Below are 72089 nucleotides of genomic sequence, written 5' to 3'. Positions count from 1 at the left end.
CTAAATATGGGATGAGTACGTATCAATAGTGTAATGATCCTACATCCCTCCCTCTACGTGGAAACAAGCTGATGTGGCGAGTTCTCTTCGGAAAAGGAAATTTGCTGCAGGGAAAGATAAAATGTAAGTACATGTTCTTGTTTGAAGCCCAGTTGAGCACTAGCATTATAGTGCGGGAGTATGATTTAACTTTCAACACAAGAACCATTCTTTGGCGAATTTAAACCTACTCATTAACGGGAGTGGTCGTCAGCAGTGTACCGTAATACTGTCAGCTCTACCACAGAACAAAATGTTTAACATAGCAAAAGCAAAAAAAGTGAGCATATTTTGTAGCTCGTAAATACTCGTAGGACTGGCAACAGGAAAAAATATTTCTACCCTGTTGCTTATCCGAGATGACTAGTGAGGATTTACAGTTCATAAACAATAGGAAAGTCTTGCTGTCTTATACTGATGAGGTAAACAGCATGGGTGCCGTAAGTTTTCCCACTGAACGAAGTTAATGCTTACCTTGTTTTCATAGTAAAAGTTTCTAAATTTTAGTAAAGTGCGCTTTTTTGTTGTAGATCATAAGAAGAAGCGAATACAGTTTTGTTGTTAACCTTTTATTTCTTTCTCTATGTTCGTATGTTCCACATAAGCTCCTTTTTCTCAACGTATGGCCAGTTTTCTGGTAGCTCATGTCGAAAGGTGTTAAGTGAGATTTGTGAAAGATAGATGATGAATACGACTATAAATCTACATTTCTGCAACTCTGTCTTCTCGTTTAATATTTCTGATGGCCACTTTCTGCCGATATTATCGTAGCATAAACAGTTGAAAGATAGTAACTGTGTAACCTATTTATCATAAACCTCTGACGCTACCTTTGCTTAATAATGAGTCACGCTACTAATTCATCTATAATGGCCTCTCGTTCTTATAAGCTTCAATTGTGATCGTATTTTTGCTGTTAAAATGGACAAATACAATATTATTATAATAAATATACGCGCCACAGTGCACCATCGCAATTAACATTCGTTTATGCTAGGTGATAAGGACACGGTGGATGTTATTACTACATTTCTGAAGCAACTTTTTTAAAATTAGGAGACATCACGTATATCAATAAATTAGTTGTGGCGACGAGTCCTCTGCGCGAAATTAGCCACAAGTCATTATATTTCTACATTAACGACCTCTATTCCTATATGCTGCAAACCTGTATTATGTTTCTCCCGCAGCATACATTAATCGTCCATTCAATGCAACGGCAGTTCCTGCTGTGACCTGTTACAGTTGAAACAGCATTTCTATGTATGTGGAAAGTTCATGAGCCACGAGACGTAGCTAAGTACTTGATTTCTATAGAAATGAAGAGCCCATACGTAAATAAGCACTGTATAACTTTGCTGTTCGTATGTAAACAATATCTTTTGGAGCTGTCAGCATTATATGCTTCCAACATCCACACATTACTGTGCTACCCCGTCAGGTAGCGAATACAAGTCTGAACGGCACGTATGATGCTCTTGCGCTGTAACTACTATATAACATTAAGGAATATTTGTCAACAGAAATGGTTCAAATGGCTCAGAGCACAATGGGACATAACTTCTAAGGTCATCAGTCCCCGAGAACTTAGAAGTAATTAAACCTAACTAACCTAAGGACATCACACACATCCATGCCCGAGGCAGGATTCGAACCCGCGACCGTAGCGGTCGCGCGGTTCCAAACTATAGCGCGTAGAACCGCTCGGCCACCCTGGCCGGCTGTCAACAGAATCCCAAGCGAATAAGCTAGGGCATGTCTTTAGACGTTTCAGATTACCCCGTGGTCATTATATTACAATCAATAAAACTTTGACGAACGTTCACAAAATCATCGCTATTGCTTGTTCTTACAGAGAGTGCACTGAACTTGGCGGATGGGATGGGGACCGCTGGTAATCTACAGCGTTCCTGTTCCTACGCTCTGCTTACTTGCTAGCAAACTGAACTCGCATTCGGGAGGACGACGATTCAAAACCGCGTCCAGCCGTCCTGATTTAGGTTTTCCGTGATTTCTCTAAATCGCTTCCGGCAAATGCCGGGATGGATCCTTTGAAAGGGAACGGCCGATTTCCTTCCCTATACTTCGCCAATCCAACGGGATCAGTGACCTCGCTGTTTGGTCTCTTCTCCCAAATAAACCAACAACCAACTCTGTACACTACACATTCGAAGTTCAATGTCAGGTTCATTTGATCAGTCCATTATATGGCGACGTACACGTGTTTGAAGTGTGCTACCATTCGGGGAGAGTGAAATATTTTAGAAATGTTAAATGTTAGCAGTGTTTTCTTTGATGAGAATTCGTCATTCCACATTAAATGTGTATATGACCATTCGACTGAAACATGCATTACAAAGAGTCTGACTTTAATCTATTAGTATTGATGTGTGAAGTGTGTGAAGGTATCACTATTTCACAGCCAGCTCTGTGTGCAGGCAAGCAATGAATATGATGAAGAGGATGATGTGTAATACAAGTTACGTATAACGCGATGTTCTATTCTTACGTACTCATGTGCTTTATATGTTGTGTGTTTCTCTTCTTTTCATTTTTTTTTTCCTTACCCAGAATTGTTACGTGCCGTTGTCCATCGACATAGCTTTCAGATTCTTTTGAGTGTCAGTAAAAGTGCTCGAGACATCTCCGACAGCGACGTACTCATTCTCTTGCATAATATGGGGTGAAATGCAATTTTTAGCAGCTTCTATCAGAGTTTGACTTGATGCACACCAGCTGACGTCATCGACTGCCGCAGTACTGTACTTTAGTGTTAAACCTGAATTGTTAATTCAAAACTAGCCTTAACAGTTAGATATAACACGGTCTACGCTTCAAAATGAATTTTCACTCTGCAGCGTAGTGTGTGCTGCTTTGAAATTTCCTGGTTAATTGACAGTGTGTGCTACAGAAAAAAATTAATTCTGGAAACTGCCCCCTACGCTGTAGCTAAAGCATTTTCTCCGCCGCATCGTTTCCTCTAGGAGTGACAGTCCGGCAGTGTGTGCAGCAGAACTTCTATGAGGCCTGGAAAGCAGGAGCTGAGTGACTGGCGGAAGTGAAGCTATGAGGAAGGCTCTTGGGTCGCGCTTAGTTAGCACATGCGCGAGACAGCCAGTTTTCATATTCTGGTCCCCTGTAGAGCACAAACGTTTCATCTGCCAGGAAGTTTCACTATCTAGACCAGGCCTGGCAAACCGTGCCTTACTAATGATTCCCCTCCAGCGAGTGCTTCGCCCTCCACCTCTACCCTCCGCGGTGCCGTCACAGTCCCGACAATACCAGTTCCCTGCACGTAAGCGCCAAAAGACAGGCTGAGAAAACGTCGATTTTTATTTATGTACTTGTCCCGAACTCTTGTACTTTCATTATTCAGACATTTCCGTATTTACTTTAGAGTTATTTAACTTGGTCTTGATAAATTCTATTTCAGTTTGCGATGTAGCGAAAACAATCTGCATTGCGCTGAGCAGATTTAGTGTGATAAAATTTTCTTAGTGATCAGGTGAGGGGTGGCGTTGTGCTTTCCCAACTTTTCGATAATCTCGTACCCAGCATCTTCCCGCGAAGAATCACCTGAGAAAATTTCATCGTTGTAATACTAAAAGAAATCCAGCAGTCACGGACTTAACGTGCTTCATTGAAGAATCTCTACTTTCCAGAATGCAGTTTTCCCCTTGCAGTGGAGTGTGCACGGTTACGAAAGTTCATAGCAGATAAAAATTTTGTGCCGGACCGATACTCGGACTGGGGTCTTTGCCTTTCGCAGGCAAATATTCTACAACTGACTTACCCAAGCACGACTGACGATTCATGAACTGTACTGTCACAATTGAATGTTGATGAGGAAAGATTTCACTTTAGGAGTGAAATCTGTGATTTTTTGAGCACGTTTGTGAACCTGTTGTGTAATTAAAAAGTGTAGGCATCTGTTTTATGTTCCGAATAACATGATCAGATCATTTTTATGTTTCAGACTTCTTCTTGGAGATCATTTCGAGCACTTGTAAGACTAGTAATTATTGGATTATTGAACAAAATGATATCCGGCTTAACATGTTCAAAATATTTAAAATTACTGTGAAGCACATTTCTGACTTCATCATTAACGGAATAAAATCTTGGAAAGCTTACTTCCAAGTAATCTTGTCTCATTTCATAGAAACTTGGGAAACAACACAAATTTTTCTTGTTTAATTATAAATCAAGAAACGTGAGTTTACACCAGAAACCATTAGTACCCATAAACGCATGACAGAAATTTTGCCAGTTCTATTGCAGATTCTTTCACCAGTAAACCGTCGCTTTTTTGCGCTTTCTTTCATTTCAAGCGTACGAGATAAGGACCAATTTAAACCCTTTTTTCTACGGAGTAAAGTCAGGCCCCGGCACGCCAGTCGGGAACGACAGGAAGAGAAGGCTGTGAGAAGAGGTCATCCTGACCGACCTTCCTTCCAGGACGACAACGCGAGAGCTGTGACCCTATGGGAAGAGGACATAAAGGCCGCGCCCGAATTATGCGGCCCACTTGGATAGCAGCGTCAATGATAGCCACTTTGATAGCAGCTTCAACTTTAGCGACTTCGTTAGGAAACTGTATGTAGCACAGACTTGTGTCGGTGTATTTTGAAGAAGACTGAATATTTTGTATGTCGCTCTTTGCTTGCGACACGTCTCACGAAGTTAAGTGTTGTACTTGTCTTACTGTGATAAAACTCGTTAACACTAGTTATTTGTTTGTTTGTCTAGTGAACCGAGTATGCAGCCTCCCTAGACACAGCTCTTTTCTTTAGGATTTGATGTTTCATACGTTTCGTTTACACCTTTTTTTTTCTATCTTACCGACAAAAGAGCCTCGATCGTCACGAGAGTTAATTCTATGGGTGGCTTCATGGAGGGAAGAGATGTATCAACCAAGGTTAGTAGATTTGTGTTCTGACCCAAGGATGTTTTACATGCTGAACGGTATTCTTTCAAATCGTTCAAATGGCTCTGAGCACTATGGGACTCAACTGCTGTGGTCTTCAGTCACCTAGAACTTAGAACTACTTAAACCTAACTAACCTAAGGACATCACGCACATCCATGCCCGAGCCAGGATTCGAATCTGCGACCGCAGCAGTCGCATGGTTCCGGACTGCGTGCCTAGAACCGCGAGACCACCGCGGCAGGCGGTATTCTTTCATTTCGGGATTTTTAAGAACCGTAGTACAAAAATGGCCTCAGAATAACCAGAATCAAAACCACGATTATAGACGCAATAGTAGATGACAACTTTAATCAAAGAGCAATATTAAGGAGAGTAAATTTGAACAAAACACCTAGAGCAAACGTGACTAGCGGGACAGTGATGCTCTTCGAAGTTGAAGAGACAGCTGATAAAGAAATGAACAGTAGTTTGCCGGAAGGCTATGACGGCAATGCCCGAGTGGAATTGGTGGGGAACCGTTCAGGGTCGGATGATGTCTCGCGAGCCACGCTTTTCCAGTGCCGAATTCAAGACACTCTGTTCAGAGCAAAATAAAACAAGAGCACTGCAACACAGCGCCGTTGTTATGTCACATTTAATCGTTGGTTATGGGCAGTGAAGAGTTTCTCTGACACACATATTCTTTGACGCCATAGATGGTCTTCGCAGTGGCCACCGCCGCCCCCGGCCTCCTGGGTTCGCCTGCTGTCACAGTGGCAGCCACCGCCCCCGCGGATAACGCCGCCCTCGCTGTTGTCAAGGCCGCCTTCGCAACCCCTACTGTAGGCTATGCCAGCCGGCTGCAGCTTACCTCTCCCCGCCTCTGTAGCCTACATCGCCTCTCCTGCTGTCATCCAGAACCGCTAGTTACAGATGCGTCACCTCAGACGCCGCCTATTTATTTATACATCGTTTCACCAATGTTTTCACACCAGTCCCGTAAATAAAGTAACTTTTCCCTATAAATTATTTTGTCATCTTTATTTATTTTAGTACCTAAATCGTCCCCTTTGTATCCACATGTATTTCTGTACGTATAAACTACCAAAATACTTTCTTCTACTAAATAACAGACATTACATGTAACCTTCATACACCATTGTATATGGAGATACTAATTAAACTAAAGAGAATTAAGGGATAATATTAATGACTCGTGCTTTAAATTGTTTTAGCTTGAAACTGTTTAATAGGTACTACTTTGTGTTGACGAGCAGTACTTTACACTTCTAATGTGTTGAAACCAGGGCAGAGAATGTGTAAGGAATATCGTGCCAGATGACTGAAACTAAATGAGGAAATCGTGTAATGTGCGCCTTTTGGTGGTTTACGCGGACATTAATGTAACACTAAATAAAAGTTGCTCTTAGTAAGTATCGATGTTACAGCAGTGCAAAGAAATCATGAGCACCAGAAAGTAGACAAAGAGAAACTCAGGTTACACGTCTTCCAAACACAAATTAGAACACTGAACCATTACCTTTATACTATAGAAAAGGAAACGATAACTGGTACAAAGAACGAGAAAACTTTGAAGTTTATATGTGGGGTCATTATTTCGACTGACGATAAATGAAATTTCACACACGGGTGGGCAATATATCGAGCATACATGTTTTAAATAGCCTTCGAGTTGCTAACCAACTCTCTAACGACCTGAAATCGGCGCAACGTCTCTCTGCAGCGAGGACAATGCTTTCTGCTCTGAAGCGATAATTCACATGATCATCAGATTTTCGACAGGTTGAATACACTTTACATTCTTACATACTGTCGGTAAGTAAACATCACATTTCCAGATTCCATTTAGAACACTGTGACATCATAGATGAGATAAATTAAACAACTCTAAAACCCCTCCCGAACAGCCCATGAAGGCACAACGGTACCGACCGGCCACCGTGTCATCCTCTGGCATTGGCGTCACTGGATGCGGATATGGAAGGGCATGTGGTCAGCACACCACTCTCCTGGCCGTATGTCAGTTTCCGAGACCGGAGCCGCTACTTCTCAGTCAAGTAGCTCCTCAGTTTGCCTCACAAGGGCTGAGTGCACCCCGCTTACCAACATCACTCGGCACACCGGATGGTCACCCATCCAAGTACTAGCCCAGCCAGACAGCGCTTAACTTCGGTGATACGACGGGAACCGGTGTTACATCTGCGGCAAGGCCGTTGGCCAGATGAAATAAAGTAATTAATTTTATTCTTATAACGTCTGTTGTTCTACTTAACCTCAAATATGTCCCAGATAATAAAGATAAAAATCACACTTTTCGCGTTTCTAATGTATTTCGCAAATAGTTAAGAATACTGTGACATCATAGCTGTGGAAATTAATTAATCTTTTGTGCAGTAAACAAAGCGCGGTTCATAAATGGAGCTTTGAAAGCTTTTACCCACTGCAGTCACCTATTGGTAACAGCTGGAACAGCTCATGGTAGTCAGGCCAAACTTGTTTCATTTTTGACAGTAGAACCACCTACTATAGTGTTTATCGTAAGGAAGTTGAACGTGAAAAAGGAGTTGATTTTATTATGCGTTTTCAGGCTTTAGAGAAGAGTATTTGAAATAAAACTCACCTTCAGCAACTACATATTTTTAATTGGTCATTAATATTTTATAAGCAATAATCCTGGCAGATCCTTTCTCTGCTTTTACTGTACGAAGTAAATACATGCACTGTCGATTCAGGACTTGAACTCTGAATATACTTATATGTTCAAAATACACAACACCGAGTCATTAGAGATGAAAGCAGAAATGTGTAGGAAGATTTTCTTATTGTTCCTAGTTCACTACTGTAATCCGTTGTCGAATTTATCTGTATCTGTTAAAATTTCTTTTGTTATGTCGACATAATAATCTATGGACGAGCGCTGCTGTTGGGAGAGAGATATGTTTTATTTACGCTCAAATGACGGCAGAATAAAACCAAGTGGCCCAATTGAATAATTAGGGGAGATGATGTTTCCACAATACTCCTGACTGTTGGTCATTGTGAAAGGCTGAAAGAAAATGTTTTTCTGAATGGATGTTCTTTCAGGTATAATAAGTGAAATAAGAAACTGAAACGCCACACTGTCCCAAAGGAACCTGCAGGGCCATACGTTGTTTGTAATCGCAACAAAATTAAAGACCATAGCACTTAAGTGAAGGGTTTTAGGAGACTGGTGGTTCCTGGTGGGAAATGGATGAGTTGAAGTTAGATATACAACGAAATAGTGACTCTGCTTGCAGGATGGATAGAATCTCTGGTCAGATGAGTACAGGGTTTTAAATAGAATATCAAATGGGGGTATCGCAGGAATAGGCCTAATACTAAATAAAGGAATAAGAACGCAAGTAAGCTACAATCAACAACATAGTGAACGCATTATCACAAGGCCGAACATCTTCCAAGTTTGTGAGCCACATACCTCCACAGATGATTCAATGTATGTATTATGAGATAAAAAGAAATTATGCAGGTAGTAGGGGAAACGAAAATTTAATTGTAATGGGAAATTGGAATACAACAGTAGGACAAGGGAACACAAGTTTGTGAGCCACATACCTCCACAGATGATTCAATGTATGTATTATGAGATAAAAAGAAATTATGCAGGTAGTAGGGGAAAAGAAAATTTAATTGTATTGGAGAGTTGGAATACAACAGTAGGACCGGAAAGAGAAGGAGAAGTAGTAGTAGAATGAGCTAAGGTCAGCGAGCAAAAGAGGAAACCACCTGGTAGATTTTGGCATACTGTGTAATTTATTCATTGATAGCACCTTGTTTAAGAAACATGAAAGATGGCTGTATACATAAAAGAGACCTGGACTGGTAAGGCAGAGATTTAGGAAGTAGGTCCTACATTAAAAGATATCCCAAGGAGCAGATGTGAAATGTGACTGTAATTTATAGGCTGTAAACTGTAGATAAAAACTGATGAAATACCAGAAGGGTAGGAAATATATGTTTTGGGACTTGGATGAGTAGACAGAACGATAGGTTTTTCAGAGTTTCAAAGGGAGTATTAGGAAACGATTAACCGAAATTGGGGAAGCAAGTATAGTGGAAACCGAATGGGTAGCTTTGAAAGGTGAAACATTGAAGGTACCAGAGAATCAAATAGGTAAAAAGACATCGCCTCGCAGATATCCTTGGATATCACACGAGGCACTGAATTAAATTGATAAAGGATATTCGCAAAAAGTGCAAAATGGGAAAGCAGAAAACGCTAAAGGGCAAATACAATTCGGCTGAGGCGAGTGTAGCTACAGGAAACATAGTTACCACCGATAGCAAAATTAAAGAGATTTTTGGAAAATAAAAGTAATAGCAGTATGAATATCAAGAGTTCAGATGGCAAGCCGGTACTAAACAAAGAAGGGAAAGCTGAAAGGTGGAAAAAGTGTATAGAGGGGCTGTACAAGCGAAATTATCTTGAATGTAATATCACAGAAAAAGAGAGGAACTAGACGCAGATGATATGGGAGGTATGATTGGGAAGAATTTGACAGAGTTATGAAAGACCTAACACGAAACAAAGCCCCTGGAGTATACGACGTTCCCTCATACGTACTAATAAACTCGTCCACCTGTGCATGATGTATGAGACACGCGAAGTACCCCCAGACTCCCGGAAGAATGTATTGACTCCAATTACAAAAAAGCAAATGCCGACTGGTAAGCACATTACGGAACCATCAGTTTCAGAAGTCATGGTTGCAAAATATTGACATGAATTATTTACGTACGAGTGGTGGAGGCCGACCTCAGTTATGATGAGTCTGAGTTCCGGAGAAGTGTAGGAACACCGGAATAGCGATGGCAATGATGACCCAACAGCTTATCTCAGAAAACGGGCAAAGGAAGGGTAAGTCTGCGTCTGTAGCATTTGTAGACTTAGACAAAGCTCTTGACAATGTTGACTGGAATCTACTCTTCGGTTCAAAAATGGTTCAAATGGCTCTGAGCACTATGGGACTAAACAGCTAAGGTCATCAGTCCCATAGAACTTATTACTACTTAAACCTAACTAACCTAAGGACATCACACACATCCATGTCCGAGGCAGGATTCGAACCTGCGATCGTAGCGGTCGCGCGGCTCCAGACTGAAGCGCCTAGAACCGCTCGGCCACTTAGGCTGGCCTACTCTTCGGAATTCTGAATGTAGCAGCTGTATTATACAGGGAACGAAGCTTATATACAAGTTGTATAGAAACCAGACGTCAATAATAAGAGTCCAACAGCATGAAAGCGAACCAGAGGTTGAGGTTTGCGTAAGGCACGGTTGTAACGAATAACTGGAGTTACTCAATCTGTACACTGAGCAAGCAGTAACGTAATGCAAAGAATAATTTGGACACTGCATTAAAGTTCAGAGATGAGGAAAACAAATGTTTGAGGTTTGCCAGCGATATTTCAATTTTGTTAGATACAGCGGAGGACTAGGAAGAGCAGCTGAATTTTTTGAAAGGAGGCTTAAGATGAACATCAACTGTTGCAAAGGAGAGGCAATGGAATGTGGTCAAACATATCAGGCGATTCTGACGAAATGGGGTAAGAAAATGAAACACTAAAAGTATTAGGTCCTTTTTGCCCTTTGGCCAGCGAAACAACTGATGACGCCCGAAGCAAAGAATATATAAAAACGTAGATGTCAATGTGCAAGAAAAGCATGTGTAAAGAGCGGTAACTGGTCAATACCGAATATATATTCAAGTGTTAGGAAATCGTTTCGGGAAGTATTACTCTGGAGCGAAGCCTTGTGTAGAAGCGAAACCAGGATGACAATAAGTTCAAACAAAATGAGAACGGATACTTCTGAAATGTGCTACTACAGAAGAAAATCGAAGATCTAATGGGTAGATCACGTAACCAGTGAGAAGATACTGAACTAAATTAGGAAGAAAATAAATTTATGGCACAACTTGTCTAAAAGAAACGGCCTGTTAATTGAGCACATTCTGAGACGTTAAGGAATTGTCATATTGGTGCTGATGGGAGTGTGGGGCTGCGAGAGGGAGGTAAAAACAAAAAAACATAGAGGTAGACTCGGAGATAAATGAAGTAAGTAGTTTCAACTGGATGCAGGTTGTTTTAGTTACTAGGAGATGAAAAGGCTTGCACGGGATAAAGTAGCATGGGGAGCGGCACTAAACCAGTCTTTGGACTGAAGATCAAAACAACAACTCAACCTTGGACCTAAAAAGAATTTGAAACCCTATTGACATACATTATGTAAGCATCCTCTGTGGCGTTTAACCCATGTGTACAGTGAAATTTGAACTTTTTCTCATTTGGATTTCGTTGATAAATTTGATTTATAGATTATAAATAATTTCTTATGCTGGTTCTGTACAGTACAGAGAACTGTTGTATTAAAGCCAGTGAATGCACAAAACAGTTCTATAGTTTCAGATCTTTAAAGCTCGTCAGCACTTGAGTGTTTGCTCCCACTGCACGGGCATGAAGTGTCAATACATTCTGAACGCTCGTAAGCTGCTACGTTTGTTTGTGTAGCAGTGGCAGTATAATGTGTGGTTCTTATTTACTTGTCATCAAGGTACGTGTGAGGAGTGTGTCAACTTTGTGGCGAATATTGACGGATTTTTGGCAAACCATTAACATGTTATGATTCGCCATTTTTCTTTATCAGAGGTGATCACAGAAAAGAAAGAAATTTAATACAGCTTCTTGTGCATGATGAAGTGTGTTAGTGTTGCAAAAACAGTATTGACATTGTTCTGCCGGTGATTTAAGGTCATGGAGAACCAGCAGGTGTCCTATATGGTATGTGCGTGCTGTAGACGTGGGGCATGATATCACCTGCTTCAGGTACTACGTAGGAAAGAATGTTTTAAAAGTAGCGTATGATGGAAATATCATATTAAAATAATAGCTTATGCTGGAGCCCTAATACATCCTCATGCTTTGGAGTTGTAACCCAATTCGGTGCTGGAGGATCTGCTCCATTATTTATGTCACCTGATTTGAAGGAACCATTTTAGAGCTCCATTTTCCATGCAGGCTGTAGGTAGAAACAAAATAATTACACACGTTCACTATAAAATTTTTCAGAACAGCTTTATTGCTATTTGTTTCATTAGAAGCACATGTCTCTCGGTCCTACGGATAAAACAAACACTACGAGTAATTGAAAAAGAACCTGCACTTACCATGCGGCTATTAGGTAATATGACACAAACTTTGAGTTTGCAAGATGATGTTTCCAGCAATGATAGCTTCCGTACATTGCACTGTTACAAGGAGAGACGCCCTTCCAAGCATGATTATGTAGTACTTCACTTATGGAATTGTACAAGTATCACGAGATAAGTGACTGCCGCACTAACCGTGGCTGTGAAGACATGAAGGTCGATGTCAGAAAAACCCATAGCGGAAACTCTTAGTCTGTCCATTGGAAGCCGCAGAACATCGACTGCTGGCCCGGGACGCAGGAGCGGCTGCAGCCTCGACAGGAGCAGACCAGCCCTGTCGGCGCGGTCAGCCGCCGAGGAACACACCCAACAGACCACCAGCTGGCGTAACAGGACGTTAGTAAGTGCAAATAACTTCACGAGTATTTCCGCTCTCTTGTCTGTTTCTTTAGCCAGGATTATAAGCCAATAGGCAGAACAAGTCATCTCGACGAAATCTCCCAGGATGGCCAGCAGCAGTGCGGGTCCGAAGTGGAGACCGCAGAGGCGAGCGCAGCGGTGAAGAGCCATCCTGGCGCGCTGCAGCCGCCGCACCTCCGCCCCCACCGCCCCCGCCACCCCCGGCTGTCCTGCGCGCGTCGCCAGCTCCTCCAGTTCTTCCTCGCTGCCCGCCGGCGGCCGGGTACTCCTCAGCAGCTGTCCACAGACGATGCCCATCCTGTGTCGGAGTACCAGCACAACGGCGAAGAACTGAACTCGCCAGAGCGTGATAAATCCTTGAAGGCACAGGGTGATAGTACCTATTGGCCTACGTCTGAAGAAATAGGTTGCTAGTAAGCTAACTCGTATGGCAACCAAAACAAGCACTGTAATGGAAAGAAAAATAGCACTTTGGCGAGTTTTGCGATATATTTCCGTTCTGTAAGTGTGATCTCGCATGGCGAGCAGCGTATCTACCTGTTGAACCAGGTCCTTGATACTGCTAACGTTATCTTGTCCAGTAGACAGAGATCTACATAAGATTGTAGCTGGTTCCAACATCGACAGTAAAACAGATAACACAATTACAAAATGCACTGTCATAGGGGAATGCTCATCTATTATGATTATATGCTTTACTAAATAACTGCAGTAAAAACCAAGGGCAATGACAGAGACAAGCCACATCAAACATATGAAGTAGCATGTGAGTCGCTTTAATGACACTCTAAAGGCACAAGTTGAAGAATTTTTGTAGTCACTGATGATGGGAACCAAACCAAACATTTGAAATGTAAGGTACAATGGTCTCACTGCGCTTTCGAAACTATGATCACTCGATTGAGAAACAGATCTGTATGGACTGATCATAATTGAAAGAGCTCTCCTCGTGTAACCGAGTAGCTCTCACGACTGAGTTACGACCTTGTTGTCAGACAGAGCACAAAATGAGAATTCCAATTTTCTTGATGGAATAACGATCGATACGTAATTTCACGACTGCCGGTAATGAATCATTAGCGCTAATGAGTCGTTAACTTAAGAGGGTCGGCAAAGAAATATTACATCCTGTGTCAATTGCGGGCTAGTTGTTTGCAGACCTATATTACAACCATTAATAATTTAAGGACAAGTGTTAAGGTAATACAAATATTTCATATACCATCTCGGAAATAGATTAAGGAGCACATTATAAATTTCTTATCTCATGAATTAATGTAGCACTTTGGATATGGTTTGAACTGACAGCTAGACTGATTCACGAGGAAGACATATTTACACATGCTATTATCGTTATGCCTGATAAGTTGTCTGGCTATAGACACTTGGCGCTCTCTGCACAAAGCCAGTGCAGATCACTCATGCTGTATAGTTGGAGACAAGAAGCCATTCCAGAGCTCTGCGACCACTATGCACTTACACGCAAACTTTCTGTGCCTAGATCACATTTTACTTATTAGAATTGAAATTTATACATTTTTCTAGATAGCAGCTAGTATTTCCCCCCTCAGATATTTTGCACACCAGATGGAATATTTCCTGTCTGTCCTGGTTCTCCAACTGACCTTCATAATTCCGAAGGAACGTCGTCTGCTGCTGGGGCTTGTTTCGACTCAGGTCTTTCAGTCTTCACACAAACTCTTCTCGCAGTGTCATTTGTCTCAACTCGTCTTCACTTACTTACATTTCTTTTGCTATAATCTTGTCTTTAAGCCTTGTATGGTCCCTTTAAATATTCCTTCCACCATTCAGCTAGCCTGCATAACGCAGTTTATCAATATTTGTCAGAGAATAGCCCATATATCCTTCAAAGACACAGAAAAATACTATGAAAAGCTGCGAAATAAATGCAGTCTGAATCAACATAGAACGACTCCTTACTGTTGCGATTCTCAATCTGCAGCTCTCCACTCTAGTTTAACCTGTGCAGCTCTTGTCATTACTGAAACACTCCTGTAATCACATTAATTGTAAGCCACGTACTGTGTCATACCTTGGTGCACCTCTTCAACTCTTAATTCCCACTTCCAAACTTTACCAAACTGACTACTTCTTCAAACCTCGAGACATGTCCTATGAACCAGTCCCTTCCTCTAGTCACGCTGTGCCACACATTTATTTTCTACCCATTTCGATTGAATCCCTCGTAATTTGTTTTCTGATCTATCCATCTAATCTTCAGTATTCTTCTTATTACCACTTTTCAAAAGCTTCTATTAGCTTGTTGTAGGAGCAGCATACTCTCCACGTTTTATTTCTGTACAAGTCCAACCACCTAACAAATGCTTTGAGAAAAGATATTCTCTTACATAAATTTACATCAGCTATTAACAAATTGTTTTTCAGACGCACTTTCTCTGTCTATTTACCCTTACTAATTTGGCCATCATTAGTTACTCTGCTGCCCAAGTAGCAAAATTCATCTACTATTTTTTAACAGCTGATTTTCTAAAATAAGTTACTCAGCATCGCCTGATTTCATTCAACTATATTCCATTCCCCTTGTTTTACTTTTGATTGTGTTCATATCAGCACCTCTTTTCATGACACTATCCATTCCCTTCGACTATACTTCCAAGTCCTGTGTTTACTCTGCAAAAATTGCAACGTCACTGCCAAAAATCAAAGTTTTTATTTCTTCCCCGTCAACTTCAGTTTCTTTTTCAACTTTCTCCTCAGTTTTCTTTACTGCTTGGTCATTCTACGTATTGATTGACAACAGGTATAGGATTTAACTCTGCCTCACTCCCTTTTCATCCATTACCTCCCTTTCATGTCCTTCGGTTCTTGCATGTGCAGCTTAAATGACCTTCCGTATCCTGTATTACATCCCTGCTACCTTCAAAATTTCTGGAATAGCAGTCCAGACCACACTGTTAAAAGATTTGAAAGGTAAGCTTGTATGATTCTTGAAACACTGCGCCATCGATAGCTCGCGCTACGTCTCCTAGAAGAGAATCCTCATTGCGAAAGAGGCGAGGCACGTTTGTCGCGATTGACGTTGAGACGCTTTCCCGGAAAAGGCAGTTTGTGAAGCAGTACGGACAGCTCAGGCCTGCGGGGCAACAGGCAAGCTGTTTGTTCTACCGCCTGTGTGACTTACAAGTTGGTCTTGCTGAGCATCTTCCCGTCATCTGAGACGTGCACCAGAAACGTGAGTGGACGCAGTACTTCATTGGTTGACCAGGTTTGGAGGCTAGTGGTGGGTCGTCGTCATCAACTCATCTCCCTGCGGCTCCATGTTCTTCCATTATGTGTCACCCCACAGCGGTTTTGCATGCCCGGCGAGCTACTCTTAGTTGGCTACTTCGATGCCGACATCACGCGGCGTTCATAAAGACAGATGTGTTTGGTTCTGCTGCTTCTATATCGGAGTCGGTTCAGCCTCCTGTCGCTGTTGCTCCCTATTCCTGCGTCCGACCAGGCGATTTGAGGAGCGTATCGTTCTTATCAAAACATAAGAATTTCCATTTGGTTATTATCATAGAGCTATAACTTGATTGTGTGTTTTAAAGTATTGAGGTTTTGTAAATTTCTTTTATCTTCAATGTCATTAATCGTGACATTCACAAAATTTTTCTTGCAAATTACGTTCTGTTCTAAATCGTCAAGTCGCCTTTGTTAGCTTTTCGGAATTCAAAAGCTTACGTACCTCACCACGGCAAATCTTGTTGCTTGTCCTTTTATGGATTATATTTGCAAACCAAGCCTGTGTTTACGTATGTGAGGTTCATCAGACAACTGTTGGCGTCTTCCTTCCACCTACGCTTCCCGTCCCGTGGTAAGGGTAGAGTATTTACTGTTTCCGCCTCGTGGCGTGACTTGTAGATGAATCTCAGTTGGCGGCTGAACTTCTTTCCTATCAGGTGTAAGTGAGGGTGGTTGCCTTGGCTAGTAACCCAATTTTCTCTTAGTACATTTTCAGAAATGATACATTATGTCTACACTGCCAGCATCTAATCTGATGACCTAAGTTTTACTTATTTTACTTAAACATTACTTCTCTGTTCATCAGGCTGTCATTCTATGTTTGTGCCTCTGGGCAGGTTCCGAATAGTTGCTTAGAAAAAGAGTGTGGTTTGCAGCTTATCGAGTTGGCCGTAAGTAATTTCGGGTCCGGAGCACATTGCCCCACACGTGATGGTCTCATATTAAGCGGCTTTGATTGCTTTGTTTCTTTTTAATGAAATCATTTTAGGTAAACCTGAATTATTTGTTGTATTTTAGGTAACAGCAACAAAGGCAAAGCAAGGATAAAGGAACGTAGTCGAATTAGATAAATTGATGCTAAAGATTAGGAAACGAGACACTGGAAGCAGTAGATGAGTTCTGAGTGCGACATCGCGTGCGTTCATTACCTTGTCGTTGGTTAGGCAGCATCAGGGCGCGGCGGGCAGCGCAGCTCCACACACCTCGCCGTCTCGGAAGCAACTCTTCCAAACTTCTCCTTACTACAATTTACCGAAGTTGGCTTAAGAAAAGCTATCTGGCTGTGTTTTAAACTGACCAATGAGGGTCTCAATGTTAACCTTAAGCTCCGCCTACAAAAATTCTGTCTGTCCAATGAGAAACGTTATACTTTTCGTGGTGGGCCAATGTTTTTAATGTTTGCTACGTAACAGAGACGCGTATATTCTCACGCTAAAACTTGCAGCTGGTGTGGTCCTTTTAGTGTTAGCGTAAGATATATAGTGTTCTTCTGATGGGCTCTATCTTTTAACATGGGATTGGGGGTGGTCTTGGCGGCCGGCTGGCGACGTGGGTGTCTGTCCCTTATCGTAGGGTCTTCTAGCTTAACACGATTCTGCTCTCGGCTTCTGTTCTCGTTTCTCCCCTCGGAACTGCGTCTTTTTCACGGTGGGAAGGTGTGACATGCATTTAGGCGTTCTTGTGGTAGTTTGTGGTATTCCATTTGCTCACTCGTTGATCGTATTACTTTGGATAGTTTAATGTCTTGATTTATTCGCAGCTATGTGACATACTGCCGGATTTGCTATCTTGCCAGGGTTTTCATGGAAGGTGTTGGATTTGCCTGACACCTTACAAGTTTGTTAGGAGATAATTCAGCATTCCCAGATTACATGATATGTTTATGCGGAATACGTTACTGAAGACTATTTGGAAATCCAGAGAATGTGGAATTGTGAAGGATAATACCAATAACATCTACTATTTCGGCTCTTTTGAGGCCCTGCAGCCACCTGAAGAGTTACAACGATACTTCACCGACAGAGGACGTGTGTTCTACAAGTTTAGTCACTACCGAGACTTTAATACTCACCTGTGTGGGCATCTATGCATCATGTTCCCCGTAACGTTCACAAAGAAGCATATATGAGATGGTGCGTCAAGCGTCCAGTCGTCAGCTGAAGTTCAGATGGAATGTCGTATACTCTGGCTTAAACAGAACGATCGTCAGAATTAAGAGCGAGTTACTTCACACGGACTGTTTTAAGCAATGGAGACTGGAGTATTGCGCTAACTGCTCTGCAGACAGAATTGAGAATATCATACGGGCTAACAATAAACGTCATCCGGAAATTAATAGTTGTAACGAAATTGTGGGAGCAGTATCTGGAGCTTACGATATTGACGATTTAAACGACGTTTTAAAGCGGACTGAAAAAGAGGTTGTCCTGCATGCAAACATCAGTACACTTAAATTTGAAATAGAGACACCGAAACCAGCCACTGACTTTAAACGTAAAGATTCAATAAGATGGCTACTGGATTTCACAAAAGAACAGGTTTTCAAGAAGGATTCTAATAAATTTTCCAGATCCAGTCTGTCAGTGGCTATACTTCCTGTCAGTACAATTTGTGTCGAGTGTAACATTGCAACGATCTCAATGTTAAATTGTTTCACACAATTTACTGATTCTTCCCATGGGTTGGAAGAGGATAGAAGATCATTGAGAGCGCCACCAACACTTATTTGTGTGGGAAACATAGAAGGTGTAGCAATTTGTGAGAAACATAAAAATTCGACTAAAAGAAAACAAAAATGTCTGAAGTACAGTCTACACGAGCGAAGCAGTGGGCAGGAAGCTAGTAATAAACAAAACAGAGTGGCTGATCCTATGACAAGGCATCATTTGCCTTGAAGAACAACGTAAGTGTTGCATGATTGTGAAATACAATCTACATCTACATACGAGGTCTTTCTAAAAGGTATCCGACCTTTGATTTTCCCGAGTAAAATAGAGAAGATAGCGCGGTGCCACTGTACACAGTAAAGGAAGAGACCTTTATGCGCATGCGTGAATTTTGTACCCGCCTTCCAGCACGTCAGTGGCTGCCTGTCGGTCGCTGAGGGAGGTGCTACACAACGTGTTCGTCGGGTTACCGATTCTGCCAAGATGACTGAACGTGTTGAGCAGAGATACTGCATCAAATTTTGTCAAATGTTTGGTGATTCTCAAAGCAAAACAATTCGTAAGATTCAGCAGGTGTTTGGAGAAGGTGAGATGGGTGTAACAATTAAGGAGTGGTTCAGCCGATTCAAAAATGGCCGCACACCAGCGGAGAGTGACCAGCGTTCTGGCAGGCCCCAAACTGCTCGGGGTGCAGCTGTTGTTGAGAGGGTGCAAAATTTGGTGATAGCAAAACAATTCGTAAGATTCAGCAGGTGTTTGGAGAAGGTGAGATGGGTGTAACACAAATTAAGGAGTGGTTCAGCCGATTCAAAAATGGCCGCACACCAGCGGAGAGTGACCAGCGTTCTGGCAGGCCCCAAATTGCTCGGAGTGCAGCTGTTGTTGAGAGGGTGCAAAATTTGGTGATGGCAGATCGTCTTTTGACCGTGCGGGAGATTGCCCAAGAGGTGGGAGTGAGTAAAGATTCTGCACATGCAATTCTGCGTGATGATTAGAACATGCACCAAGTGGCTGCGAAATTCGTGTCCAAGTAGTTGTCGCCGGAACAAAAAAACCTCCGTTTTGACGTGGCACAAGACATTCTGGACACCACCAACACCGATGCTGGGTTTCTGAACACCGTTGTAACTGGAAATGAGTCATGGGTGTACGGGTATGGACCAGAACAAAAATACAGCCGTCGCAATGGAAGCGTCCCGAGTCTCCAAGACCGAAGAAAGTGCGGCAGGTGCGAAGCGAAATCAAGGTGATGCTGACTGTCTTCTTTGATGCCTGTCGAATTGTGCATCACGAATACACGCAGGAAGGACAAACAGTGACAATGGAGTACTATCAAGATGTTCTCCAGTGACTCCATGGCGCAGTTCAGTGCAAAATACCACTCATGTGGACGGCGAAAAACTGAGAACTGCATCACGACAACGCCCCGCACATTCATCCCACTGGATCCAAAATTTCCTGGTCAAACGTGGAATTTGCCAGCCTCCCAACTCTCCAGACATGGCTCCTTCAGACTTCTAGTTGTTTCCAAAATTAGAGACGCCACTAAAAGAACTCGTTTTGAGAGTAGAGAAGAGAGAATGAGGAACACGACGACGGAGCTGAACACTATTCCAAAAGAAGGCTTCCAGACGTGTTTCCAGCAGTGGACGGATCGGTGGTCTTGGGGTGTGCAAGCACAAGGGGCATAAATTGAAGGGGATTAGGATCCCAAACCCGTCAGGTATTCGAAATATTTTTTCTGGCCGAAGGCATGATACATTTTAGACAGGCCTCGTACAGTACATAATTCACACAAAACAGTATACTACACTCCTGGAAATTGAAATAAGAACACCGTGAATTCATTGTCCCAGGAAGGGGAAACTTTATTGACACATTCCTGGGGTCAGAAACATCACATGAACACACTGACAGAACCACAGTCACATAGACACAGGCAACAGAGCATGCACAATGTCGGCACTAGTACAGTGTATATCCACCTTTCGCAGCAATGCAGGCTGCTATTCTCCCATGGAGACGATCGTAGAGATGCTGGATGTAGTCCTGTGGAACGGCTTGCCATGCCATTTCCACCTGGCGCCTCAGTTGGACCAGCGTTCGTGCTGGACGTGCAGACCGCGTGAGACGACGCTTCATCCAGTCCCAAACATGCTCAATGGGGGACAGATCCGGAGATCTTGCTGGCCAGGGTAGTTGACTTACACCTTCTAGAGCACGTTGGGTGGCACGGGATACATGCGGACGTGCATTGTCCTGTTGGAACAGCAAGTTCCCTTGCCGGTCTAGGAATGGTAGAACGATGGGTTCGATGACGGTTTGGATGTGCCGTGCACTATTCAGTGTCCCCTCGACGATCACCAGTGGTGTACGGCCAGTGTAGTAGATCGCTCCCCACACCATGATGCCGGGTGTTGGCCCTGTGTGCCTCGGTCGTATGCAGTCCTGATTGTGGCGCTCACCTGCACGGCGCCAAACACGCATATGACCATCATTGGCACCAAGGCAGAAGCGACTCTCATCGCTGAAGACGACACGTCTCCATTCGTCCCTCCATTCACGCCTGTCGCGACACCACTGGAGGCGGGCTGCACGATGTTGGGGCGTGAGCGGAAGACGGCCTAACGGTGTGCGGGACCGTAGCCCAGCTTCATGGAGACGGTTGCGAATGGTCCTCGCCGATACCCCAGGAGCAACAGTGTCCCTAATTTGCTGGGAAGTGGCGGTGCGGTCTCCTACGGCACTGCGTAGGATCCTACGGTCTTGGCGTGCATCCGTGCGTCGCTGCGGTCCGGTCCCAGGTCGACGGGCACGTGCACCTTCCGCCGACCACTGGCGACAACATCGATGTACTGTGGAGACCTCACGCCCCACGTGTTGAGCAATTGGGCGGTACGTCCACCCGGCCTCCCGCATGCCCACTATACGCCCTCGCTCAAAGTCCGTCAACTGCACATACGGTTCACGTCCACGCTGTCGCGGCATGCTACCAGTGTTAAAGACTGCGATGGAGCTCCGTATGCCACGGCAAACTGGCTGACACTGACGGCGGCGGTGCACAAATGCTGCGCAGCTAGCGCCATTCGACGGCCAACACCGCGGTTCCTGGTGTGTCCACTGTGCCGTGCGTGTGATCATTGCTTGTACAGCCCTCTCGCAGTGTCCGGAGCAAGTATGGTGGGTCTGACACACCGGTGTCAATGTGTTCTTTTTTCCATTTCCAGGAGTGTATATGGTCGAGATTACTTCGTTGCAGTGTTCCAGATTTTCTTTCTTATAACATTTCCATGTCGGGCGAGGGAAATTGACACTCTACATGGTTCGGTATTTCCCAGTCCTTCTCACCTTATTCTTGGGATCCCTATGCGGTATTACGATGGCGACAGCAGAAAATTCATGCAGTCGCTGTAGAGGGCTGGTTTTTTTAACTTCCTCTGAAGCGTCACCTTTCTTCCGATGGTTAGCAAATAAGTTTCTCGACAATATATTACACCTTCGTATGGGCTATAGCGACCATTTTGCATCTGAATAGCATGCCTCGAAATCGTTCGATGTCTATCATCATGCCTACAAACACTGTGATAACGTATTAGTCGCACCAGAAAGACGCGTTACAGAGTGCAGTTTCCCTGAACTCTTCCAATAAATCCAAGTCTTCCATTCGCCTTCCCTAATGTTGATGTTATTAGACCGATCAGTTTCACACCGCTTCTTACTACTGCCCCTCTGTTCTTACGCTTTGTTGTCAGTTAACGATCTTGAAACGGAATACTATTGGGTTTTCCCCTATGTTATTGGGATTATTTTCTGTTCAGCCACATTTAACGACAGCTGCCATTTATTACCACAAGTGAAAAATTACTCCAGCTGTTTCTAAATTTCCTTACTGTGAAGATAACAGATCAGAGGGTAGCTAAAAATGTAACTGTGTTATCCAGAACAGCATGTTCTCGAAGATCGACCAGGTAGAACTGACGATGTTCAACAACTCGAATGGAGGATACCCCAATCCATCTCCGCTAATTTCTCGAGCATGGAAATTGTAAGACAACTGAAACCGGAATACTCTACCTTTTCCTTAGTTTAACCGAACTCTACTCTCACACATGCAAGTAATTATCCAGAAACGTTAATGTTATGAGTGATCACTCATTGACCAAATAAACAGTTACCACTGATAAGATATTCTCCTGAACAAACTACACAACTCTTGGCATGCTACTGCCTGCTAATGTAATAGCGGATAATGTACAGCACGCAAACTTCATCTGCACAGCACTATAATTTGTATTACATTAAGTGCAGAACAATAAAAAACAAAATGCAGATGAACACCTATAAAGTACATAAATAAAGAAACATTGACAATTAAAAAATTGTCTAACTTTTACATTAGTATTAATAGCAACTGTATGCAATAATTACTGCTCCGTAAATGAATGAGCTTCCAAAATTATTAAGATTATAGAAAAAAATAATTCAGTCAACGAAATCAAGTTTTAACTACTGTTCTGAACGTTACTGAAAATAAATGAGAATAGCTATACAATATGACACGCCACAGTAACGTAAAATGAATGATCAATAAAAGTTACTGTTGTATCTATATACTAAGTTTTCACAGCATCATCATCATCATCATCATCATCATTTAAGACTGATTATGCCTTTCAGCGTTCAGTCTGGAGCATAGTCCCCTTTATAAAATTCCTCCATGATCCTTATTCCGTGCTAACATTGGTGCCTCTTCTGATGTTAAGCCTATTACTTCAAAATCATTCTTAACCGAATCCAGGTACCTTCTCCTTGGTCTGCTCCGACTCCTCCTACCCTCTACTGCTGAACCCATGAGTCTCTTGGGTAACCTTGCTTCTCCCATGCGTGTAACATGACCCCACCATCTAAGCCTGTTCGCCCTGACTGCTACATCTATAGAGTTCATTCCCAGTTTTCCTTTGATTTCCTCATTGTGGACACCCTCCTGCCATTGTTCCCATCTACTAGTACCCATCTACTAGTATCTACTAGCTACTCTCATATCCATAATCTCGTAGTACAGACAATAACTTCCTCCTAGGAACCCGGTCATATGCCTTTTCTAGATCTATAAAGCATAGATATAATTCCCTTTTCCATTCATAACACTTCTCCATTATTTGCCGTAAGTTAAAGATCTGATCCTGACAACCTCTAAGAGGCCTAAACCCACACTGATTTTCATCCAATTGGTCCTCAACTAATACTCGCACTTTCCTTTCAAGAATACCTGAGAAGATTTTACCCACAACACTGATTAAAGTTATACCTCTGTAGTTGTTACAATCTTTTCTGTTTCCATGTTTAAAGATTGGTGTGATTACTGCTTTTGTCCAGTCTGATGGAACCTGTCCCGACTCCCAGGCCATTTAGATTATCCTGTGTAGCCATTTAAGACCTGACATTCCACTGTATTTGATGAGTTCCGACTTAATTTCATCCACTCCAGCTGCTTTATTGCACTGCAATCTATTGACCATTTTCTCCACTTCCTCAAATGTGATCCTATTTCCATCCTCATTCCTATCCCATTGTACATCGAAATCTGAAACATTACTGATAGTATTTTCACCTACATTGAGCAACTCTTCAAAATATTCCCTCCATCTGCCCAAGGAATCCACAGGATTCACAAGCAGTTTTCCTGACCGGTCCAAAATACTTGTCATTTCCTTCTTACCTCCCTTTCGAAGACTGCTAATTCTCCAGAATGGTTTTCCAGCAGCTTAACCCAAAGTCTCCAACCTGTTTCCAAAGTCTTCCCAAGATTTCTTCTTGGATGCTGCAATTATCTGTTTGGCTTTGTTTCTTTCTTCAACATAACTTTCTCTGTCTACCTGAGTTCTAGTATGTAGCCATTTTTGATACGCCTTCTTCTTCCTTTTACAGGATGCCTAGACTGTGTCATTCCACCAAGCTGTTTGCTTCATCCTACCTTTACACACTACTGTTCCAAGACATTCTTTAGCCACTTCTAGTACTGTGTCCCTGTACCTTGACCATTCCTTTTCCAAAGACTGTAATGGACTACATTCAACTAAGTGGTACCTTTCTGAGATCATTGTTATGTACTTGTGCCTGATTTCCTTATCCTGAAATTTCTCCACTCTTATCTTCCTACATATGAACCTGACCTCCTGCACTTTCGGCCTCACAATACCAATTTCGCTGCAGATTAAATAATGATCAGTGTCATCAAAGAATCCCCTGAATACACGTGTGTCCCTCACAGCCTTCCTGAAGTCCTGATCTGTTATTATATAGTCAATGACAGATCTGGACCCCCTGTCTTCCCAAGTATACCGGTGAATGTTCTTATGTTTAAAAAAGGAGTTTGTGATTACTAAGCCCATACTGGCACAGAAATCCAAGAGTTGTTTCCCGTTCCTGTTGGCCTCCATATCCTCTCCAAATTTACCCATAACCTTGTCATATCCTTCTGTTCGATTTCCAATCCTGGCATTAAAATCACCCATGAGCAGAACACTGTCCTTGTCCTTTACTCTAACAACTACATCACTGAGTGCATCATAAAAACTATCCATCTTATCTTGACCTGTCCCTTGACAATGCGAATATACTGACACAATCCTAATTTTCTTGCTAGACACTGTCAAATCTATCCACATCAGTCGTTCGTTTACATACCTTATTGCAACTACGCTGGGTTCCATTGCTTTCCTGATGTAAAGCCCTACACCCCATTGTGCTATTCCTGCTTTTACTCCTGACAGGTAGACCTTGTATTCTCCCACTTCCTCTTCTTTCTCACCACTTACCTGAATGTCACTAATAGCTAAAACATCCAGCCCCATCTTACTTGCAGCCTCTGCCAGCTCTACCTTCTTCGCAGAGTAGCCCCCATTGATATTAATAGCTCCCCATCTCATTACCATTTGTTTGCCGAGTCGTATCTTAGGAGTCCCTGGTTTGTCAGTTAGAGGTGGGACTCCGTCACCTCCAAAGGTCCGAGGCATTTTCCTGTGATTGTTGCCAGCATCATATTTAAAGTACCAGGGAAGCAGGTTGCTAGCCTTACTTGCCCCGAGTCCCATTGAGTTTTACCCCTGACGGTTGAGGGACTAACTGGTGGATTTGGTAGTCTTTGCCATATGAGCACAAAGGCGACCACAACTCAGAATATGTCCGAGATGCCCAGCCTTATCCCAAAGTAACTGGTATCCCGACTGTCGGGACCACTTACTTGGCCACTCATACGTTGCCCGTGGTTCATGAACTAGGACATGACTACAGGAACCCACACCATGAACCAGCAGTGATTACAAAAATGTAGTTCGTGCTGTCTCTTACCCATTGTCCCTTCACAACACGTAGCTGATGTTGCCAGCGAGTCGTACACGTCAGCGTCTTTAGTCCATGGTCCGTGAGCTTGTGATCCAATAACAGGTATCGTCTTGATGAACTCCTTCATCTTGGGCAATTGTTGCGAATTTAACAGGAAAGATCGACGTCTGCAGAATTAGTTTCAGCTTACATATTTGCGTGCAGCGACGAACATAGGAAACTTGACATAATCTGAGGTTATAATGTATACTGTACAACATCGTCAGTTTTTAGGGTGACGGTTTACTAATCAATTGCGGCGCGTGAGTTTTCACAGTATACCCGCCAGCACTACGAAAGTAAATCATGCTAATCGTACCGTAAGACATTTTTTCGCGATTTATACCGAACACTCGTGGCGTGCACTATTGTCTCCATAATCACTTCAGTCACGCAGCGGTTAGCACACCGTAAGTTCACAGTTAGTTCGTAGAATCAGTATACGACAAGAAAATGCGTTATCATATTTTCTGTTAGATTTAACTGTCCGTGCTTCGTGCTGTCTACAAACGGTTTCTTTACGTCGTGCACGCAACTTACCGATCTGCACATCAAAGTTTTATGCTTAATGAATCAAAACGCGCATTTCTGGCTAATGAGCAACGTGACATGTAAAATTACTAGATCTTTAATCGTGGTACACATCGAAATGATAAAAACGACACTGTGCAAACACTGATAATTTTAACTGGCCACGATCACATAGCATTGCAGTAAATGCACGGCCGAACCTCCATTCTGTACTTCTTCAGCCTGTGTTGATGTTTCTCTCTCGACATATCTGTATACTTATACGCCATTCATGATTCTGATTACATTGATTTACAGTTTCATGCCAGAACACAGTTTCATGTTACTCTACTCACAGAAACTGAATTAAATAGTCGTGTTAATTAACGAGAGAACATGCAACATCAGAACAAATGAAAATAGCAATCACATTCATCACAAGTACATTATGTAAACAGGAACATAACTGAACCAAAAATTAAACTTACGAGATCTTATTCTGAAATAACATTTTCAATGTACAATGAAATGAAAACAAAAAATACGTAAAAGAAAATGCATGGAAAAACAAAAAGAAACTAAAGCGTTCTAAGGGTCATCTTCACATTACGATCGTGTAATGGAGTACTACTATGTAGACAACATAGAAAGCGTAAAATTTTATAGTTTATCTCGCAGAATCTGATAAATAATTAGGTATACTGAGAGCTATATCGGCCGTATTAGACTTCCTTTCCGCACACAGGATGTTATTTTCGTTTCCGTAACACATTCGCCGTTCATTATAACGTGCTTTGTTCTGTTAACCTTTTCTGCGTCTGCGATTCCAAATGGCATCATTAAGTATTCCTGGATTTTTTAAGCTGCCCAATGCTTCAGTGATACCGTGTAGTTCAGAGTTTGGCCAACAGATCACAGTGGCGTTTGCTTTCGTGACTCGCCGTTTGTTTGAAGTGCAGAACAGAGAAGTGTCGTGAGTTGTGCTACTGCATTCGTGAGTGAATAATAACTGTTGTGTTTGGTTTTATTCTGTGTGTAGTTCCTCCAGGGCAAGGGAGAGAAATACAGTAAGTTTACAATACAATTATGTATGAATTTTTTTGAGTAATTGTTATGTAATTTCTAATGATGCCATTGAGAATCATTATTTTATTTATTAACCAATTGCTTCAAAAGAACTTTTGTGATGGATATGGCATATGTGCAAGATATACAGTAAATATTCATCTCAAAAAAATTTTCCCCAATTTTTTTTCTAAATGTGACGCTCAAAGGGTTAATGAAATATACAGTATTTGTGCATATACTCCGTACGATCATACCTTCGTGGTGATCGACGAAATGGTACAGAAATCTAGGAAGACTAAAGCTACTTCTTCAGCCGCGTCTACCATTGCAGCAAGACGTCATTCGTATCATAATGCAGCGTTCCGGTGCAGGAAACAGTCGGTTCATCTCTTGGCAAGAAACGCTGGGCGAAGCGAAGGTCACGCCTCGCGCGTTCGGCCTTCTCCGCCAGATTTCGGGGAACGGGAGTCACGTGACACTACAGCTGCTGCCGCCTCGCGTAGCTTGAAAGTTTGGAACAGTGACTCGTATGGCGTGGCACAGTCTGGAGGTGGCGCAGTAGGAAGTGCATATCAAGTATATATGCAGCAGGTAAGAACGCTGAGCCTGCACGACTCGTATCGCAAACTTATATGTGAAACTGTCAGTGAAATTTCGAAGTAGCTATTATAAGAGCAGGATACCCAGCTGGAAGAGGTGAGTCGCGAAATGCTTGTTACATCGTCAGTCAGACATGTACCAAACGTTGACTGCCCGTCCTATGTTGCCTAGCAGCTCGCTCCATGCTTCATGAGATTTGACCTCAGGTGTTCCCTTTTTATATCATAAGTGTTCACTAACATAGCATAAATTGCACCGTAAGATTTGGATCCTGGCGCACTCCCAAGTTTCAACGAACCACTGCAGACGTCGGTGCGTGGAGGAATTAAAGCCTTTAATCGGATTGAACTGGCGATTTTGCGCCGCTACAGAGGTGACAACTTCTCTGATTCAGAAAATCTACCACTTTCTTATGTGAATGCAGGCTTCCCTGGCAAACTACACTGGCGATTTCTTTTTGGGAAATCAGCCGCTTAATGTGTCCTTGTTGCCAGAAAAGAAATTTGTAGAAACGTCGCTCCAAAACGGTCATATTACGCTACTGCTTTCACGAGGTGAAATTCATCAGTGTCAATTTGCTAGATTCTCACGCAGTTTCTTCAGCCGGCTCATGAACCACCCGTTCAAACCCTAACAAGTGTAAAGCGTCGTCTAGACTAAATATGCACGAAGGTTCAGACACAGAACATCGTATGTCTGTTGGCATATTTATCTGTTGGCGTGTATACCTCCTTGTTGTAGGGAGTGTCTGCGCTTTTTTCGCACAGAAGATCTATTAACTCTTCGAGGTTATGCTGACATCTGCTTTAAGAGGGGCCAAGTGCAGACGAACATTTTAGTTTTCATTATTTGTGTTTAATCTGATACGAAGTTTTCTCGTTCTCCCAGTGATAGCAAGAGACAGTAAAATGTAGGAAACTGTTCAGTGACGCTTTTAGGCCTGCGTGGAGTCATTTCGGCTTGCTACGAAGTGACGGAATATAAATGAAAGAAAATTATCGGTTTTCTTATAATTCTCCTCTTCTCCAATAAAAGCTGATCAATGTTTGTAAAATCAGCTAGGTCTAAAAGTGCTCCTTATGAAATAGACAGCATACTTTGTAGTACCTCTTGACTGAATAAAATTCCCTTGCAAAGGTAAGCCTTAATCAAACTTAAAATGGCTCAAGTCATAGCCTTAAAAGCATGTTTACACTCTGACAACTCGTGACAGCAGCGGTGAAACACAACAAATGTCGATGGACCAAAACGGCAGTGCTTACTGAGAGCCCGTTAAATTTGTGATATTACAGAGGCCTGGTGCAGTGATTGCTACATCGCCTGTTCAATCAACGTAAATCACTTACGGTCTATAATGACTGGTTCAGTTTTTTACATTGTGAAAGGCAGACTTTTGGTTTTTTCGTTGCATACGTTTAATCATCAGAATGTTTACAAAGCATCGGGGTACACTGTTGGAAAAAAATTAGTACACCCTTTGTGGTTTCCAGTTCACTCAAGGTTTATTGTTGCAATAGTGCGTATGGATTAAATGAAATGATTACATTACAGATCAGCAGCACACAAAGTTCCGGAGTACTAGATTAGGACCAATGCTGAAACATGTCCCGGCGGAGGTTCGAGTCCTCCCTCGGGCATGGGTGTGTCTGTTTGTCCTTAGAATCTTAGAATAATTTAGGGACTGATGACCTTAGCAGTTAAGTCCCATAAGATTTCACACACTTTTCAACATTTTTTTTTAAACATGTTAGTACGTGGTGTAGCCTCAACAAGCGGCAGTGCATGCGCTGACTCTGACATCTAGTTGATCGTACAGATGCAAACAGTGTATTCAGATACGTTATGCCATGCCTGCTGGACATGTTCACGTATTTCTGTAAGAGTTGTTGGTTGATGAGTCGCATGTGTCACTTCTCGTCCCATCATAACCCACACGTGCTCGATTAAAGACACATCCTGAGATCATGGTGGCAAGGGAAGTTGCTGCATGTCTGGCAGAGCACATTAAATTTCACGGGCAGTGTATGGAAGAGCATTATCCTGTTGGAACAACACACAACGCTCTCCGTTGGCGGACGATATCGAATCCATTATCAGTAAATATGCTATACCCCAGGTGGCATATGCCATAATTGGAACACAATGGACGTTGTCTTTCATGCTGTTCCATTTTTTCTTTTTGCCATGTATGTTAAATGGAATTGTTGGAAATCGTAAAGCAATGGTCTGCTTGTTACTTTCTGCATGTTTGGATGGTGCTGATTCCGCCTGTCTGCTTTCACCCATGACGTCACAAATATGGCGGAAACAAAAACAAACACACACACTTTCCACAAGAAGCCTAATGACACTAACGCGACAAGCGCGGGAAATGGGGTGTTTTGGGTGGGGGCAAACTAAATATAAACAAATTTAGACGCTTTGCGTAGCTACAACGTGTAAGTGAAGACAGCCATGCATGAATACCCACCCACCTCCGCAGGGGTCGTAACCCCTGCAACCCATACAAGATAAAGATGCTTCAGTAGCTGTTCAGTGTTTTTTGTCTTTTTAAAAAATAATCTTACGCGATAGAACGAACAGATCAGAAAGATAAATATAATAAACTAAAACCGAAATTGGAGGAAACAGATAATTAAAATAAGTAATAAGTATTTTTAAATTAAAAAAAATCTCACGAGATAGAACGAACAGATGGGAAAAGTAAATAAAATAAGATAAAACATAACTGGAGACAGCCACACTCAAACCAAACTTCGCACCGTCGTGACGTCACACACAACACCCTTACGTCACGGGTCAAAGCCGACGCGTGGGATCGGACGCTTCTGTCGACCCCGCAACTGTCGTTCAATAAATGAAACCCCATGCCAATTGCTTACGCTGTACCTGGCTGCCTCGTTCATTGCAACTGTTTCACACATTTATTTATTCTAAGTAATACCTGATCATTTTATTTGAAAAACGTAGCATTGTGCTTCTGAAGTACGTCAGAATAAGTCGTTAAGCTAAAGCATGCTAAGTGTAAATTTCTTGGAATCTACAGTTTTTTAATTATGTTATGAACATTTTTCTTTGACGTATTTCGGTGCGAAAGTGTTCAAATCGAGTTTAATTTAATGTTTATATCATGTGACGTTGCTTTTATACTGCAAAAAAGTAAGCTGTTGATTCCATCTGTACTTGCACTGTACGTTGTCTCGTCTCCTATTATAAAAAATAGGAAAATATTTTTATATCTATCATATTATATATTAACATTCGGCAGTTTCATATCAATGCCCAGTTATAAAGGCCGAAACCGGTGGTGTGTGGACTTAATAAAGCAGTAATTAAGCAATTTGAGCGGATTTTCATTAATTAATGATGTGTGAGTCATTGGTGCGTATCCATTCACGATGATTCGTATTCAGTTTCAGTGTTGAACAGGATTCTATGTCGAATTAATATAATATCTGTTTCCACATTTTCTGAAGGAACCTCTCCATAATGCACAACGCTTAACTTGTACCGTCTGCCACTGGAAGTTGACTATCGCTGTAACACTGTCGCGCTGACTGAAAGAACCCGCGACGAAACTGGCCGCTCTCTGTTGTATCTTCTCTATTTCCTCTATCGGCTCTTCTTGGTAAGGATCCCAGATAGATGAAAAATACTCAAAAGTCGGTCGAAAAACGGCCTTATATGCATTTCCTTCGTGGATGCTTTACATTTCGTTGAGGTTCGTCCTATGAATGCGTCTGGCATCTGCTTTACCTACAATTTGCTTTATAGTCATTCCACTTGTGATCGCTCAGGATAATTACTCCTAGATATTATACGGTAGATACTGTTTCCAGCAGTTTGTCATCAATAGTATAGTTGTGCATTAGTGGATTACTTTTTCTATATGTGCGCAGTGTCTTACATGTATTTATGTTCAGAGGCAACTGCCGGAGCCTGCACCATTCATCCGTCCTCTCCAGGTCTTTCCGCAATTCGACGCTCTCTTCTGCATTGCTACTTTCTTCAAGACAACTGCATCATCTGCCACCAGTATTAAAGTCTGCGACGCTTTCTACTAGATCATTTGTAGAACTTATAAATAATAATGGACCTATGATGCAAAGAAGTCTTGAATCCAGTGGCAGATCTAGTCAGATACTCGGTAATCTCTTATTTGTTTCACTAGATGTCAGTGCGGGACGGTGTTATATTCCTTCATGGAGCCAAGGAACATGGCATCAACCTGACCGCCATTGTCTACAGTGCTATGGATCTCGTGGAGAAATAGAGCTAACAGTTTGGTGAATCCATGTTGATTTTTATAGAGGATATTTTCGTTCCCCAGAAACGTTATAATTCTTGAGCCTGAAACATGGTCCAAAAATCAACAGATTCACATCAACGATACAGGTTTACAATTATTCTTTTTACATGTCTTCCTGAAAAAAGTGGAATACTGGAACACAGATCAGTGTAACTGTACGCAATAATCTTGAGCTGTCCTGCTGTAGTAGTCATGAGCTGTCCTGTCAAGCTTTTACTCTAAAAAGTTTCAACATTAAGTCAACTGAAGTTCGCTATTGTTGTCTGATGTGCGGCTTGGGCACGTTTCACATAAATGAGTCCATACCTCTTTACGGTTGCCTAAATGAAATGTGAACTTTGGAGAGGAGGTTATGCGATTGTAAAGTTCCCTGAGACTTCTGAATTATGAACTGTAAGTTGCATCAACACTGTTAGTCTGGATCAGGCGTGGCCAAGATTTGCGATCCCAGAGCGCGCTCAAGTCGGGTCAGCGCTCCGGTTTCCCCCTCCACTGCACTATTCCGGGTAAGTGTGTAAGAGGGCTACATGCTGAAAGCTGCACACGCGGGAAACTTAGAAAGACGTGTTCGCAGTAGAGTTAAACTACAGCTAAGAGGCGAAAATTGCAGCATACAAGCAGGATTTTATCACGTTTACTTTCAAATTTTTATTTTACTGCCAAAGCAATAACTTTCATTACTTGATTAAAGAAGTACAGAAGGTAGTGCTATTACAGTGAGCAGAGCTACGGAAGCTCTACAAATAGATATTTTACAATAAGTTGTAATGTTTATAAATTTATACACATTTTAATGTTATGATACGTGATATGTCTACAACTAAGATTCGTGATAAAGTCAAACACATGGGGCTTCTGCAGAGATTAAAATCTCTTAAGCCTGAATATTGGTGGAACATTCTTGATTTTGTAACAGAAAAAAATAGATAGCACAGATGTGTTTAACAAAACACTGAAATAACTTTAGTGGCATGTCTGTGCAGTTGAGGTTATTGCTTTTGGTGAAACATTTTGTAAAAGTCTTGTAAGTACCTGGATCAGCTCAAATCGGAAATAATGAGGTCACTAGCAGTCAAAAGTAAGACCGATATAACAAATAAATAGAAATACTTCTTGAACCGTGCTGTCTCTTGGAATGTCTTTCGGAAATTATAGTAAGATGTTTGTTACCGAAACGTTGTAGGCTATGTCTGGTCCACAAACGATTCCCTTGATGTGGGAAATGTTCCATGTGATGAACCTGATACTCATCTTTCAGAAGTAGTACTTTTTATTTGGTGGCATCAGTCTTGGCCACCATATGTTACCAAATGATTGTCTCGTTGCATTAAGACGCTGAATTCAAATAACACGCAATGTTGGCCACAAAATATTTTGTCGCCACTGTACTTAACGTTAACTGTTTTTTACGTAATGGCTGCCTTCGGTTCATCTAACTTTCGCTGTCGTTCGTCAGATGACAAGTGCGTCATGTCGTCTACCTGGCTGTGTTGTAATCACGAACCAGTAAGTGTTTTCATGGTCATAGCCAGGTGATGGCATGGTAAGCACTTCGCACGGACTTCAAACGGTACGGAAAGTGATGTGTCGACAGAAGTGCCGACAGTGTTATTTTGAGGGGGCCGATAGGCACGCTATCTAACGCAGACCGGCGTCAACTCTGGAACAGGATAACTATTGAATGGTAGCAAGAAAAGTACGTAGCTGCTTTATACTTAACTTTATTCATTGATGAATACAGCGTTCTTCTGGAGACATTTATACTATAACTCTCAAAGTAGGTAAGGCTAATGGCGCCTTGCTAGGTCGTAACCATGGACTTAGCAGAAGGCTATTCTAACAGTCTCTCGGCAAATGAGAGGAAGGCTTCGTCCGTATTGTCGCTAGCAATGTCGTCGTACAACTGGGGCGAGTGCTCGTCCGTATCTCGAGACCTGCCTTGTGGTGGCGCTCGGTCTGCGATCACACAGTGGCGACACGCAGGTCCGACCTGTACTAACTGGACCGCGCCCGATTTAAGCTACCACCTAGCAAGTGTGGTGTCTGGCGGTGACACCACAGAAAGTATTCCATTCGGCGATGAAGTGTTCCTTCGCCACTTTTTATTTTTTAACTCCAATAGTAATTACAGTGTAGAACGTGAATCTAATGTAACGCGAGTAGTGTTGTCGGCAAACTGCTTGGCATCTGACAAGGCGAAATTTTGGCGTCCGGCTGCAGCCTCCACTTCCCTGTTCCTCCTCACACCTCAGCCCCACTCGTGGCAGCGCTCAGAGCTCTAGGCAGAAGCGCAGCCGAAGCGCTCGCGTTAGCAGAACGCCGTTTGGCCGGGCTTGGTCTAGATATGTTTCAAGCTGCTCCGTAAGGTGCGGGCGAATAACTCAGGTTGAAGCCTCGTTCAGGATACAAACATGTTATCTGCCAGAGAGTTCAGGTGCGGTTAGTCTTGTGATACACCGTGCAGTAAATTCTCTCACAGAAAGCCTGAAAGCTGGGAGGGAACGCAGATTGTATTTCCGCAAAGCAGCTTACTTTCTCCACAAAACATATTTTCATTACCACAAGGCTGCACATACCTTTGCTGCGAAATATTAGAAAGCCCTACCGCTAATATCTTGTTGTTGTGGTCTTCAGTCCTAAGACTGGTTTGATGCAGCTCTCCATGCTACTCTATCCTGTGCAAGCTTCATCTCCCAGTACCTACTGCAACCTACATCCTTCTGAATCTGCTTGGTGTATTCATCTCTTGGTCTCCCTCTACGATTTTTACACTCCACGCTGCCCTCCAATACTGAATTGGTGATCCCTTGATGCCTCAGAACATGTCCTACCAACCGATCCCTTCTTCTACTGAAGTTGTGCCACCAACTTCTCTTCTCCCCAATCCTCTGCAACACCTCCTGATTAGTTATGTGATCTAACAATCTAATCTTCAGCGTTCTTCTGTAGCAACACATTTCGAAAGCTTCTATTCTCTTCTTGTCTAAACTATTTACCGTCCATGTTTCACTTCCATACATGGCTACTCTCCAAATACTTTCAGAAACAACTTCCTGACACTTAAATGTATACTCGATGTGAACAAATTTCTCTTCTACAGAAACGCTTTCCTTCCCATTGCCAGTCTACATTTTATATCCTCTCTACTTCGACCATCATCAGTTATTTTGCTCCCCCAAATAGCAAAACTCCTTTACTACTTTAAGTGTCTCATTTCCTAATCTAATACCCTAAGCATCACCCGACTTAATTCGACTACATTCCATTATCCTCGTTTTGCTTTTGTTGATGTTCATCTTATATCCTCTTTTCAAGACACTATCCATTCCATTCAGCTGCTCTTCCTAGTCCTTTGCTGTCTCTGACAGAATTACGATGTCATCGGCGAACCTCAAAGTTTTTTTTTCTTCTCCATGGATTTTAATACCTACTCCGAATTTCTCTTTTGTTTCCTTCACTGCTTGCTCAATATACAGATTGAATAACATCAGGAAGAGGCTACAGCCCTATCTCACTCCCTTCCCAACCACTGCTTCCCTTTCATGCCCCTCAACTCTTATAACTGCAATTTGGTTTCTATACAAATTGTAAATAGCCTTTCGCTCCCTATATTTTACCCCTGCCACCTTCAGAATTTGAAAGAGAGTATTCCAGTCAACATTGTCAAAAGCTTTCTCTAAGTCTACAAATGCTAGAAACGTAAATTTGCCTTTCCTTAATCTAGCTTCTAAGATAAGTCGTAGGGTCAGTATTGCCTCACGTGTTCCAATATTTCTACGGAATCCAAACTGATCTTCCCCTAGGTCGGCTTCTACTAGTTTTTCCATTCGTCTGTAAAGAATTCGCGTTAGTATTTTGCAGCCGTGACTTATTGAACTGATAGTTCGGTAATTTTCACATCTGTCAACACCTGCTTTCTTTGGGATTGGAATTATTATGTTCTTCTTGAAGTCTTAGGGTATCTCGCCTGTCTCATACATCTTGCTCACCAGATGGTAGAGTTTTGTCAGGAGTGGCTCTCCCAATGCCTTCAGTAGTTATAATGGATTGTTGTCTACTCCCGGGGCCTTGTTTCGACTCAGGTCTTTCAGTGCTCTGTCAAACTCTTCACGCAGTATCGTATCTCCCATTTCATCTTCATCTACATCCTCTTCCATTTCCGTAATATTCTCCTCAAGTACATCGCCCTTGTATAGACCCTCTATATACTCCTTCCACCTTTCTTCTTTCCCTTCTTTGCTTAAAACTGGATTTCCATTTGACCTCTTAATATTCATACAGGTGGTTCTCTTTTCTCCAAAGGTCTCTTTAATTTTCCTGTAGGCAGTATCTATCTTACCCCTAGTGAGATAAGCCTCTACATCCTTACATCTATCCTCTAGCCATCCCTGCTCAGCCATTTTGCACTGCATGTCGATCTCATTTTTGAGACGTTTGTATTCCTTTTTGCCTGCTTTATTTACTGTATTTTTATATTTTCTCCTTTCACCAATTTAATTCAATATTTCTTCTGTTACCCAAGGATTTCTACTAGCCCTCGTCTTTTTACCTACTTGATCCTCTGCTGCCTTCACTACTTCATCCCTCAAAGCTACCCATTCTTCTTCTACTGTATTTATTTCGCCCATCCCTGTCAATTGTTCCCTTGCGCTCTGCCTGAAACTCTGTACAACCTCTGGTTCTTTCAGTTTATCCAGGTCCCATCTCCTTAAATTCCCACCTTTTTGCGGTTTCTTCAGTTTCAATCTACAGTTCATAACCAATAGATTGTGGTCAGAGTCCACATCTGCCCCTGGAAATGTCTTACAATTTAAAACCTGATTCCTAAATCTCTGTCTTACCATTATATAATCTATCTGATAATGTGTACAAAAACTTACCTTTAAAAGTGGTACCGCAGCACAGTGCTTACCCCAGTGAAACACTTTTCCTGCCGTGCGATACGCTATAACCGAGGTGCAATTCTTATTACATACTCCAGTAACGACATTTCACAACGTTGGTATTTGTTTGATAGTTAAGTAGTAACATGACGATTTTCCCAGAAATGTCTATTTCTCTTTCCTAGTGCACTGTGGTAAGGCACAGATAACACTTTGCAGTTGCTACAAAACTTCCGTAAACTCGTGGATAGAAGGATGGAGTTTGTTGAATTGTTGTCATCTGTTGATATTCTGCTAAATGTATCATCTTCACTTCCATTGTTTCAAGTACGTAGTGTATAAAAAAGTTAACTGATTAAGACTGCGAGTAATATTAAGCAACTCTACAAATGCACCCCAAGAGTGTGCTTTGGAGATAAGAATCTTAAAACAAACAAATGTTTCAGAAAGTCTCGGGATTCTGACTGAGGATTGGAATACTCAGAACGAAGCCCATGTTCCACTGTACCTGACATAATCAGTCTTTAGTATTAACGCCTGTTAACTTTCTGTGCCGCCACATGAACTGCAACTTCAAAATCTACAATTAGTGTTTTAGGGTTAAAATTTTCAGTCCACAGACTGAGTACCGTTCCACATACAGTTGTTGATAACATTAAACAAAACGCAACATACACATACTCAAAGGTAGTGCATAAATGCAACGTATGAAGCTGATGAAGTCTTTTGGTCATACGTAAAATCTCCATCCGCCAATACAGTATGCAACTTACAATTCATAAATTGCAGATTTTGTTCACCCATGAAAATACATTATTTTCCGGCTGTACAAAGCAGAATCTTTCGTATCGGTTTGATAAAATACCTGATTTAAGTGCCATAAGGCCTGGAGTGCCAGGATGAGTGGGCATATGTTTCCTTCGCGCTCTGTAGAATGATAAATGCAAACCGTCTCTTCTGTATTTCATAGCTAGCTGACACAGATAATCTGCTGGTATTATTTTACTACCTTGTGAAATTAGTCCTTCGCACGCTCTGCTTTTGTAATTATTCCGCGATTAAATAACCCTACCGATTTTGTCTTCATGATCATGGGTGTCCCTTAAATACACTATTTCACACATTTCCGAACTAGTCCGTAAATTTGAGATATAATTCTCCTCCGTGCCACCTACACGCGTCATTTTACGCGGCTTTGTTTTTAAAATTGTCGTTAATAATAAAATCCACTCCACGATTCGTTTATGAAGTACATCCTTAAACGCTTAAAGTGACAAGAGAAAGATAAATATTCTTAGATACGAGCGTCGAGACATTCATCCCGCTAGCTAAGTAAAGCAATAACTTCCGACTAAGTATATGGACGTACCCAGCACACCACTGAACACAACACAACACAACACATAACTTCAACCTTGCTTAGCCCCGTGTACAGTAAATTTCGCCTGTGTCCTTAGCCAACAATCAATCTTCCATCTTGCCGCTGAGTCTACCGTCGTACGGAGTGGGGTAGAATAAACGTGGAGTTGCATAGCTTATGTGGTAGGTAATTAGTAATTTCATTTAGCGATACTGAAAATTCATCTTCTGCGATAATGAAGTTTTTTTGAGAACATGAAAATTAATTTTTCCGGAATTTAAGTTTTTGCGCATTTGTAACCAAACTTGAGGAAAAACAGGATGGTTATAGTCAAACTTTTGCAATTTGAGAAGTACTCCCCCACCCCACAATCAGAAGAGTTATCGTAGTGCAATGAAAGTTTGTAAAAACGTGTGTAAGCACATGCGGAAAAGAATAATGAACCATTGAAAGAAACACATTTGAATTTCCACGTGAGAGGGTAACATTTTTTAATTGCATTCCATGTTTACGTTTAAGACAACAAACGTTGCTCACCGTGACAACTATCTGCATTCACTGCAGCCTCTAACCGTGTTAGAGGTAACGTTTCAAGGAATTTCGCCGTACCTTTCGAACGGTGGCCTATGGAACATTCAGCTATCGTGAGCTGACTTATAAGTTCGTGGCGCCCTCCATCGGTAATGCTGGAATTCAATATGGTGTTGGCCCACCCTTATTCTTGATGACAGCTTCCACACTCGCAGGCATACGTTCAATTAGGTGCTGAAAGGTTTCTTGGGGCATGGCAGCCAATTCTTCACGGAGTGCTGCACTGAGGAGAGATATCGATGTTGGTCGGTGAGGCGGTACGAAGTCGGCTTCCCAAAACACCCCAGAGGTGTTCTATAGGATTCAAGTCATGACTCTGTGCAGGCCAGTCCATTACAGAGATGTTATTGTCGTGTAGCCACTCCGCCGCAGGCTGAGCATTAAGAACAGGTGATTGGTCCTGTTGAAAGATGCAATCACCATCCCCGAATAGCTCTTCGACAGTGGGAAGCAATAATTTGCTTAAAATATCAATGCAGACCTGTGTTGTGATAGTGCCACGCTAAATAACAAGGGGTGCAAGCCCCCTCATGAAAAACACGACCCCACCGTAAGACCACCGACTTCGAATTCTACTGTTGGCACTACACACACTGGCAGATGACGTTCAGCTGGCATTCGCCACACCGACTCCCCGCCATCGGATCGCCACATTGTGTACCGTGATTCGTCAATCCACACAACGTTTCTCCACTGTTCAATCGTCCAATGCTCACGCTCCGTACACCAAGCGAGGCGTCGTCTGCTATTTACCAGCATGTGTGGCTTATGAGCAGCTGCTCGACCATGAGATCCAAGTTTACTCACCTCCCGCCTAACTGTCATAGTACTTGCAATGGGTCCTAATGCAGTTTGGAATTCCTGTGTGATAGTCTGGATAGATGTCAGCCGATTACAAATTACGACCCTCTTCAATTGTCGGCGGTCTCTGTCATTCAGCAGACGAGGTGGGCTTGTATGCTTTTGTGCTGTACGTTTGCTTTCACGTTTCGACTTCACTATCACTTCGGAAACAGTGGGCCTAGGGATGTTCAGGAGTGTGGAAATCTCCAGTACGGATGTATGACACAAGTGACACCCTATCACTTGACCATGTTCGATGTATATGAGTTCCGCGGAGCGCCCCATTCTGCTCTCACAATGTCTAATGGATACTGAGGTCGCTGATATGAAGTAACTGGCAGTAGGTGGCAGCATAGTGGACCTAATAGGAAAAAGTATGTATTTGGGCGTGTCCGGACACATAGTGTAGCATGCCAAGGAAAAGAAACTGCATGTAAGTGAAGACATGATTCCGAGGGAGAGAGGCATACTTCCATTTATCCAGTGTGCCTTCCAGAATGAGAGTACCATCCTGAAAATGACACGAAAACATTCGCCAAATCATAACCCTCCGTCGTCCAGTCTGGACTGTTCAGACCATGCTTGCAGGACGTTTGCTTCAGTCTGATGGGGCGTAAAATGTAATTAATCTGAAAAGTTCACCTGTCGCCACTCTACGGACTTGCACTTGTGCTATTAGCGTGCAAATTGCAGCCTTCGTCTCCCCTGAACGGTAGTCAGCTTGGTTACATGGGCCAGGTACCTGATGCTCTGGCCCATACGCAGCAACGTTCACTAAACGGTTGGCGAGGAGTTACTGGGTAGTCAGTTGCTCAGCTGTTACACGTTTATTGCCCCGGACACAATTCTGCAGCCGTCGTTAATCCCTGTCATATATGGTGCACCGCAGTAGCATTGGCGCCACTTTTGGATAGTGCCGTTTTGTAATTCATGGTGCCGGCCGCTGTGGCCGAGCGGTTCTAGGCGCATGGATGTGTGGATGTCTTTAGGTTAGTTAGGTTTAGGTAGTTCTAAGTTCTAGGGGACTGATGACCTCAGGTGTTAAGTCCCATAGTGCTCAGAGCCATTTTTTGTCATGCATGGTACACTCTGAATACAGCGACCCACAAATAGTTGACGAACATAGCTGTCCTGAAATCCTTCCTCAATTGCCCTGAAAGCCAATTATAATGCGCGTTTGATATTCAGATAAATTGCTCTCTTTCCACATTACGACAAAGTCTGCAATGTCTTCTGTGTCCCCTGACAATCTGTGATAGTGGTACCCTGTGCATCCTGTGAATGGATGTTGCACATTGCACATTGATGTCAACATAGACTGTGATCACGTTAATTTGAGTGGACTGTGTGGTAACTTCTGACCTTATGTCGTGTCCTGACATAGATGGGAGCGGGAGAAAAGGGGTTGTCAGTCTGCGCTCCCGAGCGGTACAGAGCAGAAGGCAAGAGGACAATTCACAGTGAAGGCATTTGATTGTTTTCTTCTATCTGAGCCAATACTGGTGCAGGCATTTACTGGAAATGCAGGTTGTTAGACATGATAGGGAACTCGTTGTGGAAACTCTTGGACAAAGGGTTTTGAAACAGTTGTTTATTCCAGACAGGACTAACACACTGGAGGCTAGTTCTAGGGTTAGAAAAAGCATGAATAACAATTTACAACAGAAGCCAGTGCAGAAGTCCTAGGATAGATGCTAACCACAGTAGCAAACTCAAGCAGCATCTTAAGGCAACAACTTAGCTGCAAAACAAAGCATACTGAATGTGACACTGTTCACTGAGGAACTCCAAGTGAGAGAGCAGACTTACCCGGAGCAAGACCGAACGCGTGGGGGCACTGTTTTTTGCACTTAAAGCCAACCAGCTAATCCCACAAGTCTCTTGCAAGCGTCTTCCAATCACGGTTTAGTTAGGTCCCCTCTACTGCTCCTAAGGCGGGGATGTTAATGCAGTTGCACCACCTAAGTCTGTATTTGGTATCAAAACTGTTCAGCTGAAAGCTAAACGTAATTTCTCTGCAAAATGAGGCTTGCAACATTGTTGTTATACGTCATTTAGCCCCGCCCCTCGGTTTCCCCGGAGCAGAGACTGTTAGGCCAACAGTTTTTTGGCGTTTTCGCTGTCTTTCTAACCCTTGTGAGCCTATTGACGCTGCTGTTCTCAGGGTTGGTATCAAGCTCTCTTTACCGCTAGTAAGTGCTACGGTGGCAACCTACCACAGTATGTAGACGACATATGAAGTTACATGTTAATTCCTTGAAGAGTAACTAGCGCCCTGGGACTGCTTCTGGGAGCGTCTGCATTTTCGCAACGCACTTCCCTTACGGTCTACTTCATGTAATAATATCTCTCCTAGTTTCTCTGCCCTCAGCATCGTCTCTGCTTTCGCGCCTTGGAGTGCCTGTCCTCTATTCTCACAGCTTCAAGATAACACCTCAGTAGCTAGGAATAATCAATATATTACACTTATCGGTATTGTGCCAGTACACCATTTTGGAAGATTCAGTGTTCGATAGAGACTGAAATGTAGATAGAAACTAAAGAAATGGGATACATTTTGGGCAAAAGAAGTGTTCAAACTGTTAAGGAAATATTGGTACTGTGTTACCTAAGAACTGCAGTTATTCACTTATGGCGTCTGTCTGATACAGCAAGAATATCAGGGTGTCGTAATTTACATGTAAAGTAGAAATATTACGAACTGTTGCTTCACACAGGTGTCTCTGTGCGTCATAATTACTGAGAGCGCTGTGTGAGATCAAAGGGCTGATCAGTAACGCTGTGTTCCAGAATCACCCGCAATGGAAGCCGTTACCAAGGTTGAGGAAACTGCAGCTGTCGACCTAGACGCCTTACTGAACGCTGGGGAGGGCCCCATGGTGACTCTCGTGGCAGGAGAGACGCGGCTGATGGCGCGCAGGGCCGTCCTGGCAGCGAGGAGCCCCGTATTCAGCGCAATGTTCAGCCACGACACGCTGGAGTCCAGCAGCAATGAGGTCACCATAACAGACGTGGAGGGTCCGGTGCTAAGAGAGCTACTGGCCTACTGCCACACACTGAGGACTCCACATCCGTCCAGCATGACTCCCCAAGTTCTGGCAGCAGCAGACAAATACGATTTGTCGGGATTGAAGACAGAGTGTGAGCAACAGCTGGCTTCTCTGCTGACTGTAGAGTCAGCGGCGGCCACAGCAGTGCTCGCTGTCAGGCACACATGCCCCAGCCTCACGAAAGCCGCCGTCGCCTTCATAAAGGCCAACTTCCAGGTGCTGGCCACTCAGGGTTGGGCCGATGCTGTGCACAACCAGCCGAAGGATGTGGTCGAAGTGTGTCGGCTACTCGGGCAGCCACCAATAAAAATCAGGTAAGCACAAGCATAAGAGCAAGATGCTAATCTGTGTTTTCCAGCACTAGGTGTTGTGTGTTGTGTGTGTGTTGTGTTGTATTTTGTGTTGTGTTGTGTTGTGTTGTGTTGTATTTTGTGTTGTGTTGTGTTTTGTGTGTGTGTGTGTTGTGTGTGTGTTTTCTGTGTGTGTTGTGTGTGTGTTTTCTGTGTGTGTTGTGTGTGTGTTTTCTGTGTGTGTTTTGTGTGTTTTCTGTGTGTGTTTTGTGTGTTTTCTGTGTGTTTGTGTGTGTGTGTGTGTGTTTTCTGTGTGTTTGTGTGCGTGTGTGTGTGTGTGTGTGTTTTCTGTGTGTGTGTGTGTGTGTGTGTGTGTGTGTGTTTTCTGTGTGTGTGTGTGTGTGTTTTCTGTGTGTGTGTGTGTGTTTTCTGTGTGTGTGTGTGTGTTTTCTGTGTGTGTGTGTGTGTTTTCTGTGTGTGTGTGTGTGTTTTCTGTGTGTGTGTGTGTGTTTTCTGTGTGTGTGTGTGTGTGTGTGTGTGTTTTCTGTGTGTGTGTGTGTGTGTGTGTGTGTGTGTTTTCTGTGTGTGTGTGTGTGTTTTCTGTGTGTGTGTGTGTGTGTGTTTTCTGTGTGTGTGTGTGTGTGTGTTTTCTGTGTGTGTGTGTGTGTGTGTTTTCTGTGTGTGTGTGTTTTCTGTGTGTGTGTGTGTGTGTGTGTGTGTGTGTGTTTTCTGTGTGTGTGTGTGTGTGTGTGTGTGTGTGTGTTTTCTGTGTGTGTGTGTGTGTGTGTGTGTTTTCTGTGTGTGTGTGTGTGTGTGTGTGTGTTTTCTGTGTGTGTGTGTGTGTGTGTGTGTGTGTGTGTGTGTGTTTTCTGTGTGTGTGTTGTGTGTGTGTGTGTGTGTGTGTGTGTGTGTGTGTGTGTTTTCTGTGTGTGTGTTGTGTGTGTGTGTGTGTGTGTGTGTGTGTTGTGTGTGTGTGTGTGTGTGTGTGTGTGTGTGTGTGCGTGCGTGTGTGTGTGTGTGTGCGTGTGTGTTTTTGTAAGCCTACAATGTTTACCATTGAATTAAGTAGATGCGTTTGTGCTGGGAAATATACCTTCAGTGAAGACTACAAAATTCATCTGGTGATAGCTCTCAAACCTTTTGTTGCCTTTTCGTGACTGGTACAACAGATCTATGAACTGAAATGTTTGTTACGAGATAAATAAGCTAACAAAATCTTTGGAAGAGCCAAATATTTTATAACTTCAAGAACTGCTTTGATCTCTAAGCAATTCATCAATACTTGCAGTCGCTAGTGCATTTAAACCATATGTGTATGTAGGTTTTGGCATTATGCCTGTTCTGAGAAAAAAAGATATGTTTACTGTGTTCTCAGCAGGAGACGTTCTTGTTGTGAGTACACAGGTGTGCTACCCAGCAGGGAAACACACAGTAACCTCTGCAGATTGTACTCGAGCAGGCGAGTGCTCGGGATTTTTTTGTGCCTGATGTATAGCTCATCACAACCCTCTCGACGAAAAGTTGCATCTAGTAGTTTGGCGTCACAGTTGCTACTGATGAGATACTTCGACTGGTATTAAGCTGGATAACGAGAAGTCGAAAATAAAGAGTATGTAGCTCCTCACTAGCACCAGGAGCATCACAGTATGCCGCAATATGAGACAATGAGAGCAGCAATGTATCTACAACTTGTCATGCCCTGATGTAAATGGTGACATGTCGCAAATTCAGACTTCCTCCCTTCACTCAGTTCCATGTCTCACAGTACACATTCATCAGCCAGGTGGACACCTTTGAGCAGGCAAGTGAAACTCTGCATCTGCATCTGTCAGCAGAGTTTCTTCTGCCAGCCCCAGCATCAACAAACATCTCATGGGAAGCCAACAAATGTGGACAGCCATGAGTTGGTGATAGCACTTTCTACTTATGATCACGATGTACTTTTCAATGTATTCAAAATATCATACATCCAGCCTCAGTACGCCTACCACTGTGCAGGATAGTCTTACAACTTTGCCTGTTGCATTATTTGTTTCTATTTTCTTACTGTATCCCATCAATTTTCGTAATTAAATTATTTTGTTAACCCTGATCGGTACAGGGGGAATTTTACATCAAGCTCCAAAGAGTCATGTTACATACAGCAGATATCTAGATGGCAAGGTGCTGTAAGCACATACGCTCATATGCTCTGTGTTCACCCACAACACCATCATGACATCATAGCAACACCGAAGCTTTGAGCAGCGTCCACACAATACTGGGTCTTCTTACCACATTTCTCTGCTTCTCTGTTAGGGAGTGACCCAGTAATGGTGCTGTAGTAGGTACTCATTTCTGTAACAGTGATGCTGTGTACAGAAGCAGATGACAAACCTCGGCGCCCCTGTCTTGCATGAAGTTTTCTATGGTGCTAGTAATAACCTTCCAGTGAATGCCACTAACTTAGCCCAGACAGGTTGCTCATGTTATATTGTAGGAATGTGACTCCGCCTGGGTCTCGACTTTTTCACCGTTTCAAAGGGAAATGAAGGACGAGAGATAGGGTTCAATGTCCGTTCCACTTCCTCCCTTACATCTTGAAGCGTCTGGGTTTTTTGCTCTCCATGCAATCAAAGTGCCTCCTGAACTTCCTCTCTCACTATCTGACGAAGAAAACTTGTGAAATCAGTTCCTTCCTCCATCACAGACATCGATTCGACGTTTGGAAGCCGTTCAAACTTCTTGCGTGTAATTCTTCTTGATGCATTGTCTCGATATACTGTCACCATTTTATGAAGTCGTCAGCTGTCGGAACCTCCTTCAGGAGTAGGGCTCGATACATGTCCTCAGCAATACCCTTCATGAGATGTGCAACCTTATCTTCCTCCTTCAGTCTAACATCCGCTATTTTACACTGCTCCAAGACGTCTTGAAGGTAGGATGCTGTAGTTTCTCTTGGACGCTGTGCCCTGAACTTTTGCTTATCTTCAGCCTTGCACTTCTGTCGTTGTTTTGCCGAAATACTTGCGCAGTTCCGTCCGGAATACTTCCCAGCTTGTGAACTTCTCCTCGTTGTTCTCATTCCACTGCTTGGCAGTGCCCTCCAAGTAGAAAAATACGTTAGCCAAACACACGGTGCCATCCCATTTGTTAAATTAGGCTATACGCTCATATACCCTCTGCCACTTGTTTGGATCTTGGCCATCGTCACCAGAGAACCCGGAAGGATGTCTCATGGGGTGGCACACAGTTGCTGTCATCCTAACGTCCTCGTCTTCTTCTGTCTCCGATAGACTGCGATGTGTTGAATATGGCTCGAACTGAGGTTTCTCACCACGTAAACGGCGGCTCTGTCGTGGCCTGATTGGAGACTCTGTCGTCGATAACGTGCGCTATCGTAAGTTCCAATACCCAACGTCTCCACCAGAATGTCACTTAGAAGAAGGTGTAATTAAATTAATGACGAACACTAACTTCACTTAACGAATGTTTATTCAGCACTTGCACATAAAAGGGCGTGGAGCGAACTGCCTCCAGCCAGAACACAAACAGTAATACACAGCTACAGAACATTCCAGTACAATGATTCATGACATTTGTGGATACTTGTAGAATGTACTCGAACCGAATATAGAAATTAAAATTCTACAGTCCAGGTGAGTTTTGAACATACGACCCTTCATGCAACAGTTTAGTGTCATATCCACTACATCACGGTGCTAGTTTGAATGGAATCCTCAGTGTAAGAGTCCTTATCGCATCCCAGACCGAGTCTAATTCGAAGGCATTTTCGCCAACATGGTCTCTGGGGTCTCTTAAGGGTGGGGAACCGACCCAGTCCACAGAAGGTCCCAGTTTTCATTGTGAAGTTTGTTTTTTACCGTCTTGAATTGTAAATCACTCTGTAGGCCTTAGTAGTAAATCAGTAATTTATCAGATTATAATCGCTAGTTCTCTGTCTTGAGGTGACTTCCCAATGAACATACCTAAAAGCTGAGACACTCGTAAATCTAACGTCTACATTGGAGATTTCTCACGCCCTGTTCTGGTAAGTAGGTGTATTTCCAGGATGATTGTGCACATACACTGATGACTCAAAACATTATGTCCGCAGCCCACTATTAGGTTGAATGCCTCCTGATGCTGTAGCGGGCATGTGGCGAAGTAAGAGAAGAATTTCAGCGGAACAGAGATGAAAGGGAAGCCATTATAGCGATGATTCTGGCCCCAAATGCGCAAATCCACTGATACAAGCCTTTTTGACAAAGAGCCCATTGTTGTGGCACTGCGGCTGCAAACGGGAATCTCTGAGAAGGCGAAGGTGGTCGCCTGTTCGCCTACTTCTGTCGTGAGCACCTATGGAAAGTGGTCGAAGGATGGTGAAACGAGGAGTAGGCTGTATGGTTTTGGACGACTTCGTATCTTCACGAAACGTAGAGGTCGGAGGATCCCTCCTGTGTAACTCTAGACAGGTAGCGATCTGTGGTAGTTCTGACGACACAGTGCTAGTGCAGGCACAAGTGTTTCGGAGCACATCGTTCAAAGGCCATCGTCGAACATGGAGCTCCACGTCACATGACCCCTACATATTCCTGTGTTCACCAAACGACATAGTCAGTTAAGATTGTAGAGGGCACAGCATCACAGAGTATTCACCGCGGACCAATAGAAACATATGGCCTGTCGAATAAATCGCATTTCTTGTTACAACAGGTCGATGGTTGGGTCCTTACTCTGTCATTCAGACACGAAACGTGCACTGAACCACAGATGCCTTGTGTTAAGAGGTAGATTGAGTTGGACTTCCACTAGATTTGTGATGGTAATAAAATGCATCATGATGGCTGTGAAATACTTGAACATTACGGACCACCTGCATCGCTTCATGCTTGAAGTCTCACCCTCAGGTAATGACATCTTCCAGCAGGATAACCGTCTGTGTTGCAAAGTCAGAATCGTGCTACAGTGAAATAACACTGTCTTGTCCAGATAGTGTGCCTGTCATGTATCCATTGGAACACACATCGGGAGCCAGCTGTGTGCCAGTAGACAGCCGTCTCTTACTTTGCAGGAATTGCTTCACCTGGGCGTAGACATCTGGTGCCACATACGAGGGTAATCCCAAAAGTAAGGTCTCCTAATTTTTATAAGTACATAGACCTGTTTATTTCTACAGTGGTTTACATCAGTCTACAGCTTGAACATTGAGCTATTTTTCGATATAATCACCATTTCTAACGATGCATTTTTGTAGACGCTGTGGCGGTTTTTGTATGCCCCGCCACCATGCTGTTCAGAAAGTTATGAATCTCTTCTTTCATCTCGTCGTCGGAGCTGGATCGTTTTCCGGCCAAATGTTCTTTTAACCTAGGGGGCAGATGATAGTCACTGGGCGCCAAGTGAGGACTATAGGGTGGGTGGGTGATTGTTCCACTGAAACTGTTGCAAGAGAGCAACGATTTGTCGAGCGATGTGTGGGCGAGCGTTGTCATGGAGAATGTGTACGCCGGTTGTTAATTGCCCGTTTGAGTTTCTTAAAAGTCTCACAGTGCCTGTCAGCGTTAATTGTGGTCCGAGTGGGCATAAAGTCGACCAACAATACCCCTTTCCGATCCCAAAAAACGGTTGTCATGACTTTACCGGCAGACACCGTTTGCTTGAACTTCCGCGGCTTTGGCGAAGAAGAATGCCGCCACTGGCGTGATTGTTGCTTGGTCTCAGGTGTAAAGTGGTATGCCCACGTTTCGTCACTCGTGACAATTGAGTCCATAAAGTTGTCCTGTTCGGCTGCAAGGTGGTGAAGAAATGCGCGGAAAGCATCGACTCGTTGCCACATGTGGTCCTCAGTCAGCATGCGTGGCACCCATCTTGCGCACACCTTCCTGTAGTTCAATGTTTCCGTTAAAATTCTGTTAGCGGTGCTTCGGGAACCCTCAGGAACCAACATGCAGAGATGATCCAGTGTGATCCGCCGATCTTCACGCACGCTTTGCTCAACCTTCAACACTGTCTCCTCCGTTCGTCAATTTCGGACTGACCAGCTGCAAACACTCTACACCACTTACGAACATTTATGACATCCATACACAACTCACCGTACACTTCCGTCAATTGGCGATGGATTTCAATCGGTGCAGTAACCTTTGCGTTCAAAAACCGAATAATTGCGCGCAATTCGCACTTGGCGGTAACATCAAACGGGGGCTCTATTCTCAACGGCTGCCAAGCCAAGACGGAGCCCCTCAGAACGACGTGTGCATGTTTACACATAGCGCGTGAAGCACTCTTCATAACAGTGTGACCAACTGCCACACGAACATAGTTCTGTATTTATAAAAAAAATAGAGTCCTTACCTTTGGGATTACCCTCGTACTTCAATGACTTGTAGAAGCCATGGCAATCAGAATCTCTGTTGTACTGTCTTTGAAAAGTCGAACAACACGCTGTTAAACATGTGGTCGTAATGTTTTGGCTCATCGGTGTAAAACTGCAGCTCGAGAACAGCCTCTGTAATTCATGGCCCCTATCACATGGTGTTGCACTGCGACACGACACAGATTTAGCATCTGCTTGAAAAACAGTTACAATCAGCTTAACATAACGTGTCTGAAATGTGTGCGTTAGCTTTTCAATGTGTGTAAATACTTCATTACTGGAAGTACATGGTGAGAGTAAATCCACTGGTATCTGCGTTAATGTCTTGTACTATTACGGCATGATCTTCAGACAACTGACGGAGTTTCGTGACTTCTGATCACCTGTTGGGAACTACTACAGCTGCCATTGAGGATCTCCTCTTCGTCATGGTTTACGCTGTTTAGGCGTGTTGGATATTCTTCCTTGGTGCAGAGTGCGCTTCCTGTACTCATTGAATTTCTGTTCTTCCGTAGGCTTCTGTAATTCGTGTAGCAGCGTCAGGATGCTCTTTGTGTTCAATTGTGGTGATCGTAACGACTGATTGCTGGGTTGTGAGTGAGTATGAAAGAAACAACGCAGACATGACTTTCTATGATCAAATGCCATGCATTGATATGTAATAAGATTTGTTTAATTTTTTTTGGGATTTGAGGTCCACCAGTTACGCAAAACACCGGTTATCTCAGTACCCAAACATGTTTCGGCACCACTGTGCCATCATCAGTGCGTTTTCGTCTTTATTTATTCTTTAAATTTGGTGAGCATGAATTTTAAGGACTACTTTTGTGTTAATTATTACAGGTAGCTTGTCATGATGCGGAGAATGGAAGTGCTTGCCACACGAAAACATGACAAGCTACCTGTAATAATTAACACAAGTGGTCCAGAAAATTCATGCTCACCAAATTTAAAGAATAAATAAAAACGAAAACCCACCGATGATGGCACAGTAGTGCCAAAACGTGTTTGGGTACTGAGAAAAACAGTTGTTTTGCGTAACTGGCGGGCCTCAAATCCCAAATATTTTAACTGCAAACACGGCCAATACAAGGAGCTGCAAATCAAAAGATGGATATCTGTTTGTAAAGTTGTTGTAAATCAGATTCTGCTTTTTTGCATGCGTTTTGGCTGAGTGCGTTACGCTTGCCTGTGCAAGATGGAAGAGTCACTGTTTTTAACTGAATTCGGGGAAAGTGAAGATAACGAAATCTCACTTGGGTGGCACACACGCACTAGATGCCTTAAGATGTGTGTAGAGTAACCAGCTTCTCTGTTCCATAGAAACTTAACGTATCACAATAGCTATCATACAAACGTTGAGGGTCTATTTGTGTTTTATTCTTCTACAAAGATATAGGATTAATCACTTTGGGTGGCAGCGTCCTGCATTCGTTTTCAGTTGACAGAAAGAGATGGCATTTCAGCAGAGCTGTCTGTCTGAATGGCGACATCAAACAGCTGTCTTTTTGCTAAGCACGTGCAAGGCCTTTTTAAATTTACAGCCAGTAGTTCTTCTCTTAACCGCTTAGATGGCGATTTACGCTTCCTAGATTTGAGTCCAGTATTTTCTGTATCTGCTAGTTCATTCATGGACGGAGTACTAAGTTAGTGTAATTCTAAGTAGTCTTGTCCTCTGTCAGTATTGTCAATAGCATTTATTAAGTAAGACAAATCCTATTGTTCACTGTGCGTTTTCCCCTGTTTTTTCCAGGGTAGGCAGACAGCTAGACTTCCTTCACTGTCTTTTTCCCACAGGTCCCACATATTATCTTAGCCGAAATACAGAACATACACACGTCTATAACCAAAGGACTTCAGACGTGTAATTATCATAAAGTAATCAACAGATACTGCAGGAGACTTCCGTTGCTCAACCAATCTCTTTCTCATAACAGTAGACACTTATGCCGCGTGATGTAACGTGGCTTTTCCTCTGACGCATTTCATAAATGAAAGGGAAAAATCATTAAAATCTTCTCGACCCATTTCTCTGTAAAAAATTAGCTCGTATACATCTGTAATTGGGCATGCTAGTAGGAATTTCGTAAAGGGTGACCGACGGGCTATTTTTCTACAGTGGCTCACAGTTGACCTGAGTTTTTAAATTCTCATGTTCGACTAATGTTTTTCAGTCCTGTATATGGGCCACATACCCTGTTAAGACGTTCTTAGTAGAATGAATTCTGTTTTTAGTTTCTCATTTTGTGGATCTGCAACTTTAGAGGCGGCTTCCCTGATTATCTTGGTGGTTTCCCTCATTTTTAGTTTTAATAAATACCATCATACGAGGTGTATGAGAAAAGTAACGACACGAATTTTTTTCGCTACCAAAGCTTTTATTTTTGTTAAAAGTATTGGGCCCTTCAAAGTAATTCCCTCCGGCAGTTATTCACCAGCGGAGTCGTTGTTTCCAGTCTTGTTACCAGCGCAGAAAGGCTTCAAATGCTAAGACATTTAACATGTCGGTCACATTCACTTGAATTTTCGTCAGAGTCCCGAAATGAGTGCTTTTAAGATATTTTTCAATTTCTGGGAAAGAAAAGTCAGGACAACTCAGATCCGGTGGATATGGGGGCTGTGGAACAGTGTCTTCAAGTGGCTGTGTGACATGGGGCGTTTTCATGGTGCAGCATACACTTGTCTGCAACGTCTAGTCTCACTTAATTCACCCCTTTCCTGGTACTTTGAAGGATGCCTTCACAAACTCTTAGCTGACAATCTGTCCTATAGGAACAAATTCTTCATGCATGATACCTCTACTATCAAAAAAGCAAATAACCATAGAAGTTAGCCTTGACAGTACAAGCTTGCGATCTTTAACAATTTATGAGTTATTCTAAAAACACTGGTAACAACCTCGCCAGATAAAACTTTTCACCCACAGCCTGAAGGACTAATATAGAAAACAAGCTAAGACTGAAATAAAAGAAATCCCAAAGCAAAACCCCAGAAGGGCAGATTTTTTTAAAAAAAGCAACAACCATTAACGCCTGAAGAGTTATTTAAAAAAAAATATCACTGCCGCAACGAATACCACCTGAACGGCTGATTTTTTTTTTAATGCAAGTAATAACGGATAACTCCTGAAGGGCTGATTGTAACAAATACCAACCTGAAGGACCAATTAAGAAATGCAATTAAAACGATTAACTAGTATTTGAAAAGTTTGTTTTGAAAAGTCAGTTCTGAAACAGACCTGAAGGGCTATCTTAAACGCACAATATTTGACAAGGTATATGAATAATTAACAAGACACTTTAAACAGAATCGAAGGATTTAACAAAGAAATCAGTCATAAGTAGGCTTCAAAATTTCCACAGATTACAGTTACAATCGGCAATAAAATAACTGAAGATTTGGTTCTTAAATCTAAATCAGTGTGATCTCCTTTAAATTTGGCTCATTTATGACCTGACCCGTACACTACAGACGGCTCGCTAACCACAAGTTTAGCGTGGGAATGTCCACAAGTCTACAACAGGCTAAAACATCCAGTTGCCATCCGGTACTGACAAATATAGTAACAGAAATGAGAACCTAGCCATATAACATTATTTAAAACTTCCGGGCTGAATTGCCGTGGTCCATATATAAAACTACTTCTCCTTCCTGACGTTTCGTTGCCTACTGCGGGCATCTTCCGAGGTGAGTCGGCAACTGGCTGCTAGGCGCTGGAGGTCCCGCTTATATAGAGCGCTTGGATGGCGCCACAACTCATCACGTGCTTTCGGCTTTAAAACTATCTCTGGCTAGTGCCATCTCTCTCGATTACAGATAATCTATTGTCACTTCGTTGGTAAAAAGTCGACCACCGTATCCTGTCTAGTTTTAATTGTCCTTTTTTTATTAAAATTATTTTCGTGCTTGTAGATCTCTGTAGCTTCTCTATACAAGCGGGTATAATAATGTGAGGTCCTAGCAAAACACATTGGTAGTCCTACTGGTAACATAAGGCCCTAACTAAATGTAAGGACTTGAACGAGGCAAGAATAATAGTTGCTACTAATCTTTGGGACCACTGAAGGAGGATACGAAGAAAACAGGTTTCGCATGTAGTGGATGAGGTAATTGTGAAATTCCATGACATGAAAAGGGCTTCTTTGAAAGCTGACCAACCTTCAATTTCTACGATTGTAGTACGTAAGTTCAAGTGTTTTCTAGATAACCCGCTGCAATCGCTGTTGACCATTAAGCTGCCAGATACCGCACACCCTGCACTACATTTACCAAATATAAAACATAGGGCTAAACCCAGTATCGAACCATCGACCTGCTGCATGCTAACCAAAAAGACTATCCACTGCATCAGCCGTACAGTAGGAGGATTGTGTGCTCACAAAGATACTTACCATACATGTGGTTACAGTGTTGCCAGATTGCCACTCTTTAACGTCCTTTTTCTGCCGGATGTACTCGCCGGATGAAATTTTGTGAGATTTTTTTTTTTATCGCTGGCATACGAGGAGTTGCGCTGCGAAGCCCGAATGCGCGAATTTCACTTCACCCTGTATATTATGTTCAGGAAGCTGAGGCAGGCTTGCAGGAATAGATATGAAGGGCGTTCAGTATGTATTGCAACTCTTCTTTTTTCTAAATGCAGGTTTGTTTTATTCAAAATTCCAATACACCATATTATTTCCCATTCTTATGGCTACTAAACCCTCTTTTTCACCATAACCTCCATTCAGTGCGATGGCCTTAAGCCACCTTACTGGGAGGGTCTGTATGCTCACATGGTATCACTCCTCTGGTCGACATTGGAGTCTGTTTCTTGCTGCATCAACAACCTCCACATCGTCCATGTACTGCTTCTCACAGAGTTCCTCGTTTATTGTGCCTAAGAGATGGAAGTGGAAAGGTGAGAGACCCGGGCTGTAGGGTGGATGAGGAAGAATAGTGCAATGCAGTTCTATGAGCCCCTGTCCAGAGTGTCAGCTCGTGTGAGGCCTTACGTTGTCGAGGAGGAGGAGGAGGAGGAGGAGGAGGAGGAGGAAGAGCTTGTTTGCATTTTTGTGTCACTGAAGATTTTCCCGAGGGTAGCACAATATGCTTCAGAGTTGATCGCTACACTATGAAGGAGGACATCAAACAGTGTAACACTTCAGAATCGCGGAAGTCCGTCACCATGACTTTACGAGCTTAGGGTGCGGCTTTGATCTTTCACTTTGCAGGAGAGGTGGTATGGTACCACTCTATGCACTGATGCTTCGCTTCCGCCGGCCGCGGTGGTCTAGCGGTTCTAGGCGCTCAGTCCGGAGCCGCAAGACTGCTATGGTCGCAGGTTCGAATCCTGCCTCGGGCATGGACGTGTGTGATGTCCTTAGGTTAGTTAGGTTTAAGTAGTTCTAAGTTCTAGGGGACTGATGACCATAGATGTTAAGTCCCATAGTGCTCAGAGCCATTTGAACCATTTTTTTTTGCTTCGCTTCCGATTCTAAGTGATGAACCCACGTTTCATCGCCTGTGACGATGTTCGACGAACACTTATCACTATCAGCCTCGTAACGCACAAGTAATTTCGCACGGATGGTCCCTCGTTGCACTTCATGGTCTTCTGATAGGCGGCGGGGAACCCAACGGACACACACCTAGGAGTACCGCAACTGGTGTGTCAGCGGTATCAACAGTCTTGCAGCTGTGCACCGAGGTCTTTGTGATATGTCGGTCATTTGGAATGAGAGTATCCGTATTTCCAACATTGCAGCAGTCACAGCTGTGTGCGGCCGTCCGGCAAGCGGGAGACCGGACAGGCGAACTTGTTGCGACGACAGGTGGCTCGTCCAACAACTTTTGTTTACTGCCCGGTCTTCGTAGACACTTTGTAAGTAGCTAAGATGCTCTGCGAAGCCCTGGTTTTCCACTAAAAGGAACTCAGTGACAACTCTGTTTCGAACGCATATCCGTTACAGACGCCATTTTGAAGACTATGAATAACGCCACCTACTATCGGAACTTCATGAAATGGTAAGGGCTGAAGCACGAATATTCCTCTGTTCCACGACAAATTGAGCATTTGTTCAACCGAAATTAGCGGAGAAAAAAGTTACATTACTTACTGAATGCCCCTCATGTAATGGTAGTTCACCAAAGTGCATTAAATAATAATTTACTCTGAGATACCGGTTTCTCCGACACCTTCAGACACATGATAGCCAAAGGAATGTACTTAAAAAGCGTGTCAGTGTGTGCATGCATGTACAGGGGTGTAGGCTTGGCTAAGCGAATGTTAAACTGTGCACAAACATTTTGTTGTCTATGCATCTTTTGGTGGCTGCACGTTTATGTGTGAATGTGTGCTAATTTGCAAGTGCCCCCCCCCCCCCGTCACACACACACACACACACACACACACACACACAGAGCACGAGTCACGTAAGACGTAACACCCATTTTATTTAGCGAATGATTTCAAATATCAAAATGTTATTCGACAATTAATTATCCCCTAAGTGACATGTACTTCGGTACGTGATAAAAAGCTTTAACTATCTTATCGATCGAGATATTGAAGGAAGAATATTTTTTTACTTTCTTTAACAGAATGATATACGTTTTTAACGGCATCCGAAAGCGATTTAGAAGAGTACAGTAATATAATATTAGTTAATGTTGAAGCTGAAACTCTTCGCAAAAGAATCCGAGAAATATTTTAAAAAGGAAAGGCAAGTCGGCTGGAATCGGCTGTTGCATTGTAAACACGCTCACGCCAGGCTACGTCGTTGTATCGAACATCCCGACCGTGTACTGGTCTGCACGGCAGAAGTAGCAGGAACTGTGTCGTCAGTCGGCAAATCATTTCTGCTTCGACGTTACTTTCATGCAGAGATGAACACCAGTGAGAAGAAGTTTGTTGCTTCCATACATCGAAGGTGGCACGCGAGGTATTGTCATGAAGTGTGGGATCAGCTACGGGAGTGTCATTCCCGTTCGACGTAAATTCCAGTTTTATTACCTGTCACTACACCAGGCATTCGGTGGACGTCATTCCGGAAGTAGTACTGTATACAGTTTTGTTGGTTTACTATTTCGGGACAACACAGTGTGCCACTTAGCGATAAAGCACGGTTTACGAACCATAGTGATACAAATGTAATAATGGGCAGCTGAAAATCCACCCATGCTTCGTCAGCTACAAGAACAAAGACTGAGAAGCGTAAACCTAAGGTGGTGCATCGTAGTAACTCATGTGTGGGTCTTTGCTTCAGCCCAGGAATGTTCAGTGGATATATATATATGCACACTGTGTTCGGAACATTATATCTGTTTATCTGGAAGAGATATCACTGGATAAGCGACAGTGTATGTGGTTACAACACGACGGCTACCCAGCTCATTCTTCCCTTTTCGTAGGGCAAATACCGACAAAAATTCCCTGGCTATCGAATAGGACGTAATTCTGTGGTACAATTGCTGACCAGGTCTCTAGTTTTGCTTCCTCTTGATTTCTTTCTATAGGAACCACTGAAACATGCAGTCTGTCATGAAGCCACAACTACGCGAGGCTATATGTAGTGTCGATTTGCGACATATGCAACAGCCTGCCATTCAATATAATTTCACCTGTTCATATGTATCTCGAGCAGTTACTACTGATGCGTGTTGCAGTGGAAGATAAGCAGTTTGGGCACATACTTAAGTGTAAAAGTACGGTTTGTTAAAACTATATATTTTGTGGTGCCATATTGTCAGCCATTCTGAATAAATTGCTTAGTTCATTTGCCCTCCTGCTGGTCCGGGGCTTAGATTAGGCCTGAGGTATTCCTGCCTGTCACAAGAGGCAACGAAAAGAGTATCACGTTTTGGCCTTTACGTGATGCTCCCGTGTCGGGCTTCACCTCCATTCTCCTAAATTTTCCCGAAGAGCGCGCCAATTCGAAAAGGGCGCCTTACACGATGCATCATGTCCATCATGTCCATTAAGTGCTGTCCTCCCACATCCTTCATCGATGTGGATCTACACTTCCTTTCATTCTCTAGCTGTTGGGCTAGGTCACCCTCCTGGGTGCGTTTTCCTCCATCCCCTGTGCAGTACTGATTCCTGCACTGACGATGATAATGGACTAGTATGCTTGTTTGTACCTGATATCCAGCATGGTAGCCAGTCTGCTGTGGTGGGGCGCCATGTACCCTGTTGGTTGTAGCCCCCTGACCCCGCAGGTATTGCTCTGCTGATGCCTGTGCCGTTAAATCCCCACGTATGCCAAGAGGTAGATGCCTGTCACCCTGGGGCATTGGGACTCTGAGCAATGGCCATCCTGCCAGGTGGCCTTTGTTGTGGCTGGGTGGCGCCCATTGGGAGGGCCTCTGGTCAGACTTGGTGGCATCAGGGCGGATGACATGCCATGAAGCGTACTACTCCATCTCTTGCTGGCGACGCAACGCCAGCAGTCTCTAAGCGGTCAAGGTCTAATTATAATGCAAAAACGTATGGCCCCCAAATCGTCCCTTTCCCTGGCCACACCATGGGAGGAGTGTCAGGCTAAGGATGGCAGCGAATCTTACTCCCCCAATACCTCATATCTACAAAGGTTCGTGGGGCATCCTTCATGTCGTTGAAGCCTCTGTTTTTTGTGGAACATTTAGAGGACAAGTTTGGGGAGATGGAGGGATTGTAGAAAAGGCGATCGGGCTCAGTCTTGATAAAAACAGCTTCCTATGCCCAGTCACAGGCACTACTCGCCTGTGACAAACTGGGAGTGTCTGTGGTTGTATCACGCACCATAAGAGCTTAAATATGGTCCAGGGTATTGTTGTGACTGGGGAAGTCCATCACATCCCAATATTTCATGTGCCCCACCTCTCATCTGTGTCAACTGCAGAGATCACCATTCCCCTTGCTCACCACACTGCAGGATTCTCCAGAAGGAATGGCAAATCATAGAATAAAAGATCCTGGACCAGCTGATCTACACAGAAGCTAAGAGGAAATTTGACCACGTACATCCTGTACCTCGGACATCTTACACCGCCACTATGAGAACAAGCCGGCCGGAGTGGCCGAGCGGTTAAAGGCGCTACAGTCCGGAACCGCACAATCGCTACGGTCGCAGGTTCGAATCCTGCCTTGGGCATGGATGTATGTGATGTCCTTAGGTTAGTTAGGTTTAAGTAGTTCTAAGTTCTAGGGGACTTATGACCACAGCAGTTGAGTCCCATAGTGCTCAGAGCCATTTGAACCACTACGAGAACCGTTTTAGCCCCATCTGTTCAGTCAATTCCAGTTGGCTCTCAGAGCGATAAGACTACTCCTGCCCCCTTGACAGCGGGGGGGGGGGGGGGGGGGCGGGGGGCGGCTTTTCCCTCCCTGTTGCTCGCACACCACCTACCTTGGGAACGCTGCTTCCCCCCCCCCCCCCCCCAACCATCTTGGACGTTCGTCATCACTTCTCAGTTAGAGATGCGTAAGTCTCCTTCAGCTCCTTTCAGTAGGAAGGCATCTCTTGGCTCACTACCTCCCCAGTTTTCTACTAGTGGAAAAGATGACACCCACCAGTGGCTGAAGCACCCAAAAGCAGCTGGTTGTAGGGCTTCACGATCTTCCTCAGTCCTGGAGGCCGAATCAAAGAAGCCCTCTTAGTCAGAGAAACCGAAAGAGCAGTGAGAAAAATCAAAAAGCAAGACCCCTCAAGAACAAGGAAATTGCGGCTGTGTCACCCACACCACAACTACTTAAAAGCTCTGCATTTGAGGGAGAGTTGGAGATTCTGGCATCCACTGAGGACCTAGATCTCGCTGGGCTCTCAGATACAATGGATAAAGACTGCTCAGGAACTAAGTGGCAGCAGGTGACCCTGAGGCGTAAACTGGCTCTTTGGGCGTATCATTTCTTCCCTGCCTCACGATAACGTCATCCTCCAGTGGAATTGCCACTGTTTTTTCAACCACCTGGCTGAGCTACTGGAACTGTTTAAACCTTACACTTGCTTTCTTCACTGCCCTCCAGGAAGCCTGGTTCCTGGCAATGTGGACCCCTACCCTTTCCGGCTATGGGGGATATTTCAAGAACAATAGTGAATATAATAGAGGGTCAGGTGGGGTTTGCGTCTATGTCGTGAACTCAGTATGTAGTGAACCTGTGCCCCTTCACACTCCTCTTGAAGCTGTGGCTGTCAGGATAAGGACAACAATGGAAATAACTGTCTGTAATGTATATCATCCTCAAGATGGTGTGGTACCCCTGAACATCTTGGCTGCACTGATTCAACAACTCCCTAAACCTCTACTACCTTTGGGAGATTTTAATGCCCATAATCCCTTATGAGGTGGCACCATGCTTAGTGGCCAAGGTAGAGAGGTCGAATGTTTACTGTCTCAGTTCGACCTCTGCCTCCTAAATACTAGGGCTCCCACACATTTTAGTGTGGTTCATGGCACTTATTTGGCCATTAATTTATTACTTTGCAGCCCAGGACTTCTCCCATCAGTCCACCGGAAAGTCTATAATGACTTGTTCTAGTAACCATTTCCCCATCTTCCTGTCGCTCCCTTGGCGTCATGCACATGGACTCTAAGAAAGGCAGACTGGGAAACTTTCACCTCTTTTATCGCCATTGAATTTCCTCCACATGCTACCAACGATGTGATCGTTGAGCAAGTCACTAGAACGATCGTTTCTGCGGCTGAAAACGCGATCCCTTGCTCCTTATGGTGCCCCCCGGCAAAAGACAGTACCTTGGTGGTCGCCAGAAATTGGCGAGGCAATTAAAGAGCGTAGGCAGGCTCTACAGCGACATAAGCTTCACACATATCTGGAGCACCTAAGGGCTTATAAATGGTTCCATGTCCGCGTTCGCCAGCTTTGGAAACAGGGGTGTTGGGAGAGGTACGTCTCGACCATTGAGTTCCATACGTCAACTTCCCAAGTCTGGATGAAGATCAGACGTGTTTTTGGGTAGCAGACCCCAACAGGTATCCCTGGCATTACCGTCGATGTCCGTGTTACTTACCGACTCAAAATGGATTGGCAAGCACTTCGCTGAGCACTATGCTCGAGCCTCTGCAGCGGAGAATTACCCCCAGAATTTCACGCCCTCAAATGGGTGATGGAAGGGAAAGTCCTCTCGTCCACTAGAAGCCATAGTGAACACTGTAACGCCCCATTTAGAGAGTGGGAGCTCCTCAGCGCCCTTGCACATTGCCTCGACACAGCTGATGGACTGGATTGGATCCACATTCAGATGATTAAACATCTCTTGTTCAACTACAAGGATATCTCCTCGTCTTCCTCAACCAGATCAGGTGCGATGGTGTCTTTCCATCGCAATGGCGGGAGAGCACAATCATTCCGGTGCTCAAACCAGGTAAAAACCCACTTGGTGTGGATAGCTATCGCCCCATCAGCCTCAACCAACGTTCTTTGTAAGGTGCTAGAACGTATGGTGTGTCGGTGGTTTTCTTGGGTCGTGGAATCACGTGACCTACTGGCTCCATGCCAGGGCGGTTTCCGCCGAGGTCGGTCTACCAACACCTTGTTGCCATCTTTTTTGATTTACAAAAAAAGCTTAAGACATGACCAGGCGACAACATATCCTTGCCATGTTATATGAGTGAGGTCTCTGGGGCCCGCTTCCGATTTTTATCCAAAATTTCCTATCGATCCGTACTTTCCTTGTCCCAGTTGGTGCCTCCCATAGTTCCCCTCATATCCTGCAGAATGGGGTCCATCAGGGCTCTGTATTCAGTGTGCATTTTTCGTGGCCATCAACGGCCTAGCAGCGGTTGTGGGGCCATACGTCTCACCTTCTCTGTATGCAGACGACTTCTGCATTTCGTACCGATGCTCCACTGCTGGTGTACCTGAGCGACGCCTGCAGGGAGCCATTCACAAGGCATAGTCATGGGCTCTAGCCCACAGCTTCCCATTTTCATCCGCAAAGTTTTGTGTCATTCACTTCTGTGAGCGTTGTAATGTTCATCCGGAACCAGAACTTTATGTTAATTACGATCCACTCACTGTAGCGCAGACGTATCGATTCTTAGGACTGGTTTTCGACGCCTGATTGACTTGCCTTTCTCATCTTCGTCAGCTTAAGTGGAAGTGCTATCAGCACCTCAACGCCCTCCGTTGCCTGACCAACGCCAACTGAGGTGCAGATCCCTCTACATTGCCAAAGCTCTACAGAGCCCTTGTTCAATCCCGACATGACTATGGGAGTCTGGTTTATGGTTCGGTGGCACCCTCAGCGTTGCATTTACTCGACTCAGTGCACCACTGTGGAGCTTCCACTAGCGACAGGAGCTTTTAGGACGGGTATGGCGACCAGCATCCTGATGGACGCCGGAGTCCCTCCATTGAAGTTTAGGCGTGCACAACTGATCGCCAGTTACGTTGCACACATTCGTAATTCGCCTGCACATCCGAATTACCGTTTTGTTTTCCCAACCACTGTGGTTCATCTCTCGCATCAGCAGCCCCAGTCAGGATTCATGATTGCGGTTCGTGTCTGATCGCTTCTGTCTCAACCGGAGTCCTTCTCTTTACCACTTCTACTCGAGGTCCATTCACGTACACCTCCATGGTGTAAACCTTGGCCAAAGCTTCACCAAGACCTTTAAATGGCCCTAAGGACCCAGTTACTCCCGCGGCTCTCCGCTGCCACTTTCTTTCGTTTCTTGATGTTTTCCTGGGATATGGAGTGGTTTACACCGATGGCTCAATGACTGATGGTCACGTTGGCTTCGCCAACGTTCAGAGGCCTTGTTGAACCCCATTCCTTGCTCGATGGCTGCAGTGTTTTCACTGTAGACCTAGTGGCTATATCTCGTGCTCTTGAGCACATACATTTAGGCCCTGGGGAGTCGTTTCTTCTGTGTACTGACTCCTTGAGCAGCCTACAAGCAATCGGCCAATGCTACCCTCGCCATCCTTTTCTAGCGTCTATCCAAGAGTCCATCTATGCCCTGGAATTGCCCAGGCGTTCAGTGGTGATTGTCAGGACCCCAGGTCACGTCTGAATCCCAGGCAACGAACTTGTTCACAGGCCGGCCAAACAGGCTACATGGAAACCGCTTATGGAGGGCGGCATTGGAATAACTGACCAGCATTCTTTATTACGCAGCAAAGTTTTTCGGCTTTGGGAGACAGAATGGCATAGTCTCAGTATGCACAACAAACTGTGTGCCATTAAGGAGACTACGAATGTGTGAACGTCCTCCATGCAGGCCTCTGTCAGGTACTCTGTGGCTCTCTGATGACTCTGCATTGGCCATGCTTGGGCGACATATGGCTACATGGCAACCTCTTGCACCGTGAAGACCCACCTCCGTGTCGGTGGGGTGCGCAGTTGACAGTGGCCCATATTCTTGTTTACTGTCCTAGTTTAGCAGACAACGCCTCATTGGCTGATCTGGTTTTAAATTTTATACGTGAGGGTGGGTTTTATCACTTGATATAAGTTTCAGTGTAGGCCCTTTGTCCCTCAGTGCCCTCCACCCTTGTGCTTTTATGGTGGAGGTTTTAATGTGTTGCAGAGTGACTGGCTTATCCTTTTATTTTCGTGGGCTGCCAGCCACGGTAATCTGCTCTCCCGTTTTACTCTCTTCTACCAGTTTCTTGCGTCTCTGTGTTTTACTGGGCCTATTTTGTTCCTTGTAGTGTTAGTTGGTCTCCTGTCGTCCTTGTGGTTTTTCCTTCTTCTCGGTATTGTGCTGTGTGCCCTGTTTGTTTTACATCTACATACATACTCCGCAGTCCACCATACGGTGCGTGGTGGAGGGTACCTCGTACCACAACTAGCATCTTCTCTCCCTGTTCCTCTCCCAAACAGAGCGAGGGAAAAATGACTGTCTATATGCCTCTGTACGAGCTCTTATCTCTCTTATCTTATCTTTGTGGTCTTTCCGCGAAATTTAAGTTGTCGGCAGAAAAATTGTACAGCAGTCAGCCGCTAATGCTGCTTCTCTAAATTTCCTCAGTAGCGATTCACGAAAAGAACGCCTCCTTTCCTCTAGAGACTCCCACCCAAGTTCCTGAAGCATTTCCGTAACACTCGCGTGATGACCAAACCTACCAGTAACAAGTCTAGCAGCCTGCCTCTGCATTGCTTCTATGTCCTCCCTCAATCCGACCTGATAGGGATCCGAAACGCTCGAGCAGTACTCAAGAATAGGTTGTATTAGTGTTTTATAAGCGGTCTCCTTTACAGATGTACCACATCTTCCCAAAATTCTACCAATGAACCGAAGACGATTATCCACCTTCCCTACAACTGCCATTACGTGCTTGTCCCACTACATATCGCTCTGCAGTGTTATGCCGAAATACGTAATCGACATGACTATGTCAAGCGCTGCACTACTAATGGAGTATTCAAACATTACAGGATTCTTTTTCCTCTTCATCTGCATTAATTTACATTTATCTACATTTAGAGTTAGCTGCCATTCTTCACACCAATCACAAATCCTGTCAAAGTCATCTTGTATCCTCCTACAGTCACTCAACGACGACACGTTACCGTACACCACAGCATCGTCAGGAAACAGCTGCACATTGCTATCCACCCTATCCAAAAGATCACTTATGTAGATAGAAAACAACAGCGGACCTACCACACTTCCCTGGGGCACTCCTGATTGTACCGTCACCTCCGATGAGCACTCACCATCGAGGACAACGTTCTGGGTTCTATTGCTTAAGAAGTTTTCGAGCCACTCACATACTTGGGAACCAATCCCATATGCTCGTACCTTAGTTAGGAGTCTGCAGTGGGCACAGAGTCAAACGCTTTCCGGAAGTCAAGGAATATGGCATCAGTCTGATACCCTTCATCCATGCGCATGATATCATGTGAAAAATGAGCGAGTAGCGTTTCGCAGGAGCGATGCTTTCTAAAGCCGTGCTGATGCATGGACAGCAACTTCTCTGTCTCAACGAAATTAATTATATTCGAACTGAGAATATGTTAGAGACTCCTGCAACAAACCGATGTTAAGGATATTGGTCTGTAATTTTGAGGATTCTTTATTCTTTCCCTTGAGGAATTGTTACAATAGGAACAAGGACCGATGATCAAGTAGTTTGGTCCGTTTCCCCCCTTTTAAACAAACAGACCAACCAACCTTTAATTCATTTGAAGTGTATTCCATGTAACCATAATTACGATTAGTGTTTATACACACAGTTATCCGAGAGCTTCTCACAAGAGTTTTGCTTGGCGATTTTTACACTCCAGTAGCTGACTCTGGCCACATTGCTTTCCAATTTTAGTACGTTTCTTGTATTTTTTGGTGTAGAGATTGAGCCACAGCGTTAACAAACTGTATATCACGTACTCGTATTTTCATCTGTTTTCGGTTACTGTTAAAAAGTGTATCACATTTAAAAAATCATACTTGCTTCAATATCTCAATCAATAAGTCCTATAAGCTGGGTGATTCTTCCACTGTGTACAAACTCCAGGGATTCATTTATGAGAAGATACGGAACACAAAATTGCATAATGAACTTACGTCCGAAAATTTATGGTTATTTTATTCAAATGTACTCTGTTACGGAGACTACAGCCTAATTGGCGCTGTACCATGCAACCACAGTTAAAATGTTTGTTGAAAACAGTTTCCATGTGTGTACGCGCCGTAGCATGTTGTGGCTGTTGATATACTTTCCGGGATGTGAGGTTGTGGTCGAAGAACTTTTCTGCTCCTTACGTTTCGTCCAGAACTGCGCTGGACCTCCTCAGAGGCGCTGCTCCGCTGAGTCTTGCCGACTGACTGGTCGGGTGTCTGAGAGCGACTTGTATATTGTGAGAAAGGGGGCGTGGTTCAGGTGACACGTGATGAGCAGCGATAATCCATAGCAAAGATAAGGTTGACTATCGATTACCATCTTGTCAAAGATAAAAATTGTTGGCAATTTTGTAGAGCCACTGTCCATATATCGCTAAGTTTCATAGCCTCCTCTTTCCTATTAAAATTATGGTGATGTTTATAAATTTCGATAGCTTCTCTATATAGCCGTGGATAGTAATTTAACGTTGTAGATAAAACTTCGGTATCCGAAAACTTCACTTGGTGGTTGCCTGGTTGAAGAGCATGTTCCGCTACAGCTGACTTTTCTATTTTTCCAAGTCGACAAAGACTTTTATGCTCTTTCAGTCGCGTGTTTACGCTTCTTTTGGTAGTACCAATGTACCAGCGCAGTTCTGGACGAAACGTAAGGAGCAGAAAAGTTCTTCGACCACGACCTCACATCCCGGGAAGTATATCAACAGCCATGTCACCCGGTCGTGAAAGCCTTCATTCTACAAGTAGCACGTTGTCTCACATGATCACATCAGCCAGGCTGTTTCCAAACAGTGTCAAAGGCAGCGTGAATACGCCGCTCCACTGTCTCCTCATCAGGAATGGACTCTGCATACACAACACCTTTGAGATGGTCCCCTAACCAGAAATCGCACGGGTTGAGATCCTGTGAACAAGCAGGTCATGCTACTGGATCGCTCTCGTCCGATCCATCAACCAGTGAAGACACAACTGAGAAGCGTCCGGATTTTAAGGGTGAAGTGGGTTAGAGTACTGTCATGTAGGGGTCACATAACCCTTCGAATCATCAATAGCTCCTTTTCCAGCAGAGGAGGCAAGGTCACCTGCAAGAAAGTCTGATATTTCCGGCCCGTTAGGCGACGTAGAAGGAAGACTGGTCCCACAATAAAGAGGTTCCAGCTGCACCCGTGCTGATGATTCTGTCACCATACAGTTGGGGTTCTGCATACAATCCCGCAGATGACTGTTGCGAAAGTTGAAGATACCACTCGGTGTAAAGGCGGCCTCATCTGTGAATAGGATGAATGACATCCCGGAATCGTGGGGAGCCTGGTGAAGAAACCAATGACCAAAGTGATACAGATGTGAAAAGTCTGTCGCTAGTGAGCGCTGCACACACTGTACGTGATGTGGTGGGTAACAGTTGGCATGGAGAATCTTCCACACGGCTGTCGGGCGGGTCCACTGCTTGATGCCTTTTAAGACTTCTTGCTTCCTGGAACGACACTCCCTCAGACAAAGGGCGAAACACGATTGCAAACACTAAATGCTGTGGCTGTTGTCAGTGGGGACAGGTCTTCTCATACAACCATGTTTCCCACAACCCATTGTCATTTGCCTTTGCGTAAGTAAATACCATTTAAGCAATCTCTCAATTCGAATATGAATCATTGTGTACGACGCTGTATCACATCCACTACAAGGTGAATCAACAAGAGAGGTGAATCGGACACAAGGTTATCAGTGTCTGTGGCGAGAGAGGGTGCTAGGGCGTGACGTATGAGGAACATTACTAGCAGATGATGCATACTGTAACTATGGCTGCATGGTGCAGCACGTATTAGATCGCAGTCTCTGTAACAGTGCGATTAAATAGTCTCTAGCATGGAAACCATGCATTACCGGACGTAAGCTGAATAGGCTTTTTTTGTTACGTATCCTCTCTGTACAGAGTGGAAAAAAAAACCTGTGTGTGTGTGTGTGTGTGTGTGTGTGTGTGTGTGTGTGTGTGTGTGTGTGTGTGTGTGGTAGTGTAGAGTGTAAGACTCTTTTGCCGGCCGTTGTGGCCGAGCGGTTCTAATCGCTTCAGTCTGGAACCACACGACCGCTACGGTCGCAGGTTTGAATCCTGCTTCGGTTATGGATGTGTGTGATGTCCTTAGGTTAGTTAGGTTTAAGTAGTTCTAAGTTCTAGGGCACTGACGACCTCAGAAGTAGAGTCCCATAGTGCTCAGAGCCATTTTCGTAAGACTCTTTTATGTTTCGCACAGGAGCGGTTTTGGAAAGGAGGAAACCAGGAGACTGATCGAGGCGTTTGAAGAGGGGGATGTAGAGGAGCTGCTGGAACTCATCGCGGCAGGGGCGGATGTGAGGACGAGGGATAGTGATGGGATGACCGCCCTGCACTTCTTTGCAGAGATGGGATACGTGGAGGTAGTGAGGAGTCTGGTGGAGAGAGGGGCAGAGGTTGACGCCAGGAACAGCAGTAACGAGACGCCCCTGCACTTCGCTGCAATCGGTGGCCACTCACCTATTGTGCGGCTGCTGGTAGCGTGTTCCGCTGACGTCAACGCAAGGAATTGTTACGAGAGAACACCGCTTCAGTTTGCTGCGTGGCATGGGTACGAAGAGACGGCAGCGTTTCTGGTGGAGGCGGGAGCCGACACGGAAGCTAGGGATAAAGATGGGAGAACCTACCTCAACTGACAACCAGGAGTATGGCTGCCATCATATAACTAACAGTTCAGTGAATATCTATGATATAAAACAAATGATGCTTCACTACATGAGTTTTCATTATTTTTAAATTAAAGAATAGAAAAAAATTTCATTTCTACCCATCATTATATAGTACATACAAATGCTCTAGCAACACCTCAACTAGTATGAAAATCGGAGATATCCATAAACAAATGTAAATAACTTTTCATTTGAGGAAACCGACTAAAATAAAAGGTTTTTTTAGGGATCTTTGCAAAACTCAACAATTAAAAAATACTCATTTCATTACCGATAGACACCAGTTCTGTCTGAAACTTGAATTTCTTCCAGTGTGCAAAATATACAAACTTCTTAAAATAATGAAACCAGGTGACATTTTAGACAACCGCCGACGCGTCAATTGGTGAAAACCCAGTTATTTTCAAGGCGCAAATGGAGAAATAACGGTTGTTTCAAGTATGACACCTGGCTGATTTCCTGTACGTTGTTTCAAACGATCTCCTGCATTACTTAATTACTGAAATCTGCTTAGTAAGAGCGTGTATAATGCAATGCTAACAGAATGTAAACTGTAGCTGTCCCCAGAAGATTACTATGTAAGACAAATGGTTAGAAACATATTATGCTTTGAGCTCATACTGAATTTACTACTTTGTCTTCAGTATAGATGTGCACCAGTCTAATTACACTGTGACACTGGTAGCCACATTTACGCCACACTGTAGGTGTCATGTGCACTGGTCCCAAGGTTTACAATTAATGTGCATCACTACAAATGTCGAGTGCGGGCTGTAATTATTATACGGCAGTTATGGTAATGCGTTGATGCGGAACCGATTCACGCCGGAAATCAAGTTTCATATGTGTGAAAATCTGGCGCTGTACACTATGACAGTATGACATAAAAGATGTCATTTGACAAACCTTAAGGTGATAGAACGGTGTGGCTATCGACAGGATTGACTGTGTGCTGTTAGTGAAACTGCTTTATGTGAATAGGAGCAATCATAGTGCTGCATTGAGAGAGTAAGAGTAATTGAAACATATGAGGAGAGGCGCGATGTTATTAAATGGCTGAAAGAAGATAATGAAATTCAAAAACACAGGGGAGCTTGGTGTGACGCCTGGAAGAGGAAAACGTCGTATCCCAGAGGAAGTTAGCGACGAGGCTGCTGTTGCTGTAACTTACAGAACGTTTTGCGCTCTAGGTCACATTCTTACAGGTACAGGGTCCAGACGGTGCAGCATCAGAAACCTCATGAACCGCAGCAATGTTCTGAATTTGCTCTTCGGTTCCGAGCCAGATTGAAGTAGGTGACAGGTGGCCAGGCAATATCCCATGGAGTGATGACATGTTAAACTACAGGTGGCAATGACACACAGAGCTGCTTGGTTTGGGATACTATTAAACTGTGTGTGTGACTTTCGCCATGTGCACGGTAGGTGTCGCTGCAATAGGCAAATAACTCAATTGAGTTCCAAAACGGCTTTATCTAGAGAAAAATGCTCTGGATCAGAAAAAGAATTCCATATGTATTCAGTAATCGCGAAAAAAGTATGGTAGAGATGTGACCTCTCACCAATGGGGCATTTGTTTATAAGAATTATTTAATACTACGTGCTCAAAAATGTATCCGCCCACTTCGAAGCACTTTGTGAGCGCATTGAATAATCGACGCAGCTGAGAAGTGTTTCCTACGTAATCTGTTGACATACATTGGTGATGTGCTTAATCATGTTACCGCGTGTTGTTAGCACTTCATTATAAACTTCATTCTTCAAGCAAAGCCAGAAACAAAAGTCAAGAAAGGAAGACTTGGCGGTTTTGCTGGTCAGTTGTACGTACGATCTAATACTTTCCGTGCTATGACAGAGTAATATGCCGGACAACCATGATGCTGAAAGTATACTGGTTGTCACAAGTCCAAAGGAATGTCCGCCAGTAGCACTGGAACATCGTCCTCACAGAACGTTCGATATTCATAATCGTTTAAGGTGTCATCGATAAAGAATCGACAAATGAGTTTCTGATCAAGCATTCAAATTCCACGGGCCCTGATATTCATCTTCGTGTAACTGTTGTCGACTTTCCACTTTCCAGTTGTGAATGTTGTGTCTATAAGTCGTACCGTGGTTTGCGAAGGTTCACTCGTCAGAGAGCAATAATCGAGCAAAGAAACTGGAGGTCTCTCCGTGTTTGTTGAAACCACCACTGGCAAGATGTTACTTGGTTCCGTCTTGATTTGGTCACGAATATTCGTGGTATTTTATAGGCCCCATGACTACTTTAAGAGGTCGCATTACTATGACCACTTCGCCTGATCGGATCCGTCTCTTGCTTGTTGCAAATTGGTGATCCTGTGTTCACACAGTTCACATCACCCAGGACTGATTATGTGAGCACGAGAATGTATTCTCGCAATGTCCTCTGGCCACCACGACCATTCTCAATTTATTGAGATTTTGCTGTCTATTTAGAAGTGACAGGTGCATGATTGTTATCTGCCTCCATAATTTTTACCTGAACTTGTCACTATTTTGCTGTAAGGCTGCTATTAGATTCCACTAAGAACCTAATAAGAGACGTATTTCTCTATTCCGAGACGACTGAAAGCTGTTTCGAATTCCAACGGTTTTCCTACACCGTATTGGGCATAGTGATGTGTTTATGGCGTTTTCGTATTTTTCTGCAGCCTCTTTCTTCTTTTAGCCGCACGGAGTAACCGCACGCTTTGAGGCGCCATGTCACGGATTGCGCGGCTCCTCCCGCCGGAGGTTGGAGTCCTCCCTCGGGCATGGGTAGGTGTGTTGTTCTTAGCATTAAGTCAGTTTAAGTAGTGTGTAAGTCTAGGGACCGATGACCTCAGCAGTTTGGTCCCTTACGAATTCACACACATTTGAACATTTTTCCCTCCTTTTATGAAGCGGTTGGCCAATGGAATGATTTTTAATTTCAAATATAACTCGTACTCCTTCCATCCACTGTTTACTTCTGAGAAAATATACGTTCTAATCTATTGATTTACTGAGGAGTTTAATTTCCTGTGCCAGCCTTCGACAGCATTCATGGTCTTTTGCTATTGGGTAAAAACATTCCACGTTTAAATTCGACTTCATCAACTCTTTTTTTGTAGGAGATGACACTGCGGCAGAACAGTCGGAATTTCCGGTATCCCTGCATAACTCTGTTAATCGCAGTTCTTGCATTTTCCTGCACAGGTAATCGTTGCAGTGAAAATTACAAGTCGAAAAGGATGTTTCTCGGAATACAGTTTTCATAGCTTTCATTGTAGCAATTTCAAAGTGTAGCACCGCAGTTTTTGGTGACGTTAAATGCATCTTATTTTTCAATCCAGGAAGAGGTCTTTAATGTGTCTTTTGACTTTTCTCTGGTAGCAAAGCAAAGAGGAGGTAATACCTGTCTCACTTTTTCTGTGCTTCTGATGTAAAGTACGCTGGTGTGCATTTGTTTGAACTGTTTCGAACAACTCTGCAATATTTCGTCCGTAGGAACTGTTCCATTTCCACGCGGTGTTTTCTTTGCTTCTTCCCAACCGAACATCAGGATTCTTTCATGAGGAACAGACCTATCGTCAGTTTTCAAAGAAGTGATACCGTAAGTAAATTTCAAAATGTTTCCACCCTGAAACTTCCTGGCAGATTAAAACTGTGTGCCCGACCGAGACTCAAACTCGGGACCTTTGCCTTTCGCGGGCAAGTGTTCTACCATCTTTTTTTGTTTTTGTTTTTTAATTCTTTTTTCTTTTTTTCACTTTTCTTTTCTTTCCTTTCTTTTTTTGGATAAAAACAAAACCTACACTAATAAAATCACAAAATGCGTACGTGAAACAAATGGGCATTTTTTAATAGCCAGCTATCCTAGCCACTTTTTTAACAAAAGTGATAAAAAGGAAAAAGGATTTTGGAAGGTTTGTTTTTCTGCTTTTTTTATTTTTATTTTATTTTATTTTTATACAAATGGATAAAAGGAAGGCCGTTCCTCTTCGGCTACCTAAACAGAATAATAGGAAGTCGTCCCGTTACGACAAAGGATGCTCCATACTAAATCCCGCTGCGAATTTTTCGA

The 72089-nt window shown here is 43.6% G+C and overlaps 2 protein-coding genes across 2 annotated transcripts; one reads left to right on the top strand and one right to left on the bottom strand.

The window, feature by feature from the left end:
- Nucleotides 1–12299: 12299 nt before the first annotated feature.
- Nucleotides 12300–12872, bottom strand: LOC124788793 (gustatory receptor 23a-like). The gene has a single exon (XM_047256109.1). The coding sequence runs from the start codon at nt 12870–12872 to the stop codon at nt 12300–12302; it is 573 nt and encodes a 190-aa protein (XP_047112065.1).
- A 15149-nt stretch (nt 12873–28021) lies between these two features.
- Nucleotides 28022–67987, top strand: LOC124788688 (speckle-type POZ protein-like A). Its single transcript, XM_047256003.1, has 3 exons — nt 28022–28063; nt 42849–43401; nt 67552–67987. The coding sequence occupies exons 2-3, from the start codon at nt 42860–42862 to the stop codon at nt 67985–67987; spliced, it is 978 nt and encodes a 325-aa protein (XP_047111959.1). The 5' UTR covers nt 28022–28063; nt 42849–42859.
- The last annotated feature ends 4102 nt before the right edge of the window (nt 67988–72089 follow it).

Source organism: Schistocerca piceifrons, chromosome 1 (assembly GCF_021461385.2).
Source record: "Schistocerca piceifrons isolate TAMUIC-IGC-003096 chromosome 1, iqSchPice1.1, whole genome shotgun sequence".
NCBI lineage: Eukaryota > Metazoa > Arthropoda > Insecta > Orthoptera > Acrididae > Schistocerca > Schistocerca piceifrons.
Note: the sequence above shows the minus strand (reverse complement) of the source record. Positions and strands in the feature narration are given on the sequence as shown.

Excerpts from the sequence above, each read along its gene's own strand:
- LOC124788793 (XM_047256109.1), bottom strand. The coding sequence starts at position 12,872 with ATGGGCATCGTCTGTGGACAGCTGCTGAGGAGTACCCGGCCGCCGGCG.
- LOC124788688 (XM_047256003.1), top strand. The coding sequence starts at position 42,860 with ATGGAAGCCGTTACCAAGGTTGAGGAAACTGCAGCTGTCGACCTAGAC. Across the intron at positions 43,402-67,551 it reads GAAGTGTGTCGGCTACTCGG|GAGCGGTTTTGGAAAGGAGG; the intron begins GCAGCCACCAAT and ends TGTTTCGCACAG.